The 72,089-nt window shown below is 42.1% G+C and overlaps 1 protein-coding gene across 1 annotated transcript; it reads right to left on the bottom strand.

Annotated features, from left to right (window-relative positions):
* Window positions 1-22,958: 22,958 nt before the first annotated feature.
* Window positions 22,959-67,684, bottom strand: CYSLTR2 (cysteinyl leukotriene receptor 2). The gene is made up of 4 exons (XM_010592623.3): window positions 67,269-67,684; window positions 67,074-67,161; window positions 27,486-28,535; window positions 22,959-25,475 (listed from the first exon to the last, which is right to left on the bottom strand). The coding sequence occupies exon 3, from the start codon at window positions 28,517-28,519 to the stop codon at window positions 27,497-27,499; it is 1,023 nt and encodes a 340-aa protein (XP_010590925.1). The 5' UTR covers window positions 28,520-28,535; window positions 67,074-67,161; window positions 67,269-67,684; the 3' UTR covers window positions 22,959-25,475; window positions 27,486-27,496.
* Between the last annotated feature and the right edge of the window lie 4,405 nt (window positions 67,685-72,089).

Below are 72,089 nucleotides of genomic sequence, written 5' to 3'. Positions count from 1 at the left end.
ATCTCTTTTTGAGCTAAATTAGTTTCCTTCTCTTGAGACAAAGTAACACAGAGAACATTTTTCAGAAAACATTGGAGGGTGAAGTTTGCCCCTTGAAAATCGCTGATTGTGGTTTCCTCTCTGTTACATTAAACTTCTTTTTGCTACAGCGATGTCAAGGGGGCAGCGCAGAAAAGTGGGTATAGCGGGGAAAGTGAGCAGGCCCAGCCGCGGCTTTGTTCCGTAACAGAGGCGGGGTGTTCTCTGAGCTTCCGTTTTGTCTTCTGTGATCTGAGGACGACCGGCTCTGTATTGCAGGTTTGTTCTGAAGACTAAAAAGAATATACGTAAAAGGCAAGTACATGGTTTTGCACAAAGTAGAACAGCAGTTTGCAATCGTTTTGATCCTGAGCCACCTTTTGACTCTTAAAATAAAGAGCTTTCGTTTATGTGGGTCTATCCATCAATATTTACCTCATTAAAACTTAAATTTACTTTCCAGTTCAATTTCTAATTAAAATATTTAGTTAATAAAAAGTAATAATAAACCCATTACATGTTAAACTTAAAAAAAAAAATTAGGAAAAATAACTTTATTTTCAACCCCCCAAAAAAAAGTTTCATTAGAAGACTGACAGTTCTGCACATTTTTACAAATCTCTTTTAATGTCTGATTTAATAGAGGATAGCTGGGTCCCCCATCTGTGCCTGCATCCATCTGTTGTTAGTCACCCATCAAGTAGCCTCATGAAAGGGTGGGAATGAAAAATGCAAGTAACTTCTTAGTATATTATGAAAATAGTTTTGACCTCGGCACTTAATAAAGCTGGGTGGCACAAACAGTTAAGCTCTTGGCTGCTCACTGAACAGCTGGCAGTTTGAACCCATCCAAACACACCTTTGAAGACAGCTCTGGCAATCTGCTTCCGACAACCCTATGGAGCAGTTCTACTCTGCACACATGGGGATGACATGAGTCGGAATTGACTGGATGGTGACTGGTAACTAGAACCTAGATTTGCCTTTATTAGCACTTTATTCCCTTGGCTTTATCTTTTGCGCTTTCTCTCTCCATAATTTTGTTTCTGTATTTGAGGCAAGTTACATATATTGTGGGTCTTTACCACTAAATGTGGTGCAAATGGGTAAACACTTAGCTGCTAACTGAAAGGCTGGTGGTTCAAGTCCACCCAGAGGCACCTCAATAGAAAAGCCTGGCAATCTACTTCCAAAAATCAGCCCTTGACAACCCTATGGAACACAGTTCTACTTTGATACGTATAGCGTCACCATGAGTTGAATTCGGCTTGTTGGCAACTGGTACTCAGTAAGCGGTAGTGATTACATTGTTCCCTGTGGATTTATAAATGACAGTTGGGCAGGCCACAGGAGTGGCTCATCCCAAATTTCTGGGTGGCAGCTCCAGCCTGTGGCATAGGCCACTCTAGGAGGCACCCTGGTCCTTTGCAAACATGGCTGACTGAGAGTCATGAGAGGTTTTGCTCAACATGGGGGGAACCTGATGGTAAATCAAAGGCATTTCACAGTTGGAAGAAGCATGAGATCATGGACCTTCTAATGTATTCCAAGTTGAAATCCGTCGGGGCATACAAAACCAAGAAGTCACTCTGAGAGCAGTTGTTAACCAAGCATTTCATTTCAAATTAACATAAACTCTGCTTTTCAATGACTTCCAAAATGTTTAATTTCCTTCCTGATTTTGATGCTGAGATACATTTACTGTGTTTCAGTCTCCTCCCAGCAGGCATCCTAGCCTGCCAGATCCTGGGCTAACATACCCATGCCTCTGCTGGGACCTTCCTGTCTTTCCTGGGGCTGAATTGCCCTGTCTGCCCACCAGATCTCTCAGTATCCACGTGGGCACAGAGGCTTCCCAGGCCACATCCTAAAATATAACAAAAACAAACAATTGCTCTTGCGTGGACTCTGAGTCATGGCAGGTCCATGTTTGTCAGAGTAGAACTCTGCTTCATAGGGCTTTCAGTGGCCACTTTTTCAGAAGCAGATCACCAGGCATTTCCTCTGAGGTGCCTCTGGGTGGACTTGAATCTCCAACCTTTCACTTAGCAGCCAAGCACTTACCTGCTTCACCACCCAGGACATCCTAACCAAAAAAACCAAACCGCTTGCCATGGAGTCAATTCCGACTTATAGCCACCCTATAGAACAGAATGGAAACCCTGGTGACATAGTGGTTAAGAGCTACAGCTATAACCAAAAAGGGCAGCAGTTCGAATCCACCAGGCACTCCTTGGAAACTCTATGTGGCCATTTTACTCTGTCCTGTCCAGTCGCTATGAGTCAGAATTGACTCAGTGGCAACAGGTTTGGTTTTGGTTTTATAAGACAGAGTCCCCCATGCATCTGTCAGTTTGTTGTACTGTGGGGGCTTGTGTGTTGCAGTGATGCTGGAAGCTATGCCACCGGTATTCAAATACCAGCAGGGTCACCCTTGGCGGACAGGTTTCAGCTGAGCTTCCAGACTAAGACAGACTAGGAAGAAGGATTCGGCAGTCTCCTTCTGAAAAGAATTAGCCAGTGAAAACCTTGTGAATAGCAGCAGAACATTGTCTGATGTAGTGCCGGAAGATGAGCCCCCCAGGTTGGAAGGCGCTCAAAAGATGGCTGGGAAAGAGCTGTGTCCTCCAAGTAGAGTCGACCTTAATGACGTGGATGGAGTCAAGCTTCCGGGACCTTCATTTGCTGATGTGATATGACTCAAAATGAGAAGAAACAGCTGCAAACATCCATTAAAAATCAGAACCTGAAATATACAAAGTATGAACCTAGGAAAATTGGAAATTGTCAAAAATCAAATGGAACACATAAAAGATTGATATCTTAAGCTTTAGTGAGCTGAAAAGGACTGGTACTGGTCATTTTGAATTAGATAATCATATGGTCTACTATGCTGGGAATGACAACTTGAAGAGGAATGGCATTGCATTTATCGTCAAAAAGAACATTTCAAAATCTATCCTGAAGTACAACACTGTCAGTGATAGGATAATATCCATACTCCTACAAGGAAGACCAGTTAATATAACTATTATTCAAATTTACGAACCAACCACTAAGGCCAAAGATGAAGAGACTGAAGATTTTCACCAACTTCTGCAGTTTGAAATTGATCAAACATGCAATCTGGATGCACTGATAATTACTGGTGATTGGAATACAAAAGTTGGAAACAAAGAGGAAGGATCGGTAGTTGGAAAATATGGCCTTGGTGATAGAAACGAGCATTTTGCAAGACCAATGACTTCTTCATTGCAGATACCTTTTTTCATCAACATAAACGACGACTATACACGTGGACCTCACCAGATGGAATACGCAGGAATCAAATTGACAACATCTGTGGAAAGAGATGATGCAAAAGCTCACTATCATCAGTCAGAACAAGGCCAGGGGCCAACTGCAGATCAGACCATCAATTGCTCATATGCAAGTTCAAGTTAAAACTGAAGAAAACTAGAACAAGTCCACAAGAACCAAAGTACGACCTTGAGTATATCCCACCTGAATTTAGAGACCATCTCAAGAATAGATTTGATGCATTGAACACTAACGACCAAAGACCAGATGAGTTGTGGAATGACATCAAGGACATTATACATGAAGAAAGCAAGAGGTCATTAAAAAGACAGGACAGAAAGAAAAGACCTAAATGGATGTCAGAAGAGACTCTGAAACTTACTCTTGAATGCTGAGTACCCAAAGGAAAAAAATGATGAAATAAATGAGTGGAACAGAAGATTTCAAAGGGCGGCTTGAGAAGACAAAGTAAAGTATTATGATGACATGTGCAAAGACCTGGAGATAGAAAACCAAAAGGGAAGAACACACTCAGCATTTCTCAAGCTGAAGGATTCTATGAGGAAAATACTAAATGTTGCAGGAAGCATCAAAAGAAGATGGAAGGAATATGCGGAGTCACTATAACAAAAAGAATTGGTCCATGTTCAGCCATTTCAGGAGTTAACACATGATCAGGAACCAATGGTGCTGAGGGAAGAAGCCCTTCTGTCTGCCCAGCCCAAGTCCTCTCTGCGCTGACTCACTGCCCTCTCCCTGTCCAGTCCTACTCCTCTCCCTTCCTCCTCTCTCACCTGCATTATGGTAGACAAGGTTCACTGACGGCCCATCATGTGCAGGGCCATGCTGGCCTCTCATGCTTATCATTAATACACAATCTGCAAAGTAAGTAGCATTATATCCATTTTTCAGATGAGAAAAATAAAGCACAAAAGAATTAAATAATTTTCCCAGGTTCCCACAGCCAGTCACCGATGGGACCAGGGTAGACTTCATGGCTGACTGACCTTCCACCTCATCACAGACATGTCTCTTAGGTGTGTGCCTTCTTTGTTGACTGCTGCTACTCTTGTTCTCTTCAATGTGCCACCTTTGCTAGGTCTCACCCCCACATGCCTCCACTGCATCCTCCAGGTGCCTCCACCGGTAGAGGACGCACTCACTGAGCACCCGTGATGTGCCAGGAACTGCTCCAGGCTCGGGGCAGAGCAGGGAGGGAGCCTTCTCTCATGGTGCTTTCCAGCTCTTCCTTTCTGCATTGACATTTGGGCTCTTTCAGGCTCCTCCACCTCATCTGCTGTCTTTTCCTTTATCCCCAGAACACTTTTATCTGGGGCAGGTATGGCCTGGGCAAAATGTTGATGAAGATGTGCTTTGTCTTTGGCAAATCCCTCCCCACCTCTCCTCTTTCCAGGGCAGCTTGCCTGCCCTCCCCCCTCATTTTGTCCTGAGGCACCCAGGGGCACAGCGACCATCACGTGGGGAAGCAGCCATTTCAGGGATGCTGGCATTTCTGGCACTCCTCACTTCCTCACAGCTGCCCTGCCCCTCACTGTCTGCTGAAAGCAGAAAGCTAGCATGGCGGTGGTGTGACACAGAGTGCTGGCCCCTTGGGGCTCTGCCCAGTGACCCCTGAGAGCCAGTCCTGAGTAAAGAGGAGCCAAGTTATAGAAGGGAAAACTGAGGTTAGGTACCCCATTCATTCATACTCATGCATTCATTCAGTTCATTCAAAATATTTATTGAGTGTCTTTATTCAGGGACTATTCTAGGCAAGGAAAGCAGCAATGGATGAGACTAACAAAGTTCCTACCCTGTGGGATTACAATATATGGGGAAAGACAAACCATAAACAGATATATTTTCTGACAGCAATAAATATCATAAAGAGAAACAAAGCAGTGGCTGGGGATAGTGTGATGGTAGTGAGGGATGGGAGCCATTTTAGACAGTGTGTTCAGAGAAGGGCTTTTGAGGAGGGGTGGCATTAAAGGAAAGTATTAAGTGAAGTGAGAAAGGGATCCAAGCGAATATCTAGGGGAGAACATTCCAGGCAGATAAAACAGTTCTTGCAAAATCCTGGAGGTGGGAGAATGCTTGTTGGGTTGATGTAGAAGCAGGAAGCCCTCACTGCTGGAGGAAGTTTAAGAGAGACCAGGGTAAGGAGTGAGGTTGTTAGGGTAGGGGAACCAGGGCCCTAATCACATGGGGGCTTATGGCCCACGGCAAGCAATGGGATTTAAACCCAGGACTCCGAATATAGTGTTCTTTACTTCACCATGCTGCCTTTTCAGAGAGTCATAAAACAGTTCAGTTTTAAAAACTGACAAAAATGATGGTTTGAACTCTCTTGATGTTTGTTTTTCCTTCAGTTTACTTGAAAACCAACCAAAAAGCAGAGCAAAAGTTATAGACAAGAACAGGAACACAAGTGACAAAACTTCTCTCATTCCTCACAGAGGTGTATCCAAAGTTCTAGGTCCTCATAGCCCACTAGGAGGGGCCCACTAGGAGTGAGGAATCTACCACAGGCTCCTGTGTTCACAGCATTGGGCTGAGGAGGGCCATGTCACCCTTGGGTCTCTGCCCAGGCTGAGGAGGGCCATGTCACCCTTGGGTCTCTGCCCAGGCTGAGGAGGGCCATGTCACCCTTGGGTCTCTGCCCAGGCTGAGGAGGGCCATGTCACCCTTGGGTCTCTGCCTGGCTGTGTTGTTGCACTCCACTGACTGACTTCTGTGTTCTGTTCCTTTTTGTATCCTTGAGTCCCCAGCTGACCTGACTGTGACTGTCTTTATTTCCTAGTCCTGAGTAACAGAAATACCACATATGGGTGGCTTTAAGAAAGAGAAATTTTATTTTGTCGCAATTCAGAAGGCTGAAAGTCTGAATTCAGGGAACTGGTTCTAGAGGGAGAGTCTTTCTCTGTCAGTTCTGGGGGGAATCCTTGTACAGCTTCTTTAGCCTCAGCTTTCCTTGGCTCCTCAGAGATCTTCATGTGGCATCTGTCTTTCTCCCATCTGTGCTTGGTTGCCTCCACGTCTATGCTGCTCCTTATATGTCAAAAGTCATTAGGTTTAAGACACAACCTATACTGATATGGCCTCATTAACATAACAAAGAAACACTATTCCCAAATGGGATTACGTCCACAGATATAGGGGTTAGGATTCACAACACAGAATCCGTAACAGTGGCCTACCTCGACATCACATTGGAGAGGAGGGGTCTCTCTGATGCAAGAGGGCTGGTAGGTCGGGGGGGTTAGGATCCAAGATGCTCTAAATTGTTTATGCCTCTGTTTCTTCATCTATAAAATGTGGGTGGTAATACCAGTGCACTGGAGGAAGCTTCAAAAATAAAATTCAATTCAGTAAGTAGTTGCTGACAACATCTGTGGATAACATACTGTACTGGGAAGGGTACAAAGGTGAATGCCCTTGTGTCCCCTACAGAACATTTCCTAAATGATAACGCATGTGTGTAAAACAGTTGTGAAAGCATTTGGGGGTGTGATTTTTTTTACTGAATTTTTTCCCCATAATATTAGTAATCTTGCAACCTGTTTAATGTAAATGTACTGATTAGTTTTGTAATCATTGCAATGTTGTAAGTATTGCCTCTTCAGGTGTTAAAACATTTACAAGACTTTAATATGGTGTGGGGATCCCGAGTGATGTAAATAGTTTGTGCTTGGCTGCTAATCAAAAGGTTGGCAGTTCGAACGCACCCCGTGGCGCCATGGAAGAAAGAGTTGTAAAGCCGAGAAAACCCTGTGGGGTTCACTTCTATTCTGTAACACGAGGAATTGCCATGAGTCTGAATCAACTTGATGGCAGGGGTTTAGGTTTGGTTTAATGAGGCATGTACTCCCTGGGTAGTGCAAACAGTTAACACGCCTGGCTGATAACCAAAAAGTTAGGGGTTCAAGCTCACCCAGAGGCGCCTCAGAAGAAAGGCCTGGAGATCTACTTCTGAAAAAGCAATGACTGAGAACTCTGTGGAGCCCAGTTCTGCTCTGATGCACATGGGACCACCATGAGTTGGAGTAGACTTAATGGCAACTAGTTTGTTTGCTTGTTTTTAATATGGTATATTTGTAAGTTTTAATTAAACTTTTAGAAGTGTAGGATTGTTTAATGTTCAAAGAAATTTTAATCATTTCATAAGTGCATGCATACAGTTAACACATCACACATTACCCCCAGGTAACGAGGGATGGGGAGGGGCTCTCCAAGGGAGAAGTGGGGGCGCGGAGAGACTGGAGGCAGCGCCACGTGTTTGCCAGACAAAGACGGAGAATGATGGGGAAAGTGTTATTATGTTAAGAATGCAATTCCTCCTGAATTCAGCGAAGATCCTAATTGCTATTCGTTATTCTTTGGTGGTCAGGCTGCGTTTCTTTGAATGGGACCCCATGCTATGACCGGACCGTAAGACTGCCTGACTTCACACAGGTTACAGGAATAAATGTACAAGGTAAAAGCATGGAATTGTTAAAATTGAGCAGCTGTCTTTGCAGCACATCCAAATAGACCCAAAGTCTTCCCTCTGTGAAATACTGGTAGACTAAAATTAAAATCTCGAGAGAGTGATGGTGTCCAAATTGATTTGTGTGTGAAAGATGAGAGTATTTAGATCAGAGTATCTCAGAAAGACTACACAGATTTTCAGCTATAACTCCCATCCAGTGCTTGAAATACTGTTTCCATTTTGATCTACAGAGGAACACAGACAGACAAACACACACACATACACTGAGCTGAAGATGCTCCTCAGTTCCCCTCTCATTACTATTTTACATTCTTAGAACATAATTTTTCAAATCTTCTGATCCTGTGGTTCCTCCCTGTCTTAGTAATCTAGTGCTGCTGTAACAGAAATACCATAAATGTGTGGCTTTAACAAACAGAAGTTTATCTTCTCACAGTTTAGGAGGCTAAAGTCCAAATTCAGGGTGCTGGCTTTAGGGGAAGGCTTTCTCTCTCTGTCGCCTCTGGAGGAAGGTCCTTATCTCTTCAAATTGTTTCCTGGTTTCTTGGGGATCTCCCTGTGGCTTGGCGTCAATCTTCCCCCATCTCCACTTCTTTCATTTGCTTGTTTAATCTCTTTTATATCTTGATTTAACCATTTGGCGCTTCCTTAAAAAGCTAGAAATAGAACTACTATACAATCCAGCAATCCCACTCCTTGTAATACATCCGGGAGAAATAAGAGCCTTTACACGAACAGATATATGCACACCCATGTTCATTGCAGCACTGTTTACAATAGCAAAATGATAGAAACAACCAAGGTACCCATCAATGGATCAGTGGATAAATAAATTATGGTATATTCACATAATGGAATACTACACAGTGATAAAGAACAGTGATGAATCCGTGAAGTATTTTCATAACATGGAGGAATCTGGAAGGCATTATGCTGAGTGAAGTTAGTCAGTTGCAAAAGCACAAATATTGTATGAGACCACAATTACAAGACCTCAAGAAATAATTTAAACAGAGAAGAAAATATCCTTTGATAATTATAAGAGTGGGGAGGGAGGGACAGAGGGGGTATTCACTAATTAGATAGTAGACAAGAACTATTTTAGGTGAGGGGAAAGACAACACACAAAACAGGAAAGGTCTGCACAACTGGACTAAACAAAATGCAAAGAATTTTCCTGAATAACCTGAATGCTTCAAAGGCCAGCATAGCAGGGGTGGGGTTTTGGGGACCATGGTTTCAGGGGACATCTAGGTCAATTGGCATAATAAAATGTATTAAGAAAACATTCTGCATACCACTTTGGAGAGTGGTGTCTGGGGTCTTAAACGCTAGCAAGCGGCCATCTAAGATGCATCAATTGGTCTCAACCCACCTGGAGCAAAGGAGAATGAAGAACACTAAAGACACAAGGTAATTATCAGCCCAAGAGACAGAAAAGGCCACTTAAATCAGAGACTATATCAACTTCAGACCAGAAGAAGTAAATAGTGGGTGGCTACCACCGATGACTGCCCTGACAGAATACAACAGAGAACCCCTGAGGGAGCAGGAGAGCAGTGGGATGCAGACCTCAAATTCTTGTAAAAAGACCAGACTTAATGGTCTGACTGAGACTAGAAGAACCCCAGAGGTCATTGTCCCCCCAAACCTTCTGTTAGCCCAAGACAGGAACCATTCCCAAAGCCAACTTTTCATACAGGAATTGGACTGGACTATGAGATATAAAATGATACTGGTAAGGGGTGAGCTTCTTGGATCAAGTAGACACATGAGACTATGTGGGCAGCTCCTGGGGGGGAGATAAGAGGGCAGAAGGGATCAGAAGCTGGCTGAATGGACACGAAAATAGAGAGTGGAGAGGAGTGTGCTGTCTAATTAGGGAGAGAGCAACTAGGAGTATATAGCAAAGTGTATGTAAATTTTTGTAGGAGAGACTGACTTGATTTGTAAACTTTCACTTAAAGCACAGTAAAAATTAAAAAGATTGATTTAAGACACACCCTACACTAATCCTGTCCCTTAACATAACAAAGACAACCCATTCCCAAATGGGATCATAACCACAGGAATAGAGGTTAGGATTTACAACACATATTTTGGGGGCATACAATTCAACCCACAGCATTCCACTTTTTGACTTCCCAAAATGTATGTCCTTGTCACATGAGAAACACGTTCACCCCCTCACATCATCCCAAAAGTCTTAAATCAATTCCAAGTTCAAAATATCATCTTCTAAATCAAATATGGGTGAGACTTTAGGTGTATTCCATCCTGGGGCAAAGTTCCTCTTCATCTGTGAACCTGTGAAATCTAGCCTGTAAGTTATCTGTTTCTGAAGTACAGTGGTGGAACAGGCACAAGGTAGACATTTCCATTACAAATGGAAGAGATTGGGGGAAAGAAGGGATAATGGCTGCCAAATGAGTCCAAGGCCCGTCAGAAAAAACTGCATTAGCTCTCAAGGCTTGAAAAGAATCCTCTGTTCCCTTGAGACCATCTGGGCAATAACCTTGCCACCAGACTCTGGGTGTTGGCCCCCTGAATTCTGAGTGGAGGCCCCTCAGCCCTGGACTTCAGCTCCACCCTCCAGGCTCACTGGGATGGCAACTCTGCCCCTTTGGGTTTGGGTGGTCCCATTCTCTGAGTCCATCTGAATGGCAACCCTACCCCTTCAGACCCGGTGGGCTCCATTCTTCTGCCCCTTGAGCATAGCAGCCCCACCCCCTAAGATTTGGGTGGTGGCCCTATTCCCCCTGGCATACCTTAATGGCAGCCCCACACTCCAGAACAGAATTAGTGAAGATCCAACTTTTTGAAACCTAGGAGACCATGGCCCCACCCTTTGAAACCCAGAAGGCCCTGCTTCCCGTGCTCCTTACAACAGTTCTTCTAGATCTCTGAGCTGCTTAAGGGATGGTCCTTTTCTTTTCTTGGAGGAAAACAGATGTTACTCCTTTGGCCTATTTCCTGTCTGTAGAAATCCAAGAGGCAGACAGTATTCTTCCCTTCTGTTATTTCACTGTACCCTTTAGTCTAAGTTAAATTTTGCTGAAGATCATTCAAAAGTGATTGCAGCAGTACATTGACAGGGACCTGCCAGAAACTTAATCTGGTTTCAGAAGAGAATGCAGAACAAGGGATATCATTGTTGATGTCAGATGGATCTTGGTTGAAAGCAGAGAATACCAGAAAGATGTTTACCTGTGTTTTAATGACTATGCTAAGGTATTTGACTGTGTGGATCAAAAAAAATATGGGTAACATTGTGAAGAATGGGAATTCCAGAACACTCAGTTCTGGTCATGAGGAACCTGTACTTAGACCAAGAGGCAGTTGTTCAAATAGGACAAGGGGATACTTCCTGGTTTAAAGTTAGGAAAGGTTGTATTCTTTCACTATATTTATTCAATCTTCATACTGAGCAAATAATCTGAGAAACTGGACTATATGAAAAGAATGGGGCATCAGGATTGAAGGAAGACTTGTTAACAATCTAGTTATGCAGATGACACAACCTTGCTTGCTGAAAGTAAAGAGGACTTGAAGCGGTTACTGATGAAGATCAAAGACTTCAGGATAGATTAACATTAACTTAAAACAAAAATCCTCACAACTGGTCATGGATAAATAAGCAACATCATGATAAACGGAGAAAAGATTGAAGTTGTCAAGGATTTCATTTTACTTGGATCCACAATCAATGTCCATGGAAGCAGCAGTCAAGAAATCAAATGACACATTGCATTGTGCAGATATGCTGCAAAAGACCTCTTTGAAGTGTTAAAAAAAAAGCAAAGATGTCACTTTGAGGACTAAGGTGCACCTGACCCTGGTGTTTTCAGTAGCCTCACATGCATGCGAAAGCTGGACAATGAATAAGGAAGACAAGAAGAATTGAGGCCTTTGAATTATGGTGTTGGCAAAGAATGTTGAATATACCATGGACTGCCAGAAGAACAATTCTGTCTTGGAAGAAGTACAGCCAGAACGCTCCTTAGAAGTGAGGATGACAAGACTTTGTCTCATATACTTTGGATATGTTATCAAGAGGGACCAGTTCCTGGAGAAGGACATCATGCTTAGTAAAGTGGAGGGTCATGGATAAAGAGGAAGACCCTCAACAAGATGGATTAACAGAGTGGATGCAACAATGGGCTCAAGCATAGCAATGGTCGTGGGATGGCACAGGACCAGGCAGTGTTTTGTTCTGTTGTACATAGGGTTGCTATGAGTCAGAAGTGACTCAGTGGCACCTAACAACAACAACAACCTTCAGTCTGAGCTGACAGGTTTTCTGCTGTGGAGGTTGGTTAGGTCCATCAGGCACAAGCTTAATTTCATTAACAAAAGATTTTGTAGCCATGTCCTTGGTGAACATTCTAGGACAGGTGTCCTTAGTTTGTACAACAGATTTTTCCAAATCTTTAAGTTCTGTTTTCATTTTGCACAGTTCATTTTTAAGTCCTTCTCTTTCCTCTCACATTTTACTATAAGCAGCAAAAAGAAACCGTGTGGCCTCTTTAAGATCTTGCTTAGAAAACTCATCAGCCAGGTATCCAAGTTCTTCACTTACAAGTGCTACTTTCCACCAAACATTTGAACATAATTCAGACAAGTTCTTTGCCACTGCATAAAAAGTACTACCCTTCCTCCCTTGTCCAATCACATATTCATCATTTTCTTTTAAAGCCTCACCAGAAGCACATCTAACATCCTCATTTCTAGCAACATTCTTTTGCTGGTACCTTATGTATTCTCTAAGACAATAAACACTTTATCTATACCTCTCCTTGCTTCCTTCTGAGCCCTCACCAGAATTGCCTTTGATATCCATAATTCTATCAACAATCTCTTCAAGGAAATCTATGTTTTTACTATTAAGCACCATCAAACTCTTCCAGCCTCTACTGTTTACGCAATTCCAAAACTGCTTCCACATTTTAGGTATCTGGTTAGAGCAGCATCCTACTCCTGGTACCAAGTTCTCTTAGTTATAACAGAAATACCATAAATGAGTGGCTTTAACAAACAGAAATTCATTTTTTCACAGCTTAGGAGGCTAGAAGCTTGAGTTCAGAATGCCAGCTCTAGGATAAGGCTTTTTCTCTCTGTTGGCTCTGGGGGAAGGCCCTCGTCTCTTCAGCTTGTTTCCTGGTTCCTTGGTGATCTCCATGTGGCTTGGCATCAGTCTTCCCCGTCTCTGCTTCTCTCCCTTGCTTTTTTAATCTCTTTTATATCTCAAAAGAGATTGATTTAAGACACATCCTACACTAGTCCTGTCTCATTAATGTAACAAAGACAACCCATTCTCAAATGGGATTGTAACCACAGGTGTAGAGGTTAGAATTTATAGCACATATTTTTGGGAGACACAATTCAGTTTGTAACATTTCCTATTAAAATAAGCAAAATATATTGTGTTCCTCCTCTGTACCCAAGGAGCCCTAGTGGTGCAATGGTTAAGTGCTTGGCTGCTAACCAAAATGTTGGTGATTGGAACCCACTCAGTGGCTCTGCAGGAGACGGACCTGGTGATCTGCTCCCATAAAAATTACAGCCAAGAAAATCCTATGGGCAGTTCTGCTCTGTCACATGGAGTTGCTATGAGTTGGAATCAACTCTACAACACCCAACAACTCTGTACCTAGCACTTACTAGGTGCTTTTAGATATGTTATTTCATTTCACAACACTGTGAAGTGGATTTTAATATTTTCAATTTTACAGATGAAAAAATTGAGGCTCAGAGAGATCACGTTTCTTGCCTGAGGACTCTGGAGCCAGAGTTCAAGTGCGGATCTCCCAGACTGTGAGTCCACGGCCCTGGCTTCTCCACTGAATTAAAGGGCTTCCCAGAAGCCCTAGCCCTACATATTCTTCTCATGACATGGCAGTCCCATCCTACCTGCTGTACCCATAGCCTTGTTCTCACAATTCTGTGATTTTCTCTTTCTTGCAGCTTTCAGGTAAAGTGAAACACACACAAAATAAAGCCCCTAACCTTTAGTTTAAGGTAATGGATTTCAACCATCCCTAAAGAACAGGTGGCCAGGACTGAGTTCAACCAAGTTCAGGTTGCTCTCTATTCCAAGCACACAACTTTTGTAGTCCAACTTTTCTCTTTTGAGATGATGGCTTTATTCCCATATTTCTAGAAGTTAGCAAATACATTTGAGTAAGAAGCTGTTTATAGATGTCTGCTTTGAGAGGAGGTAAGGAGACCCAGAGTTGCTTTGAGTCATAGTAAGTCTGGCTCTGTGACATGACTTCTGATGCCTAGAGAAATGAAGTCATTGGTTCCTGAAGCCCTGAGGGGCTGGTGGGAGGAGTTGCAGGGATACTTGCTTTTCCTCATCACATGGACAATGCCAACCTCTGAGCTCCTTCTAACACCACGTTAAACTTAGCATAATCTTTGCAATCTCTTAAGTAGGAACATGACTATGCCCTTTTCCAGCAACTTGAAATAACAACATTAAAGCACAAAGAACAGACAAATTAGGGTACAACTCTTTTTTTTTTAGGGCAATTTTTAAAGCAGTTTTATTGATTGTAAATTTAATAATCTGTACATTTTCAGTGTATAGATCAATGACTTTGGACAAATACATGCACTCATGTAACCACACTACACTCGAGATACAGAACACTGCCATAATCCCAAGAAGTTTCCCTATTTCCCTTTCCAGTCACTATACTTGCCCTATGTCTGATTGCAGGCACTGCTGATTCTCTCTGTGTCACTATAGTTCTGCCTTTTCTGGACTATCATCTAAATGGGTCATGCAGTGTCTAGTCCTTTGTGTCTGGCTTCTTTTAGCATAATTTTTAAAAATTTATTATTGTACTTTAGATGAAGGTTTACAGAACAAACTAGCTTCTCATTAAACAGCACACATATTATTTTATGATATTGGTTAACAACCCCACGACATGTCAACAGACTCCCTTCTCAACCTTGGGTTCCCTATTACCAGATTTCTTGTCGTCTCCTGCCTTCTAGTCCCTGCCCCAGGGCCGGTGCACCCCTTTAGTCTTGTTTTATTCTGTGGGCCTGTCTAATCTTTGGCTGAAGGGTAAACCTTGGGAGTGACTTCATTACTGAGCTAAAGGGTTGTCTAGGGGCTATACTCACAGGGTTTCTCCAGTCTCTGTTAGACCAATAAGTCTGGTCCTTTTTTGTGAGTTAGAATTTTGTTCTACATTTTTTTCCAGCTCTATCCAGGGCTTTCTATTGTGATCCCTGTCAGAGCAGTCAGTAGTGGTAGCCGGGCACCATCTAGTTGTACTGGACTCAGTCTGGTGGAGGCCATGGAAGATGTGGTCCATTAGTTCTTTGGACTAATCTTTCCCTTGTATCTTTAGTTTTCTTCATTCTCCTTTGTTCCTGAAGGGGTGAGACCAATGATGTATCTTAGATGACCACTCACAGGCTTTTAAGGCCCAGACGCTACTCACCAAAGTAGAATGTAGAACATTTTCTTTATAAACTATGTTATGTCAGTTGAGCTAGATGTTCCCCGAGACCGTGGTCCCCACAGCCCTCAGCCCAGCAATTCGGTTAGGGAACAACTCTGAACACAAAATAATTCTTTGCTTTAAGTGAAGATTTACTGATGATTCTGTTTGCATGGCAATTTGATTAATAAAAATGCTATTTAACAAAGTATCTAGTAGCGTAGAATAGCTTGCATGGCTGTGGGGTTTTATAGATTTCAAAAGGATTTGACTTTTTTTTCAAATTTTTTTTTGATCCTAGTGATGACTGTCTTAGTCATCCAGCACTGCTATAACACAAGTACCACAAGTGGATGGCTTTAACAAAGAGAAGTTTACTTCCTCACAGTAAAGTAGGCTAAAAGTCCAACTTTAGGACATCAGCTCCAGGGAAAGGCTGTCTCTCTCTGTCAGCCTTCTCATCAATCTTTCCCCAGACTAGGAGCTTCTCCATATAGGGATCCTGGGTTCAAAGGACACACTCTGCTCCCAGCACTGCTTTCTTGGTGGTATGAGGTCCCCTCTCTCTGCTTACTTTTCTCTTTTATTTCTTAAAAGGGATTGCCTCAAGACACAATCCAATCTTGTAAATTGAGTCCTGCCTCACTAACACAACTGCTGCCCATCCCTCCTCATTAACATCATAAAGGCAGAATTTACAACATATAGGAAAATCACATTGGATGGAAAATCACACAATACCAGGAATCATGGCCCAACCAAATTGGTACACACATTTTTGGGGGGACATAATTTAGCCCATGACAATGACTTTGGAAGATAGATGGGGCAAGTATTGGTGTTCCCATTTTACAGACCAGAAAACTAACGTGAGAAGAGCTAAGTCATTTGCCAAGGTCGTAGGTGGGCAGTGTCGGTGCCAGGGCTAGATTTCAACTTATCTGTTCCTTGTCAAAACATTCTTTCCTTTATGAGCATGTTTTTTTTTTTTTTTTTTTTCTAGAATTATGTCTTTCCTTGACAGAGAACTCAGGTAGTTAGAAGCTACTTCTAAGTATTTTGAAATGGAGAATTTTTTGTAAAAAATAATTTGACTTCTCACAAAGAAAGGAGTTGGAGATTTGTAAAGTTCTGAATAGAAAATATAAAAACACACTCCATCAGAACCTATAATGGGGCTTTTTAAAAAACACAGATGATCAGGCCAGATCACAAATACATTCAGGAAGAATTCCCAGTTGTATGTTTTTAAGCTAAAAAAATTTATTCAGCCCAAAGTGAAAATCAGAGTCCAGGTATGGCCAGAGTGAGGCACAGATTTTCAAAGTGAATGGTCCCAGTGCTCAAAGAGTCATCCCATTTCCTTGCAGGCAAGCCTAATAAAATTGACTTGTACTTACTTCCTTTAGCGGAGGAGAGAGAATGAATCATACAAAATCGAAGATTATCAACAACAAATTCTGTTTATCTTTAGAGCTTATTTCTATGTGTATACTGAAAATCCAGCCTGTCTGTTCCTTCTAGAGTAATGTCCTGATACAAGGCTCTAGACAGTTTACTACTCCCCTCAGAAATCTTCTGTGGCTCCCTATTGCCTCCTGAATCACTGCACAGCCCTCAGCATGGCATTCACTGTCCCCCATGATCTAGCCCGACGTGCTCTTACAGTCTTTATATGCTTTATATGCTACCTTATCAAGGAACCTATAAGTCCACCAGTCTGTAAGAGAGTGCTTACAGTTTTTAGAAAAGCATTATATATTGTCTGGATCTTTGTCCATGTCCTTCAACTGAAATCCATATCCTTTCCCCTTCCTCAGTCTCTATGTGCTAAATTCTTCCCCTTCTTTAAGGGTCAAGCTGAACAGCCTGTTTTCCATGAAGCCCTCACTTGAGCTGGGATTCCCCCTTCTCCATGCTCTGCTGGTACTTCCTATGTACCTCTCTGTGACATCCAGCACTTTCTGACTTATGTCCTGGTGTTCTGTGTATGTGTTTCAGGTCCCTTGCTAGACCATGGCTTACTTCTAGTGCTTAGTCTTAGTCTCCTAGTGCTGCTACAATACAAATACCACAAGTGGGCAGCTTTGAAGAACAGAAATTTATTTTCTCACAGTTCTGGAGGCTAAAAGTTCAATTCAGGGGTTACTGGAAGGAGGGAGAAAGGGGAACTCAATGCTTACAGGACACTGAGTTCCTGTTAAAGGTGATTAAAAATTTGGAAATGGATAATGGTGATAGTTAAACAGCATGAAGAATGTAAATAATATCACTGAATTGTACATGTAAAAAATGTTGAAATGACAAATGTTTTGTTACATATATTTTTACCACAATTAAAAAGAAAAAAAAAAAAAAAGATATGGGAACTTCTAGTCAAAACAGCTCCAAAACATCATTCTTTAATAGGCCTTTTCTGCTCCAACATGTGGTACTAACACATAAAATAGAAAACCAAAAAAAGACAAATAGGCTCAAAAGCAAGATAAACATCTTTACAGACTAGAAATGGAACACAAAAGCAAACTAATTAGCCCTGGGGTCAGACGTAGGTCATGGAAAATGGGAGTCTGACTCCTGCCATGTAAAGGAACTTAAGATGCTGACAGAGCTAGGTGGATTAATACAGATGTTTAGTGTGTCAGCTTCTCAGCTTATAAAATAAGAATTAACTTGAAAAAAAAAAACCTTTTGGAACACTGCTTGAGGCTATGGAGTTACTGAATAGTGACCTAGAGAAGTGAGAAGCAATGATACCAGCTTGAGGCAGGATCTGGACTAAATCATGGGCTGCTTTGGTGACTGGACCTGCAATACCTCCAATATTTCCTTGAATATGAGAATGCTACTTTAAAACGTGGTTCTGGAAGGAGAGACAGTGGCTCGACTGATAGCATTAGAGTAGAATGAGCCCAGGGAAGAGCGAGACAGACAGAAAGACAAACCAATAAACAAAATGAAAGCAAACACCTACACACACTTTCCACTCAAAACAAGCCTGAAGTCAATTCTACAACTTAGGAAGATCAACAACTGGATCATGAATGAAGTCTAAATGAAATTATTCTATGAAACAAAATTTGAGGACGCAAAAACTCTTTTAAAAAGTATATTTAAGAGGCTAAAAAAGGTAAATGAAGTTTCCATTGTAAAAAAGCAAGAAATTATGTAACGTAAATCAGAAAAATGACACAAGAACAATTGGATCTGAGAAAGAACTAATTGGAAATCTTGGAAATAAAAAAGATAATAGTCATAGAAATAAAAAGTTTCTGAACAGGAAAAACTGAAGATTGGACATAGTTCAGCAGAGAATTAGAGACATGGAAAATTGCATTAAGAATTTACCTACAATGCAGCACAAAAAAAACAGGAATTAAAAAATATGAGAGGAGAAATGCAAAATTGGAGGACTCACACTACCTGATTTTAAGACTTGCTGTAACACTACAGAAAAGTCGCTGTGGTATTAGTACAGAAACAGACCTACACATATTTGGTCAATCGATTTTAGACAAAGTGGCCAAAGCAATTCAATGGAGAAAGGATAGTCTTTTCAACAAAGGATGCTGGAACAGTTGGATATCCACACACACAAAACAAACAAGCAGTAAAAACACCTCAACCTGTACATTGCGTCCCATGCATTCAAGATAAATCATAGACATAAATATAAAACTTAAAACTATGTAATTTCTAGGAGATAACCCAGGAGAAAAACCCTGTAATCGTGGGTTAAGCAAAGGTTTCTTAGGATGCAAAAAACACGAATCATAAAAGAGAATACTGATAAATTGGATTTCATTAAAATCAAAATGTCCTATTCTTGTAAAGACTGTTAAGGAAATGAAGACAAGCCACACATATGAAGAAGTATTTTCAACATATAGTTGATTAAGAACTAGTATGTAGAAAACAGGTACTCTTGGGTTGGAACTATGGGTTGTACATAAATTCGAATGAAGTATAACCCGTAGTTAAGAACCAATCCCCATAAAGCCTATTATATTAAAAATTCTAGGTACGTACGGTGGTTCATCATAACAGATGGGCACTACGTTGCAACACACATCAAAACGTTATTATTATTATTACTGTATCGTTATGTTAAAGATGTTTTCGTGTACTTGGAAGTGTTTCTTTAATGTTTTTCATGCATAGAAAGGCACACTATTTACTATATACTAATACAAATATTTGACTAACTGATGTTAGATACGAACTGTACAGAACTGTTCTGACTTTCAAACAAATTTGACTCAAAGACTTAGAAATGGAACTCGTTTATAGTTGAGGGACTACCTTGTAGATAAAGAAATGTTGCAACTCAATAATAAGAACACAAATAACCAGATTTTAAATGGGGCAGATGATTTAAACAAACACTTCTCCAAAGAAATAACTGATGAAAAGGTGCTCAACATCATTAGTCATTAAGGAGATGTAAACTATAACCCCAATGAGATACCACTGCACACCTGTTAGAATGGCTAGAAGTAATTACTTTGAGATTCACCCATGTTGTTGCATGTATCAATAGTTCATTTCTTTTGACTGTTGAGTAGTATTCCATCATACAAATGTACCACATTATGCTTATCCGTTTGCCTATTGAACATTTGGGTTTTTTTTTTTTTTTGCAGTTTCAGGCTATTACAAATAAATTTGCAATGAGCATTTGTGTATAGGCCTTTGTACAGACACATGCTTTCTTTTTCTTTGGGTGAATACCTAGGAGAGAGATGGCTGGATCATATGGCAGGTCTGAATGGTATTCTAGGTCTTGAAGACAGGTATCTAGTAACAGTGGTAGATGTACCGAATGGAAATGCTGGCTTCCTTCAGAAAGCAACGCTGAGGACTCATTCCCTGCTCTGCTCCAGATAACAAAAGGGAAAGTACCTAATTACCATTCTAACCTCACTTTGAGTACCCTTCCCCTTCCTCCCCACCTATGTGACTTTCTTTTCCAAATTATGTGTACTTCTTTTCTGATCCAAAGAACAACATGGTGTGGAGAAACAGCACTCCCATGCACTGTCGATATTACATATCTGTTGGGGATCTGACAGTTACCCATCAAACGTGTAAATACATATTGATGCAGAAACTCTACTCAAAGAAATTAATCCTTCAGACATATTCGTTTGTGAACAAAAATATATGCACAAAATGTTCATTGCAACAACTGCAAATAATTGAAACCACCTAAATATCTAGTGAGAGAGGAGTTATCTACGTTACGCATGTTTACATGCAGCTGTTAGAAGGACGGAGAAAAGTCTATCATTTATCTATTTACCTCTCTTTCTCTTTCATATATCTGTGGTTGTTAGCTGCTGTCCAGTAGGCCCCCTACTCATGGTGACCCCATGCACAACAGAACAAAACCCTGCCTGGTCCTGCGCCATCTCCGCAATCTGCTGCACGCATGGACTGTTGTGATCCATGGGGTTTTCGCTAGCTGATTTTCAGAAGTAGATATCCAGGCCTTTCTTCCTAGTTCATCTTAGTCTGGAAGCTATGCTGAAACCTGTTCTGCATCATAGCAACATGCAAGCCTCCACTGACAGGTACGTGGTGTCTGCACATGAGGTGTATTGGCCAGGATTTGAACCCAAGTCTCCCACATGGAAGGTTAAGTGCTCGGCTGCTAATTGAAAGGTTGATGGTTCAAACCCACCCAGTGGCATAGCAGAAGAAAGGTCCAGTGGTCTGCTTCTGTAAAGATAATAGCCAAGAAAACCTATGGGGCAGTTCTACTTTGTCACATAGGGTCAAGATATGTGTGTGTATATATATATGTATATATACACACTCGTATGTATATGAAAAGCAAGGTGCAGAACAGTATATAGAATATTGTAGCAAGTGTCTCTTATTCTACAGACTCAGATGAGCAAGTTATATTTATTTTTAAGGCAATTAATTTATATCAGACTTGAAGTACTCATCCCATCAGGCTGATGGGAAATTCAGCCTTGGTCACTACAGGGTTTCCCCGATTGGGGACTTATACAACGGTTTCCCTAACTTGAGAGTTATACAAAAGTCCTGAGGGTCCTAAGACAGGGAACAGAGGGGCCCCCAAATCTGCAAACAAAGTAACAAGAAATAGGCCAGGGCACAGAAACAAAGCCATTCCCCAGAACCATGGGGCAGGGTATCAGAAAATAGTTGGCAAATTTCTTTAAAGTTGTCTTTCAGAAGCAGCTGGATAAAACCAGCCCCAGGGACGTGTGCAGAACATCCACCCGTGACCACTGTGTGACCTTCCACCAGCGGCAGTGAAGGGCTGCAGGAGCAGCCGGGGAATCGAACTTGGGGAGTGAGAGACTGCGTAGGCACGACACCCCATAATAAGTCCTGCTACAAATCCCAGAGGCCTCCGGAACAGGAGCCATCTTAGAAAGTTGCTGCACACGCACCGTAGTTAACATATTCCCACCTGTGCCTATGAATAAGCATGAATCTTTTCCCACCCAAGAACTTTTAAAAACCCAGACGAGTCCTTCATTCTGTGAGACAGGGGTACGTGTTGCTTAGGCCCTCCTTGTCTCCACTTGAAAGCCTCTTCAATAAAGCTTTGCCTGTGTGGAAAACTCTTTGTGCCTTACCTGTTCGTTCTTGACCAGTGAGAGGCAAGAACCTTATTCAATTCCGGCAACAGTCCTACATGGACCAGCTATCAGGAGGACCATCTGGTCTCAGCCCCGGTCCACACTGGTCCACTGACCCAGCCAGCATGTCCCCTTCATGTCCAGCAGGCTCTGCTATGTCCATGCCCCACTGGGAACGCAGGAGGCTTTGCAGGACTTGGAATTCTGCCTCCTCAGCACGCCATGCAGCTAACTCTTCTGAGGCCTTTCCAACTCTTCTGAGGCCTTTCCAACTCTTCTGAGGCCTTTCCAATTACCCTGAGCTTTCAGGCTATGCTTCTTTGATGTTTGGGTGGATTCCTATGCCAGCACTATTGTTAGAGCTCTAAAACACATACCAACATTTTAACAAGTCCTCTCTCATTACATTTCTTCCTGTGGGTTGTATTAGCCACTGCCTTGAGCCATGGTGATTTAGTGGTAGAATTCTTGTCCTCCATGCAGGAGACCTGGGTTTGATCCCCAGGCACTTCATCTCTTGTGCAGCCACTACCCATCGGTCAGTGGAAGCAGGTGTGTTGCTGTGATGCTCAACAGGTATCACTGGAGCTTCCAGACTAAGACCATCTAGGCCTGGCGATCCACTTACGAAAATCAATCAATGAAAATTCTGTGGATAGATCACAACGTTCCTATCCCCAGCCAGTCATGGGGATAGTACAGGACATGGCAGCAATTTGTTCCATTGTGCACGGAATAGCCGTGTGTCGGGCAGCTAACAACAATAGCAATGACAACAAGTAGCTGCCTTCTATTTACCTAGGCATGAAATGTCCTTGCAATAAGGATCTCCCACCACCATTATCAATCAGATTACCCCCTTCCTGCTCTCTAATTCTCCCACCACAGAAGGGTCTCTATTTTCAAGCACTTTTCTAAGAAGGAATAAAAAATTCTCCTTAGAAAGCCATCCCCTTTGCCAATCTCCCCTCCTACCCCATTTTTGGCGGGTTTAACATCCTCTCTATTTGAGAATAAATTACAAATCAATGTAATTAAATATGAAAACAGAATTCATCACTTAAAATCATCACAAAAATAAACTGGCATTTGTTTCATTTGCTTCTGAGACACACATTTAAAATCACAGTTCCAGTATCATAATTCTACCAACGTTTACACAACAAAATTCTTTCTCCCAGTTGAACAATTTACATACTTGCTCGAGGGGAGATCTAATCTCTCAAACAAAAGGAACTGTATCTGGAAACCTGGAACACACTTGGCTTTCACTTTGGTAAACAAACAGTTCTATTTAGTTTCCTTCCCCAAGGGCAACATATTTCACCAAGTGAGAGTCTCCACCCTGGCTGGAGAAAGGAAACACCTTGGAAAAGGAAAAAGTAAGTCATTCTCTCTGTCTCTCTGTCTCTCTCTCTCTCTCACACACACACACACACACACACACACACACCCCATAGATTTAAGACACTGTCTTAGTTTCCTAGGGCTTCTATAACAAAATACCACAAAGTGGATGGCTCTAAAGAAGAGAAATTTATTGTCTCACACTTCTGAAGACTAGAAGTCTGAATCAGGGTATCGATTTTTTCAATTCCTTCTGAAGGTCTTGAAAGACAAACTGATCCACACTCCTCTCCTAGCTACTAGTGACTGCCAGCCATCCTTGGCGTTCCTCTGCTGTTTGTAGTATTTTCCCACGGCACCGGTCTGTGACTCTGCTTCCCGTGTCTGTTCTCCTCTTTTATAAGACACTGCTCAGAAGGGATTAAGGTTAAGGCCCTCCCTACTCTGGCAAAGGAGCCCTGGTGGCACAGTGGTTAAGCGCTCAGCTGCTAACCAAAAGGTAGGCATCTGGAACCCACCAGCTGTTCCAGGAGAAAGATGCGGCAGCCTGCTTCCGTGAAGATCACAGCCATGGAAACCCTATGGGGTAGTTCTACCCTGTCCTATAGGATCTCTATGAGTTGGAGTCAACGGCAATGGGTTTGATTTGGTTTTCTACTCTGGTATGATCTTGTTAATGGAACCGATCATATCTTAAGAAGAAAAACAAGCAAACAAAGTCCTATTTCCCCAAATAAGGCCACATTTACAGGAACAAAGGTTAGGACTTCGGTATCTTTTTGGGGGATACCACACAATCCATAACAGACAATAATAACACACATCTTTGGCAGAATCCTTTTCACAGCTCCTCCGAACACACCTAAAGGACCTGGGCTTAACTGTGCTATCCTACCAGATTTCATTTTCAAATCCCTATGACTTAGCAATATAACCTCATAATTTAGCTTCCCCCTTCCTCCTTAAAGCCCATCTGACCGCACGCACCCTGACCTGCTGGACATGCTGTTCAGGTACCCAGCTAGATCCCCAGCTGCCTAGCAGGTCTTGCCCCCACCTCACGTGGTACGGATATTATATGGCCTCTGCAGGCCCCATTTCACCCCTGTACCAGTTAGTAGGCCTGAGTATTCAGTGGGGTTAACCCCATCCCCCACTCCAGGCGTGGACTCTCTTTTCATTCAGAGTAATCCCTTTGTCCTTGGCTTAGTTTAAGAATGGTGTGTGAGCTGAGTATGTCTAATGAAAATGAAGCCCAGGACTTTTGTTAGAGGGTATGGGTAGGAGACACCCTCTTTCTTCTCCTGGATATAAGGAAGGAAGCATGTGGACCCAGGCTCTTGCACTCAGCTTGTTACCAGGCAGGAATGGAGTCATGGGGCTTTCCTTTCTCCTGTAGGCATTCAGGTTTCATTTCTGGTGGCCTTTCTTCGTCTTCTTTTTTTTTTTTAATAACTCAGAATTAATTTGAATTTTCAAATTGAATTTTAACGTAACTTTTATTTTATGTCAGCAATACATATTCACAAGTTAGACAGTTAAATGGTACTTAAAAGGGAAAGATAAATTTCGTTCTATTCCCCCACTCCCAACTTTCCTCCAAAGACAATCTGACAATTCCTTTAGCTGTTTCTTCTGGTATTTAGTTTTTATTGCTAAATAACATACTTACACAGCTTTATATCATTTTTCCACTTTAGTTATTATGTATTTTCTGTGATGGAAGACAGGACTCTAGGTTTCTTACACCTCTGTCTCTCTCACACACACATAAACTTCCTCTCCCCTCATTCCTTGAAAGAAGTTATATCACAGCATTTTACTGTTTATGTTATTCTCTATGTAAATATTATTTACAACTGAGCCATGTAGTGTATTATGGTTACCTTTAATATCTTGTATAACAGTTTTTTTCCCTAGTATTTAACAATATCACTGTCTTTTCATTTGCTTAGTTGTCTATGTATTTATCACTAATTCATCCCAAGCTCTCCAAGAGAGATAGAAATCCCTTTCAATGTGTGCAAAGCAATTAGTTTCTTGTTTTTCTAGGTGATATGTCTCCTGGAGTCCTCTGAGATTCCCACTCCTATATGGAAAAGTTGCTCTCTGGGCCTGCTGCACACCAACATCCTGGGAATTCTCTTCACTTTTCTCCCGTGTTGGATTCTTCCTTTCCTGGATGTCATGTTTTCTTCTGTCTTGGTTTAATCTCTCATTTTGGAGGAGCACATCCTGATAAAAAGTACAAAAAAAAAAAAAAAGTACAAGGGAGATAAAAATGTAGTGTCTCTATCCTCACATTTATTTATGGGTGTCTTTCATATTAGAACTTTTTCCCCAAACGTGTGGTAATCATTGACTATTGCTGATAATTACAAATGAGGCTCTAAAATGTTGGTTAGATGCTCTGTGAGTGGAAGGGGCGAGTTGCATTGTGGCCTTCATTGTAAGGTGGGTACTAGGGCAGGCATGCAACTATTGTGTTGGGGGATCCCCAAATGTCTATATCTGTCAGTCTTTTTTCTTGAATTAGGCAGTTTTCCCATAGGAGGATCCCGCAGACTCCTGAGTGAGAGAAGGGCACTGGGGTTCTTGTTTAATATGAACACTTTCACTTAATCCTTCCCTAGCATCGTAACAGTCCCTGAGTGGTACAAACAATTTGCTTGACTGGGAACCAAAAGGTTGGAGGTTCAAGTCCACACAGAGGTATCTTGGAAGAAAGGCCTGGAGATCTACTTCTGACAATCATCCAATGCAAACCCCACTGGGGAACAGTTCTGCTCTGACACATGGGATTGCTGTGAGTTGGAGTCAAGTCAACGGAAACTGGCTTTTAGTTTTTTTAACTTCATAATAGCACCTCCCTCCCACTGTTTGCTGTGGCTGGGGTCAACAACTCCAGACAGGAAATCTCTATTTCCTAATGAAAGTTGAGGAGGAGTAGGTGCCTGATGGAGGAGGGGAGCTCTTATTTAGACTTTTGTTCGATCTTCCTTTCAGAGTTGGACAGGTAGGAGAACACCCAGCCAACACTCCCATACAGTGGTTTTTAAAACTCTCACTAGCTGCGTGAACTTGAACCAATTTCTTAATTTCTCTGGGCTTCAGTTACCTATTCTGCAAAATGGAAATGCAGAGCTTTGGTGTGAGGGTTAAGGGGGGTTAATGAATATAATGTACCTAGCACAGTCTGCCCAGCGTGGGGAAAACACTCAATGGTTGGCAGTACAGTACTACAGCTACAACAGTAGTTGGTAGTGCCCTGAGCCTTGTTTCAGTGGACAGAAGGACTCCCTCCCACTATCCAGTGCTTTCTACACTCTCTCAAATGGGAAAGCAGCACCATGTCATGGTCTACAAAATGTTAATAGAATGTCTCGGGTACAACAGCCTCTGTAACTTGCCTTCTACCCCACCATCTTCCTGAGTACGCAGCCCAAACCCTTAGAGCCATTGTCTTTATTTTGGCCCCCATTCCAGTGAGCTAATGGCAGGAGTAAGAACTGCAGTGAAGTCAACCCTACATAACCCCTGTTCCCTAGAGTAATGCCCCAGGTTCACTTCCTCCTCTTTCTGTCCTTCCTTATCCTCTGCCAAGAGAGAAGCAAAGAAAACATTTGTTGCCTTCGGTGTGCTAGAGCCCTTCCCCCAGTATAAATTGAAGCCCATTGTTCCCCCTACTTCTCATCAGCTCTCTCTTGCCTCAATCCTTCTCCCCTTTTCTCTCACTGTATTTATTTAGGGCCATTACTCTGCTCTGTAACCAGACAGCCTTCCTCTTCACAGTCAAAGTCTTTCCCCCGAATTCTTAGGGTGCACTTCTTATCGTCTCTGGGTCCTCCAGTAGCTTTGTTAATTGGCTATATCTCAGGGTATTGAAGCAGGAAGGGGAGCTGGAGAATCTGGGAAAATTGGAGCAGTCTTAAAGTTGAAATTTTAGAATCTTTGGTGGGTTAGGCACCTGGTACAGCTGGTGAAAACCAGCATCCACTGGACTCAGAATTTTTTCCCAATCTGATATTTCAGAATGTGAGGCTCTAATAGGGATTTTTCCTCCTACATTCCTTATTTAGACTCAACCATTGAAAATACAACTAGTGAAATTTTTGAAGTAGGTCTTATTAACATAAAGTCATGAGCAGTTAGATATTTAAAACTGACAAAATGGTGTGAGTACAAGGTCACTTGGAGGCTATGTGTGAATGAAGTTGGATGCAAGTACCCAAGAGAAGGCCTTACCTAATGACTCCTTACAATCTTGTTTCCTTTTTCGACCACATACAAACTGGAAATCTGCCTTTGATCTTTGTCATATGTGGATGACCTTTTCCAAGGATAACCCTTAATCTGTCCTTAAAATTCTCTCCAGCAAAGTAATAGAGCAAAGGGTTGAGGCAGGTATTGGCTGCCGCCAAGGTCAGTGTGATGACCACGGCTTTATGCAGTGAGGCTCTGCACATATCCCACTTTTCCAGGTGGAGGGTTCTCAGTATGTGATAGGGCAGGAAACACAAGAGGAAGATGATCAAGGCAATGATGATGGTGGTCAATGCCTTTCTGTGAGAACCCCGCGGTCCTGATTCTGGGATTTCCACCTTTAGAAGAGTTCGGATGATCAGTAGGTAGCAGATGCTGAGAGTGCAGAACGGCAGAAAGAAGCCCACCGCCAAGGCAATGTAGTTCAAGACCTTCAGTATAACAATTTTATTGTGATTCAACTCCAAGCATAAAGTGACATTGTTCTGCTGCTCAACCCCACTCTTCAGAAGCACTGTTGAGGAAGCAATGATAAGAATCCATATGATGCCACACAGGATCCAAGCACTCCTGATACTGGTGACATGAAGGAGCCGGAAAGGGTGAACGGTTGCCAAGAAACGCACAACACTCAGCACAGTCAGGAAATAGATGCTGCTGTACATGTTGACATACATGGAGTAAGACATGAGCCTGCAGGCCAAGTCTCCAAATATCCAATTGGAGCCTCTGAAGTAATAGTCAACCCTGAAAGGCAGTGTGGTCGTGAACAGGAGATCAGAAATGGCCAGGTTTAACATGTAAACATTCACAGACGTGGACTTCTTATATGGCTGCAGGAAAACAAATATGGAAAAGCCATTTCCCAAGGCTCCCCAGACAAAGATTATCAGGTACATGATGGGGTAAAATTCTCTCTTAAAGTTTTCAATTGTGCAGTTACTGTTGTTGTTGCTATCGCTGAAGTTAACATTTTGTTCCATTTCTGCTTTGGAGGTGTATAGAGGCAAGGACATAGGTTTTCTTTCCACTCTGGGTTAAAAAGAAACAGACACGAAGTTATTTTGTGCATTGCCCTACTCCTTCCTGCTCACATTTTGCCAGGTTTCAATAAGATAGGAAGAAGCACTAGTTTTTCTTTGAAACTTTAGTTGAAAAATAATGGTTAAGTCTTTACTATATGCCCTGGTGGTGTAGTGGTTAAGAGCTATGGCTGCTGACCAAAAGACTGACAGCTCAAATCCACCAGCATCCCTTTGGAAACCCTATGGGGCAGTTCTACTCCGCCTTATAGGGTTGCTGTGAGTCGAAATCAGCTAGATGACAACAGGTTTGGTTTTTTGGTTATATGCTGCAATATATTACATGATAAATTTCCTAATTTAAAGAATGTACAATAAATATTAAATTCTTTGGCAGAAGTTGAAGACTCAAACTTAGGGAACATTTGACTTAGTACCCATGTTGACATGAGTACCTCCCTGTGACGCTGCAACCTAAATCTAACAGATACTGGATTTCTCCTTAGAAACTATGGAGGGCAGAAGGAAGTGGCACAGCATTTTTCAAGTGCTGCAAGAAAAGGATGTTAACCTAGAGTCCTATATCCAGTAAATATATCTTTCAGATGTGAAGAGGAAATCAAGATATTCTCATATGAAGGACAACTAAAAGAATTTGTTGCCAGGCCCTAAAAGAACCACTAAATGAGGTTCTCTAAACATAAAGGAAACATCAAAAGAAGGAATCTCAGAACATTAAAAACAAAGAAATAGCATGTTAACTGTGATGGTTAAGGTTATGTGTCAACTTGTGTGGGCCACGATTCTCAGTGGCTTGGCAGTTATGATGTAGTTTGGTAGTTATGTAATGATGTAGTCACATCCCTGATGAGATCTGTTATGAGCAGCCAATCAGTTGAAATGGAGTTTTCTTGAGGGTGTGGCCTAGCATCCAGTACATGATCTTTCTGGTAAAGATCACTGGCTTTTGCTCTGCTCTGGATCCTGCATTCGTCTCATCATTACCTGAACTCCAGTTCTTAGGACTTGAGCCAGAAGCCTGCCATCTTACCTGCCAATCTTGGATTCATCAGTTTCCACAGCCTGTGAACCAGCAGTCTGACAGTCTTGGATTTGTCAGCACCTGCAGCTGTGTGAGTCAGGAGAAGCCTCCAGCCTGATGCTTGACCTATGGACTTAGGACTTTCCAGTCTCTACAACCTCAAGAGCCATTTCCTTGATATAAATCTGTTTCTCTCTGTCTGTCTGTCCTTCTCTTTGTCTCTCTATGTATATATATAAAACCAAACCAAACCTGTCACCGTTGAGTCAATTCCAACTGTATGTATATATATATATGCGCCACTGGTTTTGCTTCTCTAGAGAACTCAGCCTAAGACAGTAAGCAAAAATATGAATAAATATAATATGCTTGTCTTTTTCTTTTCATGCTTCTAAATTATGTTTAAAGTAAAAATTATAATACTGTCTGGTATGGTTCTAAAGGATGCAGAGAAATCATTTAAGACAATTATATCATAAATGGGCGAGGGTAAAAAGACATAAAGAGAGGTGAAGTTTCTACACTTCACTTGAGCTGGTAAAAGGACGGTACCAGTAGACTATGATTGATATATATATATATATATGCACATGTATACACACACATAATGTAATACCTACAGCAACCACTAAAAAGCTATACAAAGAGATACACTCAAAAATGCTATAGATAGGGGAAGCAGACAGAACATGGGGCCCTAGATAGACACGTCATGCAGTCCCTCTGCAGCAAAGACCCAAAAAACTAAGTAAAACAGACACGAATGTCAATCCTGGAACCCTAAACATCAAATGAAGGGATAAAGAAATAGATCAAACACCAAATGGAAGAAGACACCGAAGGAAAACAGAGAACAAGGAGAGATATGGAGTGGAGGTCCCCGCCAACTAATGCAGCACAGCATCGCTCTCTTGGAGCACAGTCATCAACAACCCCGGGGGGTGGGTATGGGAAGGCAACTTCATGGAAATCCAAACAGAAGACAGAGCACCAGTAACCAGGGAAACATGCTTTCCTACTGCTCACCCTTTTGCCCCATACACCACCTCCACCCCTCCCAATGGGCCACACTGAGCCACCTTAGCTAGTGATCTATTGGCCCACCTTTAGCCCAGGTCTGCCCTGCCCCCACCTGCCAGCTCATGCCATGCCATTTTGTTTTCTTTTTCCCTATCCTCTGTTTCTTTCTCCCTCCCACCTGGCCAGTACTCCACCTCTACCCCTTCCTGCTGGGGCACGCCATATCACCTTGACTGCAGAGACACTGGCCCACTGCCAGCCTGGGTCTTCCCTGCCCCCATATGCTGGTTCCTGTGGTGCCATTTTTTTTTCTTTGTTTCCTTTCTTCCTTTTCTTTATCCCTTCCACCTAGCCTTGTATGCTACCTCTACCCCTTCCTGCCAAGCCTCGCTGTACCACTGTGGGTAGAGAGCTACTGGCATGCCACCATGGCAGGTCCCACCTGCCCCCACCTGCCAGCCCCCACCATGCAATTTTTAATTTATTTTTTCTTTCCCTCCTACCTAGTCCCACAAAACACCTCCCCCCTCCTTCCTGCTGGGCAATGCTGCACCATTGTGAAAAAGAGCCACCAGCTGTTCACTTTCTACTTCCCACCTAGCCACATACATCATCTCACCCCCTTCCTGCCAGCTCCCAGGTCCACCCTGCCCCCATCCACCAGCTATGCCCCTGTTTTTTTCTATCTCTTATCTTTGTTCTGCCACATAGCCCTGTACCACACCACCACTTCCTGCTGGCCCTTGCTGTGCCACCATGGCTAGCTAGAGCGTCCCTAGCTCAGGCCTGCCACTGCACAGAGCTCACATTGCCCCTCCCCACCTGGCACTCGACCAGCTGCTGAAAGGAGGGAAGTGAGCCTATACCACTCCCCGTCTGACACCCCGCCTATCTGCTCCCACACCACTGCACCAACATCAGAAGGTAGACAGCCCACACCCAGTCTGCCCTCATCCACCTTGCCAAACCAGTGTACAGCGAAGTCGGGTCACCTTGTTACTGCTGCCCTGCCCACCTGGAAAAGGTAGTACTATCATGCCCACAGATAAGCAAGCAGCAACGCACGCCAAGCTCCCCACCCAGACATATCAAAACAAAACAAAGAAGCAGGATGAAACAAATGAATATACAATCAATAAATAAAGAAAATAATACCTTAATGTCTCAGAGACATTAGGAAATGTCAAAACATATAAAACAGTAGGACAACATGGCTCCAGCAAGTGGCCAAATTAAAGAATCAGATGACCTTAGGGCAGAAGAAAAGGCAGTGGAACTACCTGATATGGGATTCAAAAGGCTAATGTTTTGCTCCTTAGTAGCAAAGATGGCGAGACTACGTGTCACATAATTGGGACATGTTATTGGGAGGGCTCGGTCCCTTGAGAAGGACATCATGCTTGGTAAAGTAGAGGGTCAGCAAAAAAGAGGATGGATTGACACAGTGGCTGCGATGATGGGCTCAGCATAACAACAATTGTGAAGATGGCACAGGACTGGGCAGTGTTTCGTTCTGTTGTACATAGGGTCACTATGAGTCAGAACTGACTCGAAGGCACTTAACAACAACAACAACAGTATTTAAGGCTCTCCAAGCGATTAGGGAAGAGATCAAGGAAAACACAGATAAAAGCAAGGAAAAAATAGACAAAAACATGGAAAATACAGACAAAATCAACAAAAATATAGCCCAAATCAAGGAAAACACAGACAAGGCAACAGAAGAATTCATGAAAATACTACGTGAACAAAATGTCAAAATAAATAATTAGAAATCATACAAAAACAGCAACTAGAAATTCAAAAGAACAACAACAGAATTTCAGAGACAGACAACTCAACAGGAGGATTTAAGAGAAAGTTTGAAACAATGGAAGACAGAATCAGTAAGATTGAAGATGAATCCATGGATGCCGCTTTGTTTGAGGAAAAATCAGAGAAAAGAATGAAGAAAAATCAAGAAAACCTGAGAATTACGTGGGACACGATCAAGAGCAAAAATTTCCATGCAATCAGAATTCCAGAACAGGGGAGACAATGGAAAACACAGAGAAGGTGGTTGAAGATTTCCTGGCAGAAAGCTTCCCAAATATCATGAAAGACAAAACAGCTGACCATCCAAGGAGCTCAACAAACATCATATAGGATAGAACCCAAAAGAAAGTCACCAAGACATATCATAATCACATTTGCCAAAACCAAAGGCAAATAAAGAACCCTGAGAGCAGCTTGAGAAAAACAAAAAGTCAGTTACAAATGGGAAATGAGACTAAGATCTGATTACTCGACAGAAACTGTGCAGACAAGAAGGCAATGAGATGACATATATAAAACCTTGAAAGAAAAAAACTGTGAACCAAGAATAATATATCCTACAAAACTCTCACTCAAATATGATGGCAAAGTTGGGATATTTACAGATAAACAGAAATTAAGGAAATTCATAAAAACCAAACAAAACTTACAAGAAATATTAAAGGGAGTCCTTCAGTTAGAGAACCAACAACATCAGACAACAAATGGAGTCTAGGACACAGGACAGCATCAGCCAGATACCAACCTAAGTAAAGAACTCTCAATAATAAAACAAAACTAAAAGACTTAAAACAGGAAAACAGAGACATCAATCTGTAAATAAAAACAATGTCAAAACCATAAAAGGGGAAAACACAGTGTAGGCATAGAAATTTCAAAAGGAGAAGAATTCAAGGCAATATCAAGTAATAAAAGATTGGCTCAATTAAAAAAAAAAAGTAATAAAAGACTGGTTCAAACTTAGAAGATAAGGGAACATTTCAAGATAACCACAAAGAAAGTTAACAAGCATATTCATCACAATAAAAAAAGAAGAAAAATATAATATAATAACAAAAGGAAAGAAAATCCACAAACAAAAGGAACTCCACACAGGAAAGTAAGAGGAACAAAGAAAATGTCAGCAGCGCGCACACACACACAGACACACACACACACAAATGCACAATATGACAGCAATAAACTCATAGCTACCAATAATCATATTGAATATAAGTGGCTTGAACAACCTGTAAAGAGACAGAGAAGGGCATAATGGATCAAAAAGCACAACCAACCAATATGCTGTTTGCAAAAGACACGCCTTAGACACGAAGTCATAAATATATTAAAAATCAAAGGATAGGAAAAAATATATCAAGTAAACAGTAACCACAAAAGAGCAGAAGTGGCAATATTAATCTCAGATAAAATTGACTTTAAGACAAAATATGCCATAAAAGACAAGGAAAGACATTATATAATGATTAAAGGGAAAATCTACCAAGAAGATATAACCTCAATAAATATCTATGCACCCAACGACAGGGCCCCAAAGTACATAAAACAAACTCCAACAGCACTGAAAACAGAAATAGACAGCACCATAGCAACAGTAGGAGGCTTCAACACACCACTCTCGGTAAAGGACAGAACATTTAGAATGAAACCCAACAAAAATACAGAAGATCTAAAGGCCACAATCAACCAGTTTGACCTCACAGACATATATAGAACACTCCATCCAACAGCAGCCAACACTCTGTTCCAATGCACATGGAACATTCTCCAGAGCAGACCACAAAGCAACCCTCAATAAAATCCAAAACATCAAAATAATACAAAGCATTTTCTCTGATCACAATGCCATAAAAATAGAAATCAATAACAGGAAGAGCAAGGGAAAAAATCAAATACATGGAAACTGAATAACACCTTGCTTAAAAACAACTGGGTAATCGAAGAAATCGAAGAGGAAATTAAAAAAATTCCTAGAATCAAATGACATGAAAACACATCATATGGAAACCTTTGGGACACAGCCAAAGGCAGTGCTCAGAGGTCAGGTTATACCAATAGGCACACAGAGCAAAAAGAAGGAAAAAAATCAAAACATTAGCCCTACAACTTGAACAAAAAGAAAGAGAAGCAGAAAGAAAAAAAAAAAAAAAACAGCCACCAGAAGAAAGGAAATAATAAAGATTAGACTAGAAATAAATGAAATAGAGAATAGAAAAACAATAGAAAGAATCAACAAAACTAAAACTGGTTCTTTGAAAGGATCAATAAAATAGAAAAGTCACTGGCCAATCTGACAAAAGAAAAACAGGAGAGGAAGCAAATAAGTCAGATAAGAAATGAAATAAGGGGCATTGAAACAGACCCAACTGAAATAAAAAGGATCGTAAGAGAGTATTATGAAAAACTGTACTCCAACAAATGTGAAATGGACAAATATCTAGAAACACACTAACTACATAAGCTAACACAAACCGAGGTAGAGAATCTGAACAGACCCACAATAAGAGATGAGATTAAAAAGGTAATAAAAACCCTCCCAACAACAACAAAAAAATTCTTGCCCAGATGGCTTCACTGGAGAATTCTACTATTCAAACTATTTCATAACATAGAAAAGGGAGAGATACTTCTGAATTCATTCTATGACGCCAGCAGAACCCTGGTATCAAAGTCAGGCAAAGACACCACACACCCACACCCACACAAATTACAGACCAATGTCTCTCATGAATATAGATGAAAAAATTCTAGCCAATAGAATTCAGCACCTCATTAAAAAAAAAAGAAAAAAATACACAACAACCTAATGGGATTCATACCAGGTATGCAAAGATGGTTCAACATTAGAAAATCAATCAACATAATCCACCACATAAATAAAGCAAAAGAAGAGAACCACATGGTCATGTCAACTGATGCAGAAAAGGCATTTAAGTCCAATACCTATTACTGATAAAAAACCCTCAAATAAAATGCAAATAGAAGGGAAATTCCTCAACATAATAAAGGGCATCTATACAAAACAGCCAAAATCATTCGGAATCGATTCAACAGCACTGGGTTTTTTATACAAAACAAACAGCCAAAATCATTCTCAAGGGGCAGAGGCTGAAAACATTCTCCCTAGTAATGGGAACAAGACAAGTGTGCCCTTTATGATCACTCCTATTTAACATTTTGCTGGAAGCCCTAGCTAGAACAGTAAGGCAAGAAACAGAAATAAAGGGCATCCAAATTGGTAAGGAAGAAGTAAAACTATCCCTATTCACAAATGATATGATTGTATACATAGAGGACTCTAAAGACTCCACAAGAAAACTACTGGAACTAATAGAAAGAGCAGCAAGACACAAGATTAACATACAAAAATCAGTAGGGTTCTTATATATCAATAAAGAGAACTATGAAAAGGAAATCAGGAAAGAAATACAATTTATCCCGTCTAGTTGTTGTCAAGTTGATTCTGACTCATAGCAACCCTGTAGGACAGAGTAGAACTGCCCTATAGAGTTTCCAAGGAGTGGCTGGTGGATTCAAACTGCTGACCTTTTGGTTAGCAGTTATATTTCTTAACCACCGCAACACCAGGGCTCCACCATTTATAATAGTCCCTTCAAAAATAAAATACGAATAAATCTAACCAGGGACATAAAGACCTATAAAAAGAAAACTACAAAACACAACTGCAAGAAACCAAAAGAGGCCTACACAAGTGGTAAAAATGTACCATGTTCATAAATAGGTAGACTCAATATTGTGAAAATGTCAATTCTATCCAAAGCAATCTACAAATACAATGCGATCCTGATCCAAATACCAAAAGCATTCTTTAATGAGATGGAAAAATTAATCATTAACTTTATATAGAAAAGAAATAAGCCCCGGAGAAGTAAAGCACCATTGAAGAAGAACAACAACAAAGTAGGAGGCCTCGCGCTACCTGACCACAGAAGCTACTATACAGCTACAGTAGTCAAAACAGCCTGGTACTGGTACAGCAACAGACATGTTGACCAGTAGGACAGAATCAAGAAGCCAGATGTAAAATCATCTACCTATAGCCACCTGACCTTTAACAAAGGCCCAAAATCCATTAAATAGAGAAAAGACAGTCTTTTTAGCAAACAGTGCTGGCAAAACTGGATATCCCTCTGTAAAATAAGGAAACAGGATCCATACCTCATACCATACACAAAAACTAATTGAAGATGGTTCAAAAGACTTAAATATAAAACCAAAAACTATAAAGATCATGAAAGAAAAAAACCAGGTCAATGCTAGAGGCCCTAATATATGGCATAAACAGCATACAAAGCATAACAATACACAAACATTAGAATACAAGCTAGATAAATGGGATCTTCTAAAAATTAAACACTTAGGTGCATCAAAATACTTCACCAAAAAAGTGAAAAGATAATCTACAGACTGGGAAAAATTTTTGGCTATGACATATGTGATGAAGCCTAATCTCTACAATCTATAGGAAAATCCAACACCTCTACAATAAAAGGACAAATAATCCAGTTAAAAAAGGGGCAAATGATATGAACAGATACTTCACCAAAGAAGAGACTCAGGTGGCTAACAGACACATGAGAAAATGCTTGTGATTGTTAGGCATTAGAGAAATGCAAATTAAAACTACAATGAGATACCATCTCACCCCAAAATTACGAACACTAATTAAAAAACAAAAAAATAACAAAAGTTGGAGAGGTTGTGGGGAGATTGGAAGTCTTATGCACTGTTTCTGGGAATGTAAAATGGCAGAACAACTTAGGAAAATGGTTAGGTGCTGCCTTAAAAAGCTAGAAATAGAAATACCATATGATCCAGCAATCCCACTCCTAGAAATACACCCCAGAGAAATAAGAGCCATCACACGAATAAACCTTTGCACGCCCATATTCATTGCAGCGTTATTCACAATAGCAAAAAGATGGAAACAACCTAAATGTCCATCAACAGATAAATGGATAAACTATGGTACATATACACAATGGAAAACTACGCAACAGTAAAGAACAATGATGAATCTGCAAAGCATCTCGCAACATGGATGTATCTGGAGGGTATTAATCTGAGTAAAATAAGTAAATCACAAAAGGACAAATGTCATATGAGACTACTATTATAAAAACCCAGGAAAAGCTTTACACACATAAGAAAACAATCTTTTATTGTTAGGAGGAAAGGGAAGGGTGTTACTTTTGGTGAAGGGAAAGACAAAACACAATACGGGGAAGTTAGCACAACTTGACCAAGGCAAAGTCCTAGAAGCTTCCTAGACACATACAAATACCTTGAGGGACTCAGTTACTGGGGCTAAGGGCTGGGGACCATGCTCTCAGGGGACATCTAGGTCAATTGGCATGACATAGTTCATAAAGACAACGTTCTGCAACCTACTTTGGTGAGTAGTGCCTGCGGTCTTAAAAGCTTGCAAGCGGCCATTTAAGATACATCTATTGGTCCCAGCACATTCAGGGCAGAGGAGAATGAAGAAAACAAAAGACATAAGGAAATTATTAGTCCAAAGGACTAATGGGCCATGTGAACCACAGCCTCCACAAGCCTGAACCCAGAAGAACTAAATGGTGCCCAGCTACCACCAACAGCTACTCTGACAGGGATCACAACAGAGGGTCCCAGGCAGAGCAGGAGAAAAATGCAGAACAAAATTCAAATTCACAAAAAACACCAGACTTATTGGTCAAAAAGTGACTGGAGGAAGCCCTGAGACTATGGCCCCTGGATACCCTGCTAACTCAGAACTGAAACCACTCCTGAAATCCACCTTTTAGCCAAAGATTAGACAGGCCCATAAAACAAACAATAACACACGTGAGAAATGTGCTTTTTAGTTCAATTAAATATATGAGACCAAATGGGCAACACCTGCCCAAAAGCAAAGACAAGAAGGCAGGAAAGGACAGGAAAACTGGATGAATGGACACTGAGAACCCGGCGTGGAAAGAAAAGGAGGATAGGGCTGACATGTTGCAGGGACTGCAAGTGATATTACAAAACAATTTGTATATAAGATTTTTGAATGAGAAACTAATTTGCACTGTAAATTTTCACCTAAAATGCAACAAAATTTTAAAAAATGCTAGAGACAAATCAAAATGGAATTCTAAAGAAATGATCAGGTAACTGACAGGAAGGCAAGAAAAGAGAGAATGCAAACAGAAAACAAAATATAAAATGGCAAATTTATCCCTAACATATCAATAATTATATTAAATATAAGTGATCTAAATACACCAATTAAAACACAGAGATTGTAGACTGGAATAAAAAATATGATACAACCATATGCTGTCCGGAGTCCCTGGGTGGTGCAAACAATTAACTTCTCAGCTGCTAATTAAAAGTTTGGAAGTTCAAGTTCACCCAGAGGTGTCTTGGAAGAAAGGCCTGGCAATCTACTTCTGAAAAATCAGGTATTGAAAACCCTTGGGAGTACATTTCTACTCTGACACACATGAATTTGCTGTGAGTCAGAGGTGACTCAATGGCAACTGGTTTTGTTTGGATCATGAACTTAAATCTAAAATATAAAACTATTACATTTTTTAAAAAACCAGAGGAGAAAATCTTCGGGATCTAGGATTAGGCAGACTTCTTAGACTTGACACCTGAAAAACGATGCAGAAAAAAGACTCTATTAAGGGATGAAAAGACAAGCTATAGGCTGGAAGAAAGCATTTGCAAACCACATTTCCAACAAAGAGCTACTATTTAGAATACATAAAGAACTCTCAAAACTCAACAGTCAGAAAAAAAATTCTATTAGAAAACGGGCAAAAGTCATGGGCAGACATTTCAGATGATAGATGGATGGCAAATAAGCACATGAAAGTTGTTCAACATCATTAGCCATTGGGAAAATGCAAGTTAAAACCACCATATCTTTCTACACCTGCTAAACCAGTTGCTGAGAATCAACTCAGACTAATGGCAACCCCACAGATTCAGAGCAGAACTATACTCCCTAAGGTTTTCAATGGCTGATTTTTCAGACGTAGATTGCCAGGCCTTTCTTCTGAGGCACCTCTGAGTGGACTCAAACCTCCGACCTTTTGGTTAGCAGCAGAGCACATTAACTGTTTGTACCAATCAAGAATTCCATATAACTACTAGAATGGCTAAAATAAAAAATAGTGACAACATCAAATGCTGGTGAGGATGAAGAGAAACTAGATCATTCATATATGGCTGGTGAGACTGTAAAATGGCACCATCATTCTGGAAAAATGTTTGGCAGTTTCTTAAAAAACAAAATATACAACCCAGAAATTGAACTCCTGCGCATTTATTGCAGGGAAATGGAAATTTATGTTCACACAAAACCTGTACATAAATGTTTATAGTAGCTTTATTCATAGTAGCTAAAATCTGGAAACAACTCAGATGTCCTTCAGTGGGTGAATGGTTAAACAAAGTGTGGTATGTACATACCATGGAATACTACTCAGCAATAAAAAAAGAGCTAACTATTGATATGCACAATAGCTTGGATGAATCTCCAAGGATTTATGCTAAGTGAAAAAAAATCTGATCTCAAAAGATTACAGAAAATATGACTTCATCCATTTATATAACATTCTTGAAATATATATATAAAATTATAGAGGTGAATACATTATTGGTTGCCAGGAATTAAGAAGATGGGGGGTTAGGAGAGAAGTAGGTGTGTCTATACAAGGGCAACTTGAGGGATCTCTGTGATGATGGAACTGTTCTGAATCTTGACTATATCAATTTTAATATCCTAACTGTGATAACTGTGATATCGTACTATAGCTTTGTAAGATGTTACCACTGAGGGGTTTCATTCTCTATTATTATAACTGCATGTGAATCTACAATTATATCAAAATTAAAAACCCACAGCCATCGAGTCAATTCAGACTCATAGCGACCCTATACGACAGAGTAGAACTGCCCCACAGAGTTTCCAAGGAGCACCTGGCGGATTTGAACTGCCGACCTCTTGGTTAGCAGCTATAGCACTTAACCACTATGCCACCAGGGTTTCCGAAAATTAAAAGGTTAACTAAAAAAAAAAGGCTAGGTATGGTTTGAGCAGGATGCCCTAGGATGACTACAGAATTCCATCTAGAACTAATTGCTCAATAGTTCTTGTACCTAGGGGAATACTTAGACAGGCTTTTGTTGTTGTTGTTGCGAAAGCCCCCCTTCCTCACATACACAATTTCACTGCCACTGTACACACTTAGGAAGAAGGGTCAAAGATAAAAAAGGACTCTCTGAATAAAATTACAGAACAAAATTGGGAAATGTTCCTTGGCAACTGTGGAGAGGTGATGTCAGGGAAGATGGGAGGAGGCTCTCAGGAACCTTGTTCCAAGGAGATAAACCCAACTTGTTCAATTACAGGTGTGTTTGTGGTCTTTGGCTGAGGGCATTGACAAAATGGAGGCTCACCAAGATCGACCTGAAGCCCTTGCCACCTTGAACAAGTACTCTCAATACTAGCTCCCATGCCTGAAAGTCCTGCCCATGGAGATAAAGTCTCACTGAACTGAGCTCTGATATTTTGTTGAGAGGAGCCCTTGGGTGGTCCAAATGGTTAACTCACTCAGCTGCTCCCCAGAAGGCTGGAGGTTGAGTCCACCCAGACATACTTGGGGTCGCCCTCAGTCGGGTTTGACTCCATAGCAACTGGTTGGACTGGTTATTTTGTTGAGAACCTTCAGTGGTGTGTTTATTTTGTTTTCTTAGGAATAAATTCTCTGAGACTTCTTGGTTATCTGATCAGACTTATAAATCTGGTAACTCAGGGAAATTATATTCTAACCTTCTAGCACCTGTTCTTATGGTCTATTGTCTTGAGTGTTGTGTTGTCTATAAAAGGAAAAGTCTTTAGGGAAAGGACAAGCAGAAGTCCAGCGTGTCTGTCTCTGAGATGGCTCCAGGGGTGAGGAGTTCAGAAGGACAAGAATTCCATGGACAAACTTTGTCCTTTGGGTACACATTGTGTCATTTCAAAACCTGTAGGGACTTTCTCTGTTTTATCTTTGTGACTCTGAGAACTGTTTCTGTTTAGCTTTTTTCAGCCCTGGCCGAAGGCAAAGGAGCCCTGTGGTGCAGTGGTTAAGCAATAGGCTGCTAAATGAAAGGTCAGCAGTTTGAACCTACCAGCCGCTCCGCAGAAGAAAGATGTGGCAGTCTGCCTCCATAAAGATTACAGCCTTGGGAACTCTATGAGGCAGTTCTACTCTGTCCTATAGAGTCACTGTCAGTTGGAATCAACTTAATGGCAGTGGGTTTGGTTTGGGTTGGGGTCAAAGACAATTTGACTTTTGCCTAAATTCCAAGACACAAGGTCAGACAAGCACTATCCCTCCAGATCATTGTAGCTCTCATGGTGCCTTCTCAACCCAGTACTGCACCTCTTCCAGGCCAGATACCTGCTTCTTCCAGGCTTTCTCACTGCAGTGCAAATAAGTATGCTTATCTCTATAACTGGACAGCTTCACAGGGGACTCTGTGGAACTGCAACGGCCACACTGGGAACTTTTGACATAAACAAGATTGTTAATTTCAGAGATACTTTAGAGCAAAAAAGTGAAGAAACCTTCAAGAAGTGATGGTTTGTCTTGAGTGATCCTTTTGTTTAATGTAGAAGATCTACCTTGTTCTTGTTTCCATGCTTTGGGGATCAGTAAGTGCCGGCTTTTTAGTCAGACAGTGATAAAGCTGCCAAGGGCCTGAGTTATTGTCTAAACCGATTTTAACGGTACCTTTTTTTGTATGTGTATGTTTCAAAATCTGTTTTTTCCATATATAAACCTTTTTCCCTCTCCTTTCAGAAGGAATGTAATTAGCCTTTTACACTGTTAATTTTATATTTGTCTGAAGCAGGTGCCTTTTGAATTTTTTTCTGTTTCTCATCTTCTCTTTCCCCTTCTCTTGGGAAACTAAAGATTAACTCATCAAAACAGTTGTTCACTCGTTATACGCAAGTTCTAGAAACAGCTAGTCCGGACTACCAAGACTTTCTTCTGTGGCGTTGCTGAATGGGTTCAAACAGCCAAACTTTAAGTGAGTTTGCTGTTAGTTGCCACAGACAAGAGCAAACCATTTGTGCCATCCAGGAACCTTGAGAGAATCTTAAGACTAGCTTATATCTAAGAGGCCAAGGAAAGGAGCGAAAAAGTAGAAATGGATTTCAAAGCAGTTATTAAGTCCTTAAATTCTCTGACCGTGACTACCACTTGTCCTACCTCTAGACCAAGAAGGGCGCCTGGGAAGGACAGGGACTAGCCCTGGACTCCTCCCTCACTGGCCTATGGCAAACCTTCAGCTACAGATGCTGGGTAAAGTACTCCTGCAGAACATGGAGCCCCGCAGGCATGACCACAGACGAGAGGTCCACCAGGGAAGGAGGGAAGAAGGGGAACAACAACAGATGCCAGACAGGGGTTCCTTGTTATGGATTGAATTTTGTCCCCCAAAAATATGTGTCAGCTTGGCTAGGCCATGATTCCCAGTATTGTGATTGCCCACAATTTGGTCATCTGATGCGATTATCCGGTGTTGTAAATCCTACCTGTGTGATGTTAATGAGGCAGGATTAGAGGCAGTCATGTTAATGAGGCAGGACTCAATCTACAAGATTAGATTGTGTCTTAAATCAGTCTCTCTTGAAACATAAGAAGGAAAATCCAGCAGAGAGACAGGGGACCTCATACTACCAAGAAACAAGAACTAGGAGAATAGTGTGTCCTTTGGATTCCAGGTCCTTGTGCTGAGAAACTCCTCAGCCGGGGAAGATTGATGACAAGGACTTTCCCACACAGCCAACAGAGAACGAAAGACTTTCCCGGGAGCTGGCACCCTGAATTTGGACTTTCAGCCTCCTAGACTGTGAGAGAATAAATTTCTCTCTGTTAAAGCCATCCACTTGTGGTATTTCTGTTATAGCAGCACTAGATCACTAAGACACTCCTTCAGCAACTGAGGAGGAAGGCAGAACTCACTGGGGAGGGTCAATATGCAAGCAGCAGGGCCCACACTCCAGGCCACAGTGGAAGGAGAGAGCTTTTGAGCTGGAGGAAGGCCTGGCCAGTGCAGGCAGGCCCTGAGTCCTGGTGAGCCTAGTGTTAGACTCTGTCTCAGGCACGGGGGCTCAGACCCACACAGCCCAGGACAGACATCCATGTCCCAGAGCCGTGAGGTGGACGGAATCTTAGGAACAAAAGACAAGCCCAGTGTCAGAGCTGGAGCACAAGCTCAGGGTCAGATCAGCACAGGGGTAACACTGAGTCCCAGAGTTGCTTCAGTTCCTCAGCCTGAGCTGGAGGCTGGTCCTAGGCTCTGCAGTGGGGCTGGTGCAGGGCAGGGCAGTAGGAGGGGTCGATGTTCTCAAGTGGCCCCATTTGTTGCAGGAGTGGATCACAGCAGAAGCTGGGACTTCCACACCAAGAGTGTCCTAATCCCTGGGAAGCTAAAGAAAGAAAACACACTGGCACCCAGCCTAGAAACTTCACTTAGCTAATGGCCATTGGCTAAAAACAGGGCTAGCCCAGATTCAAAATTCCATTTAGCTCAACTCTTTCTCTTGAGAAACTTTAAAATATTTTGATCATTCTTTCCCACCCATAGAAAATACATTTGATTATATCATACCACAACCTTTCATAAGATTATAGAGAAAGAAAGAAAAGAAATGAAGGGAGGACCGGAGGGAGGGAAAGGTCAAGGGAGGAAGGAAGGGAAAGAGAGAAAGAAAAAGAAAGAAAGAGAAAAAAATCACCTGCTAGATGTGACTATAAAGATCAGCCAAACCAATTAAGACTGTGACAGGGATCTGAGAAATGCATGAAGAGGGTAAGTCAGCGGAGAGTGAGCAACACGCTGACAACATAATTTCAGCGCCCTAAAAGGAGAGGAGAGTGAGCATGTGAACAGCTTACCGCACCGAAAGGGGGCTGGGAACAAAGAAAGAAATGAGGCTTCATTTCCGGCAGCTTTTCTGGTAATTAAACAACAAAAAAGAAGCAGCAGCAGATGGAGATTTCATATTTCAGTGATGACGAAAACCAAACCTGTACCAATGTCTGAAAATTCCACAGGAATGCATTAAGAGGTAATTTCTGTAAGTGTGAATAAAAATAGCTTCTGTGGGGTTCTGGAGGGTTGCAGCTCTGCTGTGACCATGAAAACAGTCTAAGCGTCAATGTCAGCTATGCGTCCTCCTCAGATTTTAACTGGTTCTCAGTCGTGGGCCTGAATACTGCCCTCAGAACTCAGAAGACTCAGCAACACGGACATAGATCATATCCAAAGCGGCAGCAAGCGAGTTATAGTTAGACAACCAGCTGCCATGACATTGTGGTAAACTGCTAAATAAGAGCGGATAATCTTCCTGAGAATCGAGGCTGTGCAGTTTGCATCACCTTTACCAGTACCAGTAGCCATCAAGTCAAGTCCTACTTGTGGGGACCCCATGTGTGTCAGAGTACAGCTGTGCTCCATAGGGTTTTCAGTGGCTGATATTTTGGAAGTAGATCACCAGGCCTTTCTTCTGAGGTGTATCTGGGTGGACTTGAACTGCTATCCTTTTGGTTAGCAGGGACTCCTTGCATCATCTTTACAAAGAACTAACGATGGGCTTTTGTGCAAAGTGACCCTGAAGAAGAGATCAACAGCACCTAATTTGCCAGCTTTTGTTGGAAAGAGAGCTGGTCAACCTGCAGTGGCTCAGATTATCTGGCTGCTACATTTCAATCCCTGTGTTGGGCCACTGTATCTGGAACTCTTGGCTCCCACACTGAAAATCCTTCTGGTAAATTGACATCAGGGCCCTTGCTGTGTGATTGTATCAGCTACCCGCACAGGCTAAATCTGCCTGAGGCTCTGAGAAAGCACATTGCTTCTATGGACCTACCCCTACCTCAAGCCACAGACATTCAGTCTTTCAACAAGGAGTGACAGCCAACTTGTACTGAATTTCCTCTGTGCACTCTGCCAGGCTTTCTGTGTACATTAACTCAACTAACCCACAAAATAGCCCCAGGAACTCTTATTTGATAATAGCCCAAGGTGTTTGTATTTGATTGCTATTGTTGTTAGGTGCCATCGAGTCAGTTCTGACTCATAGCAACCCCATGTATGACAGAACAAAACACTGCCTGGTCCTGCACCGTGCTCACAATCAATGTTATGCTCAAGCCCATTGTTGCAGCCACTGTGTCAATCCATCTCATTGAGGGTCTTCCTCTCTTTTGCTGACCTTCTACTTTACCAAGAATGATGTCTTTCCCCAGGGACTGATTCCTCCTGATAACATGTACAAAGTATCTGAGACATAGTCTTGTCATCCTTGCTTCTAAGGAGCATTCTGGTTGTACTTCATCCTAGACAGATTCGTTTGTTCTTTGGCAGTCCATGGTGTATTCAATATTCTTTGCCAGCACCACAATTCAAAGGCGTTATTTCTTCTTCGATCTTCCTTATTCATTGTCTGGCTACCTATGAGGTAACCGAAAATACCACGGCTTGGATCAGGTGCGCCTTAGTCTTCAAGGTGTTATCTTTGCTTTTTAACACTTTAAAGAGGTCTTTTGCAGCAGATTTGTCCAATGCAGTGCGTCACTTCATTTCTTGGCACCTGTAGGTGGATTCAAACCACCAACCTTTCAGTTAGTGACAGAGCACTTAACCCTTTGCACCACTCGGAGACCTCAGTAATAACCTTTGTTGTTGTGTGCTGTTGAGTCAATTCTGACTCACAGCAACCCTACACAAAAACAAAACAAAACAAACTTGTTGCTGTCAAGTTGATTCTGACTCATAGCAACCCCATAGGACAGAGTAGAACTGCCCCATAGAGTTTCCAAGAAGCAGCTGATGAATTCGAACTGCCAGCCTTTTCTGATTAACAGCCAAGCTCTTAACCACTGCGCCACCAGGGCTCCAGGGTAAAACTGCCCCATAGGGTTTCCTAGACTGTAATCTTTAGGGGAGCAGATTGCCAGGTCTTTTCTCCCATGGAGCTGCTAGGTGAGTTTGAACTGCAGACCTTTCAGTTAGCAGATAAGCGCTTTAACCACTGTGCCACCAGGACTCCTTGATAATAGCCCCAGGTACTCTGGTTTGATCATTTTATAGATGAAGGAGGTGCACCAGCTTGCCTGCCCAAGTTTACAGTCAGTTGGTGGTGGAGTGGGACTTGAACCCCGTTGTTAGCTCTTAATCACATACCTTCCTACCTCTCTGAGTCAGCATAGATAGCTGATTCTCATTATTCGCTGATTTCATATTTGCAATTCACCTAAATTGATCCGTAACCCCAAATCAATCCTCTTGGTGATTTCATAATCATTTGTGGACACACACAGAGGGGTGAAACTGTGCACATTCCCAGCTGAGTTCAAACAAAATGACACTCTGTCTTCCTGTGTTTGCTCTCATGCTGTAAACAAGCGTCCTTTTCCTGGTCTGTGCAGTGCCACGTTTTTCGCATTCATTTAATGCTTTTTGTTGGTGATTTTGCTGTTTAAAACAGCCCTCAACTGTAGTAGGGAGGAAATACGTGTGTTAGCTATGCTTGCTCAGGCATGAGGCACAACGCTGTTGGTCGTGAGTTCCACGTTAATAAAGCAATAACAAAAAGTAAATTAAAAAAAAAAAAAACGGAAACATAAAATAAAGGTTATGCATTGATCAGTTGACAAAAATGTTGTGACTGGAGGCTCCTGGGAACCTAGGCCTCTATTTGCCCTGGGGCAATGGCTCAGGATTCACTAAGTCAATGTGCACTGAGACTTTGCATTTCTCCCGAGATATACTGAATAAGAATCTACATTTTAATAAGATCCCCAGGTGATTCTTATGTATAACTTCCTGGGAACTTGTTAGGAATGCAAATTCTCAGCTGGATTTTGAACTGAAACTAATCGGTTTGAAGTCCTGCTTCAGTCCTCTGTCTACTTCCCTTCCTTTCTCTTCAAAGATATACACCTGAAGCATGATGGAGTGGAATGTACACGGTACCTGAAGTCCAGTAGACCTGGTTTAATGCCCAACCATCCTACCTTACCCCCAGTAGGTTCAATGGTAGAATTCTCGCCTTCCGTGCTAGAGCCCCGGGTTTGGTTCCTGACCAATGCACCTCGTGCACAGTCAGTGGAGGCTTGTGCGTTGCTATGATGCAGAACAGTTTCAGTGCAGCTTCCAGACTAAGATGAACTAGGAAGAAAGGCCTGGTGATCTCCTACTGAAAATCAGTCAATGAAAACTGCATGGATCACAACAATCCGATCCCCAACTGATCTTGGGAATGGCTGAGGACCGGGCCTCATTTTGTCGCGTTGTGCGTGGGGTCGCTATGACTCAGGGACCAACTCAAGGGCAGCTAACAACACTGACAATTCATCTGATAACGTCAGAGTGTAACTGGGATTTTAGCTCCAGAACTACTCCATACTGCAGAATGGCAAGGAGGACACACTTTTGCTGTGGTGGTTGTTGTTACTGTAATAGGAATGTTCAGAGGAGGCAGCTGGTGAGAGAATGAGCCAAGCCTGCCACCTACTAGCTGTGGAAGCTTGGACAAGCCACTTACCCTTTCTGAGCCTCAGTTTCCTCATCTGTAAATGGCAGAATGAATGTGAAGTGTCTAACACAGGGTGAGCACTCAGTCATGATCACTATCGTTTAACTTCAAATTTGGAACTTAGACAATGATTAAAAAAAAAAAAAGGAGGCAAAAATGATCTCAGGGCATTAGGAAAAATATAAAAGCATGGGCTGAGAGATGATTTAATATGAAAAACTGAGAAAAGCATAACACTAGTTGTTCTTTGCTACAGTGTGGCGATTAAGGAGCAGTTAAAAAGGCATACTTTTTTTTTAAAAAGGCATACTCTGGATTTGAATCCCAGTTCCTTCATTTACTTGGCTAAACAATAGGTTGGCAGTTTGAATCCACCAGCTGCTCCCTGGAAACCCTAGGGGGCAGTTTTACTCTGTTCTAAAGAGAAAAAAAAAAAAATTTTTTTTTTTTTAAAGGGTCACACTATGAGTTGGAATCGACTCGACAGCAACATTTGTTTTTCATTCATTTACTAGCTCTAAGACCTTGAGCAAGTGACTTTGTTTCTCTGCGCCTCAGTTCAGCCTTGCCTTCACAGGGCTGCTGTGAGGCTTAAATGAGATAGTATGTGAATGACTCAGATGAGGGCGAGGAGCATAGAAAGCCCTGGGGATGCACCATGGAAGTGCTAGCTGGGGATACTAAAAAGGCTCACATGTTTAGCTCTCTCAGGTTGTACCCAGATGATGTGACACTGCGGAGTGGAAAACTCTACAATGCTTATGCCCCACAAAACTGCAGAGGCCCCAGAGTGTTGTAAATGCTCTCCAAAACAGAGGGAAGCATTATTGAGGTCAAGCTCTTGAAATCCAAGATTGCTGGCTTGAAGCGGAGATGTAACAGGACTCAAATGTCCTAGTAGGAATGCAAGCCTTTGTAGATCTTTCTGGCCTCTCAGGAGTGGTCTTGAGCATTAGGAAATTTTTTAAAGGGATGAAGTGAATCAAGTTCTTGGAGATCAAGACAGAAACACAGAAGAACTGAAATGGCAACACATTAGGAATGAGGAACTGAGTTGGTCTCTAGGCTTCCAGAATAAGTGGGGATGGAAGAAGAACCACACAGTCTCTGTTTCCACAGACCCAGCACCTCAGGGCATTTTGCTGCTCCAATCTTCCTCCACTCTGCCTCCTCTAAGGTGCCCCAAGACACTTCACAGGCCACCAGACTAATGGCCATTTGCCTCTTGAATGTCAATCATTTCCCCATGCCTCAGAACTGTGAAGTCAGTACCACCAGCCATTGGTGAAAGGGGTGCTTACAAATCTGCTATAAACCAATCAGTAACCAGTTGCCATGAGTGGATTCAGATTCATGGTGACCCCATGTGTGTCAGAGTAGAACTGTGCTCTATACGGTTTTTAATGGCTGGTTTTTCAGATGTGGATCACCAGGCCTTTCTTCTGAGGTGCCTCTGGGTAGACTCGAACCTTGGTTATCAACAGTTTGCATCACCCAGGGACTCCGCTGTAAACCAAAGCTCAACCAAAACTAACCCTTAGTCATCAAGTCAATCCTGACTTCTGGCAACCCATGTGCTACAGAGTAGAACAGCTCTATAGGGTTTTCTTGCATGTAATCTTTATGGAAGCAGATTGTCAGGCCTTTCTTCCTTGCGACCACTGGGTGGGTTCGAACTGTCAGCCTTCAGGTTAGTGGTCAAGCACAAACTGTTCTGCCCATGGACCTCGGTATAAACCAGTATGAGTTAAGTATTTGTACTCCAAGCCCCTGAGGAGCAGCGGGGGTGCTGAGTTTCTGTTTTCATTAGCGGAAAGATCTGAGTGAACCCTTGTGGCAAGGATGGGCTGGCTTCAAAGTGTAATTGCCACAGCAGGCAGAGGGCTTCTGTGGGAACCAAATGCACTGAGCAGTTTCTCCCTGTAATTGCATAATCTAATTGGCTTCTTTTATAAGCAAATTTCCCAGCCACCCTTCACCATCTCTCCTCAGCTTCCTCAGGAATCCACCAGGATGGGGTCAGTAAGAAGTGAAATATTGGGCTATTAGTGGGTCCCTCTGACCCCCTTCCTGATCACAACCCACAAAGCTCAGAGACAGTTCAGAAACCCTCAAACTAACCACTGAATTTCATTATCTTGATTTCTTATTTTAGTTCTAAAGACCATGTCCTATGACACTAAAGTTTCCAACTCCAAGATTTTCTTGAAATCATAGTAGCTGGGTGTCAGCTTTTTAGCCATAGTCTGTTCAGTCACCTCAGATGATGCGAAAGCTAGACAATGAACAAGGAAGATAGATGAATTGATTGCATTTGAACTGTGGTGCTGACAAAGAATATTGACTACATCTTGGATTGCCAGAAGAACGAACACATCAGTCTCAGAATGCTCCTTACAAGTGAAGATGGCTCGCTTACTTTGGACACATCAGCAGGAAAGACCAAATGCTAGAGAAGGACATCATGTTTGGTAAAGTCAAGGGTCAGTGAAAATGAGGGAAACCCTCAATGAGGTGGACTCACACAATATTTGCAACAACAGGCTCAAACATACCAACAATCATGAAGATGGTGCAGGACCGGGCAACATTTTTCTTCCGTAATAACCGACTTGTCAGCAACTAACAACAACTGAGCCACCTCTTGTGCTCTTCAGCCTGCATCTGCCTCCCTCTCCTTCCAGCACCTTCTCTGACTCCTGTGAACTCCCTGGAGCCAACAGCTCCTTGCCTGGATTCTGCCTCAGGCTTCTGTGACTTCATGAACATGGACTTTTAGGCCTAGTATGGGGTAGGGCTGGACAGGCAGGAGTACTGGCTGTGACCTTCCTCCCCTGAAAGGAGAACTTTGCTCAGACCACAGGGAACATGTAGTGACGTGACGTCCACTACCACAAATGTATGTGGATAAACGCAGGAAGAGGTACCCCTAGAGGATGTGTCCTGCCTAGGCTGCCATTAGGGCAGAGGTGTGCTTGGGTGAAAAATGGCAGTTTGGAAAGAATTCAGCGTTGGACAGATGATTTAACAGTGTTGCCTTTTTCCTTTGCTTTGCTGACAAGCTTTTTTCCTCTCTTCACTGGACCTGTCAGTTTGCACATTCTCCACAGAAGTTACTTCCTTGAAAATTTCCCTGTGCAGAAAGGTGCCTATGGGTTACAGGACACATTTGAGGATAACTACCCCTTGAAACTCGAGTCTTTGCAGAATTTCATGCTTTCTTGTGTTATTTTGAGGGGACAAATAATCCCCAAGAAAAATTCATCCCCAGGGGTGTTAAAAAACAAAAACAGTTACCATCGAGTCAACTCCAACTCAGGGCGACCCCATATGTGTCAGAGTAGAACTGTACTCCGTAGGGTTTTCAGTGGCTGAGTTTCCAGAAGTAGATTGCCAGGCCTTTCTTTCAAGGCACCTCTGGGTGGACTGGAACTAGCAGCTTTTCAGTTAGCAGCCAAGCACATAACCATTTACACCATCTGGGGGGCGGGGTCGGAAATGTAGCAGAGGCTAAACTCTAGCAGAAGATCGGCATCCAAACATATGAGGGGTATCTCCCGGCCACCAAGGGTGTGCCATTATTTCTGACACACTTCATTCCATCTGCCTTTGCTAAATCCTCATGTCTCTTATTCCACTATTCTCCAAAAGCTAGCTTTTCTTCCATTTTCATCCTAGCTTCTAAGGCTCAGCTACCACAATAAACAAACAGGCACAAATTCAACACAAAGAAAACTTAACGTGTAAGGACAGCTGTGAGCTCCTCAGAGATAGGGCTTCGTTTCTTTTCTCTAACGGCATTGTTTTGACTAAGTGCTATCATCTCTCTGGTTCTCATAACTTTTCTCAGCTCTGCTAGGTTAACATTAATATGAGTCTATGATGCTGCTCATAGATTTAATTTTATAGAAAATATCTACACTTTTTTGTCATTTTCTAACACATTTCAACAGCGTATTAAGGAAGATTGGCGGTACCTGATTAATAATTCCGTTTCCAACGTAAGTAAGGCCACGGAGCTGCTCTGCCTCTGCGTCTCTGATTCCCAAATCGGAGCTCCACGCAGAAGACAGAAGGATAGAAGATCAGCAAGTATTGTCTCTACTTATCCCAATAATTCCCGAAGGGCTGTGTCAGCACTGGGACTTCCCTCTGCACAATCTAAGTGATGAGTGATGTGACTCAGGCTGCACATGTCAAACTCCACCATTAGAGTCACTTCTTAGAGCAAAGGAATTACTTACAAAAGTAGTGTGTCAAGCATCGCGTGTTTCCTGGAATGATATAGAGGCAGCATGATGTCATGGAAAACCTCTGAAGTAAATCCCAACTGGATCTAAATTCTTGCTAACCATGTGGTCATCGGCAAGTAATTCACCTCTCTGACTTATGGAGAGTACCTAAGGAAGCAATGGAGTGCTGGCTGGGGCATATGGTTAACACATTCAGCTGCTAACCAGAAGGTTGAAGGTTTGAGTCCACCCAGAGGCACCTCGGAAGAAAGAGACCTGGCAATCTACTTCTGAAAAATCAGCCATTGGAAACCCTAGGGAGCACAGATCTACTCTGACACCCATGGGGTCGCCATGAGTTGGAATTGACTAAAATGCAGCTGGTCCTAGTAAGGAGACAACACAGGTGAAAGCATCAAACACAAGTAAGCGCATGGAACGCAGGTGACAGCATCAAACACATGCGAAAGCATCAAACACAGGTGAGGGCATGAAACACAGGTGAGAGTATCAAACACAGCTTGACATGTGTATGCGGTCAGTGATTATCCTTCTTGTTGCCACTCTATCTGTTGCTAAGGGAAGAAATGTCTAAGAATTTTTTAGTGTCCTAAGTTAATCTGGCGTCACAGTGGTTAAAAGCTCAGCTGCTAACCAAAAGGTTGGCAGTTCAAATCCACTAGCTGTTCCTTGGATTGCTATGAGTCGGAATCCACTCGATGGCAATGGGTTTGGTTTTGTTTTACATTAATGTATAGGATAGTAAGAAAGAAACAGATGAGGAGAGATGTTTTAACACGTCTGGAAAAATGGACAACCAGTGGAGTTGCCCAGGAAAGTACTGTAGGCAGCTGCGGTGGCATGAGGGCACAAACATGGGCTCCCCAAACTGTCCTGCTGCCCAGTGGCTCCTCCACGGCAGACGTGGTCTCATTACCCAAAGCTCTCCATCAGCCTCCCTCCCCATCACAGGGCTCAGCTCAAGATGCCTGCACCTCGGCCATGCTAGTTCAAGCTGCCACGTCTCATCCGAACAACAGAAATAGCCTCCCAAATAGCGCTCCTCCTCCACTCTTGCTGTTCTAGTCCGCTCTCCACACAGTGGCCAGAGTGATTGTTCTGGAATGCGTATCTGGCCACACCACTCTCCTGCTTAAAACCCATCATCATCTCAGAAGGGAGTGCAAACTCCAGCCTCTTCCAGTATGGCTCTTGTAGCCAAGGTCTTCCCTCTCCCCTGCTCCCAAGTGGAATCCGCTTCAGCCTTGCGGAATTTATTTCAGTGCCTGAACACATCAGGTCTCTCGTCTCCTCACTCTGTGCTCCAGCTCATCACCTGCCTAGCTCTTACCCAGTGTTAGATTTCTTTCTAGATATTACTTCCTCCAGAAAAAGCCGCAGACCCCTCCAGGTCTAGGCTGGCTGCTGCACCAAGTGCTCCTTCAGCCCCACGAGCTTATTGTTTTAGCACTTACCCCCTGGGGCAGAACTGGCCCTTGTCTCTCCCCACCCACCGGAAGGGGTCTGGCTTGTCTACTGCTGTAGCCCCAGGCCCTAGCACAGCTGTGGCACATCAAGGTGCTCAAATAAATGATCAATCAGTGAGAAAATGAAGCTATTATCCAACCCCCTTGTTTTATGCCAAGGTCCCAGGGGCAGATTAACGAATACGCAAGGCACTTATCTGCTTACAGTGAATGAGGTACACACAGGATTAATTGTGTTTACTTACTAATCTGCAGTGACTCGATTTCACATGGGTTTTACCACATCTTTGAAACAGGTGAAATTGGTCACTACGGGTTAGTAAGTAAGCACAAGTAAGCCTGTGCATACCTTGCTTATTGGGTAATCTGTCCCTGCCTGGGTGACACAAATGGTTTGTGCTCAACTACTACCTAAAGGTTGGCAGTTTGAACCCACCCAGAGGGACCTCAGAAGAAAGGCCCGGTGATCTATTTCAGTGAAGATAAAAACCCTGCAGAGCAGTTCTACTCTCTAACACATGAGGTCACCATGAGTCAGAATCAACTCAACAACAACAGGCTTGGGGCCTTTTATGGTTCATTTTATGTCTCACAATAAATATGTTCTGAGGGAAAAAAAAAAATTCCCAGTGGTCTTTTACAGCAAAGTGACATTAGTACATTTTTCCTTGTAAACTTCAAAAAAGTCTGACATTCAAATCTGGGATCTGAGGAGAAGCATACAGGTCAACGGTGTGAGGGTGGGGACCTAACTACAAAAAGGGCCCAAATGGTGCTCTGCTGTACACATTGTAGCAAGTGACCCTATTTATATCTCTGAGGCTAGCAAATTGCCTGTCTCTGCACCAACACTTTCCCAGCAGGGATGCCTGCCTGTTACAACTAACAAAGTGAGTCTCCTTCAAATCTCTCAGAAAATTTACAAGAAAACAGAGTCATTGTTGAGCTGACCTTCCCTGTATTGAGTATTGTCCTTCCCTTCACCTAAAGTAGTTCTTATCTACTAACTAATCAGTAAATAACCCTCTCTCTCCCTCCCTCCCCCCTCTCATAACCACAAAAGAGTGTGTTCTTCTCAGTTTATACTATTTCTCAAGAACTTATAATAGTGGTCTTATACAGTATTTGTCCTTTTGCATCTGACTAATTTCACTCAGCATAATGCCTTCCAGGTTCCTCCATGTTATGAAATGTTTCACAGATTCGTCACTGTTCTTTATCGATGGGTAGTATTCCACTGTGTGAATGTACCATAATTTATTTAACCATTCATCTATTGATGGACACCTTGGTTGCTTCCAGCTTTTTTCTATTGTAAACAGTGCTGCAATAAACATGGGTGTGCATATATCTGTTCGTGTAAAGGCTCTTATTTCTCTAGGGTATATTATGAGGAGTGGGATTTCTGGGTTGTATGGTAGTTCTATTTCTAACTTTTTAAGAAAACACCAGATAGATTTCCAAAGTGGTTGTACCATTTTACATTCCCACCAGCAGAGTATAAGAGTTCCAATCTCTCCGCAGCCTCTCCAACATTTATTATTTTGTGTTTTTTGAATTAATGCCAGCCTTGTTGGAGTGAGATGGAATCTCATCATAGCTTAAATTTGCATTTCTCTAATGGCTAATGATTGAGAGCACTTTCTCATGTGTCTGTTAGCCGCCTGAATATCTTCTTTAGTGAAGCGCGTGTTCATATCCTTTGCCCACTTTTTGATTGGGTTGTTTGTCTTTTTGTGGTTGAGTTTTAACAGAATCATATAGATTTTAGAGATGAGGCGCTGGTCAGAGATGTCATAGCTGAAAATTTTTTCCGAATCTGTAGGTGGTCTTTTTACCCTTTGGGTGAAGTCTTTAGATGAGCATAGGTGTTTGGTTTTTAGGAGCTCCCAGTTATCTGGTTTCTCTTCATCATTTTGGGTAATGTTTTGTATTCTGTTTATGCCTTGTATTAGGGCTCCTAACATTGTCCCTATTTTTTCTTCCATGATCTTTATCGTTTTAGTCTTTATGCTTAGGTCTTTGATCCACTTGGAGTTAGTTATTGTGCATGGTGTGAGGTATGGGTCCTGTTTCATTTTTTTGCAAATGGATATCCAGTTATGCCAGCACCATTTGTTAAAAAGAATATCTTCTCCCCAGTTAACTGACACTGGGCCTTTGTCAAATATCAGCTGCTCATATGTGGATGGATTTATATCTGGGTTCTCAATTCTGTTCCATTGGTCTATGTGCCTGTTGTTGTACCAGTACCAGGTTGTTTTGACTACTGTGGCTGTATAATATGTTCTAAAATCAGGTAGAGTGAGGCCTCCCACTTTCTTCTTCTTTTTCAGTAATGCTTTACTTATCCAGGGCTTCTTTCCCTTCCATATGAAGTTGGTGATTTGTTTCTCCATCACATTAAAAAATGTCATTGGAATTTGGATTGGAAGTGCATTGTATGTATAGATGGCTTTTGGTAGAATAGACATTTTTACTAGGTTAAGTCTTCCTATCCATGAGCAAGGTATGTTTTTCCACTTATGTAGGTCTGTTTTAGTTTCTTGCACTAGTACTTTGTAGTTTTCTTTGTATAGGTCTTTTACATCTTTGTTAAGATTTATTCCTAAGTATTTTATTTTCTTGGGGGCTACTGTGAATGGTATTGATTTGGTGATTTACTCTTCGATGTTCTTTTTGTTGATGTAGAGGAATCCAAGTGATTTTTGTATGTTTATCTTGTAACCTGAGACTCTGCCGAACTCTTCTATTAGTTTCAGTAGTTTTCTGGAGGATTCCTTAGGGTTTTCTGTGTATAAGATCATGTCATCTACAAATAGAGGGAATTTTAATTCTTCCTTGCCAATCCGGATGCTCTTTATTTCTTTGTCTAGCCTAATTGCTCTGGCTAGGACCTCTAGCACAATGTTGAATAAGAGTGGTGATAAAGGGCATCCGTGTCAGGTTCCCGTTCTCAAGGGGAATGCTTTCAGGCTGTCTCCATTTAGAATGATGTTGGCTGCTGGCTTTGTATAAAAAAAAAAAAATTGTAGATGCCCTTTATTATGTTGAGGAATTTTCCTTCAATTCCTATTTTGCTGAGAGTTTTTATCGTGAATGGGTGTTGGACTTTGTCAAATGCCTTTTCTGCATCAATTGATAAGATCATGTGGTTTTTGTCTTTTGTTTTATTTATATGGTGGATTACATTAATGGTTTTTCTAATACTGGACCATAAACTAAACCATAAAAAACCTGGTATAAATCCCACTTGGTCGTGGTGGATTATTTTTTTTTGATATGTTGTTGAATTCTATTGGCTACAATTTTGTTGAGGATTTTTGCATCTATGTTCATGAGGGATATAGGTCTGTAATTTTCTTTTTGTGTGTGTCTTTACCTGGTTTTGGTATCAGGGATATGGTGGCTTCATAGAATGAGTTAGGTAGTATTCCATCATTTTCTATGCTTTGAAATACCTTTAGCAGTAGTGGTGTTAACTCTTCTCTGAAAGTTTGGTAGAACTCTGCAGTGAAGCTGTCCGGGCCAGGGCTTTTTTTCTTTGGGAGTTTTTTCATTACTTTATCAATCTCTTTTTTTGTTATGGGTCTATTTAGTTGTTCTACTTCTGATTGTGTTAGTTTAGGTAGGTAGTGTTTTTCTAGGAATCCTTCCATTTCTTCTAGGTTTGCAAATTTGTTAGAGTATAATTTTTCGTAATAATCTGATATTATTCTTTTAATTTCAGTTGGGTCTGTTGTGATGTGGCCCATCTTGTTTCTTATTTGGGGTATTTATTTCCTTTCCTGTATTTCTTTAGTCAGTCTGGCCAGTGGTTTATCAATTTTGTTAATTTTTTCAAAGAACCAGCTTTTGACTTTGTTAATTCTTTCAATTGTTTTTCTGTTCTCTATTTCATTTAGTTCAGCTCTAATTTTTATTATTTGTTTTCTTCTGGTGCCTGATGGATTCTTTTGTTGCTCACTTTCTATTTGTTCAAGTTGTAGGGACAGTTCTCTGGTTTTGGCTCTTTCTTCTTCTTGTATGCATGCATTTATGGATATAAATTGGCCTCTGAGCACTGCTTTTGCTGTGTCCCAGAGGTTTTGATAGGAAGTATTTTCATTCTCGTTGCATTCTATGAATTTCTTTATTCCCTCCTTTATGTCTTCTATAAGCCAGTCTTTTTTGAGCAGAGTATTGTTCATTTTCCAAGTATTTGATTTCTTTTCTCTGAGTTTTCTGTTATTGATTTCCACTTTTATGGCCTTGTGGTCTGAGAAGATGGTTTGTAATATTTCGATGTTTTGGATTCTGCAAAGGTTTGTTTTATGACCTAATATGTGATCTATTCTACAGAATGTTCCATGTGCACTAGAAAAAAAAGTATATTTTGCAGCTGTTGGGTGGAGTGTTCTGTATAGGTCTATGAAGTCAAGTTGGTTGATTGTAGCAATTAGGTCTTCCGTATCTCTATTGAGCTTCTTTCTGGAAGTCCTGTCCTTCTCCGAAAGTGGTATGTTGAAGTCTCCTACTATAATTGTGGAGGTGTCTATGTCACTTTTCAGTTCTGTTAAAGTTTGTTTTATGTATCCTGCAGCCCTGTCATTGGGTGCATAAATATTTAATATGGTTATATCTTCCTGGTCAATTGTCCCTTTAATCATTATGTAGTGTCCTTCTTTATCCTTTGTGGTGGATTTAACTTTGAAGTCTGTTTTGTCAGAAATTAATATTGCTACCTACTCCTGCGCTTTTTTGATTGTCATTTGCTTGATATATTTTTTTCCATCCTTTGAGTTTTAGTTTGTTTGTGTCCCTAAGGTGTGTCTCTTGTAGGCAGCATATAGATGGATCGTGTTTCTTTATCCAGTCTGAGACTCTCTGTCTCTTTATTGGTGCATTTAGTCCATTTACATTCAGTGTAATTATAGATAAGAATGTGTTTAGTGCTGTCATTTTGATGCCTTTTTGTGTGTGTTGTTGACAATTTCATTTTTCCACTTACTTTTTTGTGCTGAGATGTTTTTCTTTGTAAATTGTGTGTTGCTCATTTTCATAGTAGTCAAATTTATGTTTGCTGAGTCATTATGTTTTTCTTGGTTTTTATTTTGAGTTATGGAATTGTTAGACCTCTTTGTGGTTACCTTAATATTTGCCCCTATTTTTCTAAGTAAAAACCTAACTTGTATCGTCCTATATCGCCTTGTTTTCCTCTCCATATGGCAGTTCTATGCCTGCTGTATTTAGTCCCTCTTTTTGATTATTGTGATCTTTTACATAATGACTTCAATGATTCCCTGTTTTGAGCATTTTTTTCTTTTTAAAATTAATCTTAATCTGTTTTTGTGATTTCCTTATTTGAGTTGATATCAGAATGTTCTGTTCTGTGACCTTGTATTGTGTTGTTATCTGATGTTATTGATTTTCTGACCAAACAATTTCCTTTAGTATTTCTTGTAGCTTTGGTTTGGTTTTTACAAATTCTCTAAGCTTATGTTTATCTGTAAATGTTTTAATTTCACCTTTATATTTGAGAGAGTTTTGCCGGATAAATGATCCTTGGCTGGCAGTTTTTCTCCTCCAGTGCTCTATATATGTCATCCCATTGCCTTCTTGACTGCATGGTTTCTGCTGAGTAGTCTGAACTTATTCTTATTGATTCTCCTTTGTAGGAGACCTTTCTTTTATCCCTGGCTGCTTTTAAAATTTTCTCTTTATCTTTGGTTTTGGCAAGTTTGATGATAATATGTCTTGGTGATTTTCTTTTTGGATCAATCTTATATGGGGTTCAATGAGCATCTTGGATAGCTATCCTTTTGTCTTTCGTGATGTCAGGGAAGTTTTCTGCCAACAGATCTTCAACTATTCTCTCTGTATTTTCTGTTATCCCTCCTTGTTCTGGAACACCAATCACACGCAAGTTATTCTTCTTGATAGAGTCCCACATGATTCTTAGGGTTTTTTCATTTTTTTAAATTCTTTTATCTGATTTTTCTTCAGCTATATTGGTGTCAATTGCTTTATCCTCCAACTGCCCCACTCTGCATTCCAATTCCTCGAATCTGCTCCTCTGACTTCCTATTGAGTTGTCTAATTCTGTAATTTTACTGTTAATCTTTTGGATTTCTGAATGCTGCCTCTCTATGGATTCTTGCAGCTCATTAATTTTTCCACTATGTTCTTGAATAATCTTTTTGAGTTCTTCAACTGCTTTATCAGTGTGTTCCTTGGCTTTTTCTGTAGATTGCCTTATTTCATTTCTGAGGTCATCCCTGATGTCTTGAAGCATTCTGTAAATTAGTTTTTTTATATTCTGCATCTGGCAACTCCAGGACTGTATCTTCATTTGGGAAAGATTTTGATTCTTTAATTTGGGGATTTGTAGAAGCAATCATGGTCTGCTTCTTTATGTGGTTTGATATCAACTGTTGTGTACGAGCCATCTATAAGATATTGTAATGGTTTATTTTATATTTGCTCACTGAGTCTTATCTTGTTTTGTTTTCTTTCAATGTATGTAGATGGGCTACTAGATTGTACTGTCTTGATTGTTGCAGGCTTTGAATCACTTATGTCCTCTTACCAGCTGGTTTGGGCTGTTACCAGAAATATAAGCCTAAGAGTCCATTCATTATTCTTGAGTAGAATCTGATTTTGGGTCACCAAGTGTGTGGGGTAGACTGTCACCTATTCGCTTAGAGGAGTAGTGGTGATAGTTATGTGCACCAGATTCTAGTAGCAGCAGGAGGTCACATTCCGGGGGGGCAGGATGCTGACAGGCTTCCGCCAAGTGCCAGTGAGGTAGGTGTGTCTCTATTCCTAAAGCACTTTGGTGGGTGGGCTCTGTAGCTGTACTTTAGGCACCCAATGCATGTACCTCTACAGACTGGTAGATGTCACTATCCTCAGACCCCTATGGCAGGAGGTTAGGTGGTTTGGGTGGAGCTTCAGCCCTCAGTTCCCTGTTGTGGGTCAGTGAGGGCTCTGTTTAATAGGTAGAGATATCAGACCTGGACAACTTGTCTTTCCAGTAATCCGCTAAAACAATTACAGTCAGATACCTATCAGAATTGCCTTTGCATTATAATAGCCACCTTGTTCCCTGTAGGGATGAAAGCCCAAGACTGCTGGAGCTGGTTCTGTATTTTTAATCCAATTTTGGGAAGTCAGGGAAGGATTCTTGGTCCCCGGGGTTTTTTGTAGCTGCTTCTCTCAAGCCAGGAGAATGGATTAAGAAAGGACAAAACAAACAAAGAAAAAAAAAAACTGCAGAGCACTTCACTCTCTGGCCTAGGAAATTCCAATGTTAATGAAGCCACCTGGGAAGGGGAGGGGAGGGGTCAGATAGATAGGAGAGAGTAGCACCCCGGAATATAGACGAAGTTACTTATCTTGCTTGGGATGACTGTTTTATCTGAGATTCCCAGGGGAGCATCGACTGTGTGGGCTGGCTGGGTTGAGATTGCCCCTGAGGGTCAGGCCGGCATCCTGTGCTTGCGCTGTCTCAGAAGCTGTGGTTAGTTCTCCGCTCCCAGTCCAAAGCCCAGCGCCAAGGTTCCCCGGCTGGGACGCCGCACTCCCAGCTCCAAAACCAGTCGCTGCCTCCCAGTGACTTCTCCTCCTGTCAGCCGCGTCGCTGCGCTGTCTGCGTGCACTGGCTAGGCTTCCCCCGAGGTCACTTCTGGGGGCTAGAGCTGCGTCCCATGTTTGCGCTGTCTCAGGATGCCGTGCTCAACTCCCCTGCGCCCAGTCCAAAGCCCGGCGCCAAGGCTTTCTGACTGGGACGCTGGCTCCAGGCTCCGAAAACAGTCGCTGCTTCCCCGTGGTTGTTCATTCCATCGTGCGCCCCATCAGTGTGCAGCCTGCTTGCGCTGGCTGAATCTCTATGGAGGTTACCCCAGGGGGTTAGGGGTTAGGGCTGTGTCCCGTGTCTGCCCCACCTCAGCAAGCCGCAATCAGCCCCGCCACTTGGCACCAGGGTACCGCGGGGGCTCAAGGCTGTGGGGTGGGTTGCGGGTTCCAGAAGCAGTGGCTGGTTCAGGACGCAGCTTTTCGCTCACCTGTCACTCAGGTCAACTTTTTAGATCTGTGTTTGATGGTCAGGGTTCGTCGATTGTCATGTATGTGATCGATTCACTTGTTTTTCCGAGGCTTTGTCGCAAGAGGGATCCGAGGTAGCGTCTGCCTAGTCAGGCATCTTGGCCCCCCACTTCGTACCATGAGGTTTTAATGGTGGGCTGGATTCTTTCAAATTCTCCCAGCTTAATTAGCTTTTAAACTTTCAGGGCAAATAGGCTCTACTTTGGGGCTCCTTCACCCTTCTCCCTTCCCCTCTCCTCTCTTTCCCTTCTCTCCACTACATCTCCTTCCCACCTCCACCCTCCCCATCTTTGAAATCTCTCCCCTGAAGACTTTGTACTAAAGATGAAAAAGGTTTCTGTGTATGACCCAGCTCTCCCCAAGGATCCTTCCAACTTTGGCATTCTTTGAGTCAAACTCACTGCTCAGGCTCCTGTTACTGGGCCTTCATGGAATAACCAGACTTCTTTGCAAAGGAGCCAGACCATACTGCCGCCCAGCCAGTCTTGTGCCATCAATCCAATATGAAAGGTCTTCCTTTAATTATAGAGTCCCCGCTAAACAAAAGATCGGTGGTTGGAGTCTACCCAGAAGTGGCTCTGAAGAAAGGCCTGGTGATCTACTTCTGTGAAAAATCAGCCATTGAAAACCTTATGGAGCATAGTTCTACTCTAACACACATGGGGTCACCAGGAGTCAGAACCGACTTAACGGCAACTGGTTTTGGTTTCCTTTAAATATTGTCAAAGATTTACATCACTTTCCCCATAGATCAATTAATATACATAAGTTAACAGGCTGAATAGGCACAAATGTAAGCTGTACCTCAAATCCCCATTCATTGATAGATTATTAAGGACTCCCACTTCGTTTTCATGGAATTCTTGTACTGGGTCTTATGCAAGGACTCCATCCTCAGGGACTCTTGGTCCAGTATAGGGGTGAGACTGAAACATAGTGATTTCAATACAAAGAGGACGGTGGTCAGTGCCCTGAGAAAAGCACTGACCAAGTACTACAGGATTTCTGATATCGATTTGATAAGGCTCAGAGCAAAGTTGAGCAACCCAGGCTTGCCTTTCTCTGCAATATCCAGCTTGGCTGCTGTGTGAACCAAAGCTCACTGTGGTCACCAGGAATCAGAATCAACTCGACAGCAACCGGGTTATTGCACAGCCCCTTGTTAGGCTTTTATCTTACAGGCTTAGCCTTGGAGGACAGGAGAGCAAGACAAACTAGACAAGTAGGAGGAGTCACTGAGCCTGGAGTACACATGAGATACTAAAAATGGCCACAGTGATCCTCACACATAAAAATGAATATATTGCAAAAACGTATCATCTTTGCACTAAAATGGGAGTTGCTTAGGCACCATGGGATGAGCAGGCAGAATGGGATCATGAATGAAAATAGGTGTTTTGAGTCAGAGAAGACCCAGGTTCAAGTCTTAGCTCTGTTGGTTGCTCTTATTACTTCACCATGCTCTGAGCTTCAGAGCCCTCATCTGCCAAGGGAGTATAATACAACACCCTCCAGTAGGACTGAAGTGAGAATCGATGAAGACAATGGATGTAAAGTGATGAACTTGATGCTAATTCAGTAAATGCTAGCTAGCAACCATAAGATTTGTGGCAATAATGTACAAAACTCATACAGAATTAAATAGTAGGCTTCTTTCTGGGCAAGTGAAAGGAGTTGGGACAATTTCATCTGGAGAAGAGCCAACCAGAAAGACAAGAGCAATTGTATTTAATTTGCTTTACATTTCTGTTACACAAGTAACACATGTTTGTGGTAAAAAGAAAATGATGGAAGCTGAAATACATATCTAAATTTTTGTATATGCTTCCTTTAATCTTTCTTCAAATATATATATAAACATCATAACAAAATGGGTGCATATTCTGATGTTGCTGTACTCTGCTTTTTTCTTATCACTGTGTCGTGATCATCTTTCTGTGCTAATTTATAACCACCAATGTCATCATTTAAATGGCTAAAGAGCCACCAGAGTTTCCATTCAATTATATAGACATAAACTTTCTTAACCAATTTGTGTGTGGGTTTTCTTTGTTTCCCTTTTTTGTTGTTGTTTTTATTTGTTATTATTATTTTTCTTTCCGATGTCTTACAATAACCATTACTCAAGTTATAAGGAAGAGGCCATGTGCTCTGGGCTCAACCCAGCTGACCCAGTTTTGGTCCTACCTCAGAAAGATCCTACCTTCTCTGAGCCTCACCTTTTCCATTTTTTAAGATAAGAATTAAACCCTCCAGCTCTCAAAGCTACTATGTGGATCAAATGAACTGATAAATTCAACGTGTCCTGTAAATGGTAAAGTACTGCATCAGTGTTTATGTTCGTGGAGGGAGGTGCTCACCAGGTGTCCTCCACTGAGTCAGAACCAGAAGACATTTGGTTAACATGCTCTTGAAAAGAGAGTTTGAATCAGAAGAAGTGCAACCCTACTATAGGCTGGAAGGCAGCAGCACCCCAAAGAGGGGCGAGGCAGAGAAAATAAAATTTTTTGGCTGAAATTTTTCAACCATAAGTCTTACTTGAACAGCTGCTGTTATGGATTGAATTGTATCGCCCCCAAATACATGTTGGAATTCTGGTTGCCATGAGTCTGAATCAACTAGATGGCAACAGGTTTGGTTTGGTTTATACCTGTGGATGTAATCCTATTTGGGAGTAGGGTTTTCTTTGTTATATTAATGAAGCCATATCAGTGCAGGATATGTCCTAAACCCAATCACTTCTGAGTTGTAAGGAGCAGTACAGACCCAGAGTCAAGCAAGCACAAATGAGGGAAGATGGACGCCATGTGGAGTTCTCCAAGGAACCGAAGAATGCTGGTGCTACGGAAGCTGAGACAAGGATCGTTTCCCAGAGCCAGCAGTCGGAGCCCTGAACTAAGAAAAAATGTCTGTTCTTTAAAGCCACCCATGTGTGGTATGTGTGTCACAGCCCGGTAGGTAACCAAGACAACTGCCTTTGGTCTGTTCTTGATTCCTGAATGGAGAAACCAGAGCACAGCTCCAGTATAAGCTCTGTCTGTTTCCTTATGGGGACATGGGGTTGAGAGGAGGTAGACACTATGTCTGTGGTGTTCCTGGAAAGCCAGGGAAAGCCACCTCATGCCTCCAAACCCAGCCCCATCTGTCTTTGCCATACATGTGGTGTGGTTCTGACTGGGCAGTGCCCACCTTGTGTTTGATCCTTGAAAAACTTAAAGAAGTCTGTCTACCTTGGCAGAATACCTGCAGATGCTGGGCTTAATTTTGATACATTTAGAGCATTCTGGAGTCTCTCGCCCTCTCTAACTTCTAACCACCAAAGCACTGGAAGCAAATCCATTTCTTTAAATCACTGTTGTGTGCCATTGAGTCAATTTCGACTCATACAGACCTGATAAGACTGAGTAGAGCTGCCCCATAGGGCTCCGAAGTCTGTAATCTTTACAGAAACAGACTGCCACATCTTTCTCCTTCGGAGTAACTAGTGGCTTCAAACCACTGACTTTTCGGTTAGCAATGGAGCACTTTAACCACTGTGCTATCAGAGCTTCTTCTTTAAAGTATTAGTAAATTGAAACTCCCAAGAAGAGTCTCACTAAGATGTGGTTGAAGTGGATGATAGAAATGTCTAGAAGTCTTAAGGTTCCCACAAATTTTATATTACTTATATAGTATTGAAGGGGAGGTTTGGGTGGCTTGCCTAAAACTGTACCTATCTTTCCCTTAATGTATTACCCTCAAGTGTGTGTCAGAGACAGGAAAATATTTTGAACGACATAATCTAACTGACCTCTAATCCAGTGCCTCCAAGTCAATTTCAACTCATGGTGACCTCATGTGTGCGGAATAGAGCTGCATTCCATAGGGTTTTGAAGGTTGTGACGTTTCAGAAGCAGATTGCCTGGCCTTTCTTCTGAGGCACTTCTGGGTGGGCCCAAACCACTAAACTTTCCGTCAGTAGTTGAGTGCTTAACCATTTGTGCCACCCAGGGACTCCTTCAAATGACCCGGGTCAGCTGTGATTACGCTGGCCATCCGTTACAACCACCAGCGAAGCTTTTGAAAACACATACAGATGCCCAGCTCATGCCCAAATTAAGTTTCAGTTATTCTAGGGGTATTTTTCTAATCTCCTCAGAATAAGGTGATTGTGACTGAACATGCAGCTGGAACTGAGAACCATTAAGGGAGGTCCCGAAAGGGGCAGTGAACAGGTAAACACAGGCTTGCCTCCTGCACTCGTTCTTATACTCTCATTGTGCCCATGAGTGAAACTACTAAAATCTGCTTTCTCAGATTTAACCTCCCCCCGAAAAGACAAGACCTTGAATGGAAAAAAGTATACTTTTTTTTTTATTATTTTTTTAATTACTGGTCCTGGAGAGAGCTGGAAAAAAATGTAGAGCAAAATTCTAAATCAAAAAAGACTAGGCTTATCGGTCTGACAGGGACTGGAGAAACTCAGAGTATGGCCCTCAGACACCCTTTTAACTCAATACTGAAGTCACTCCTGAGGTTCACCCTTCAGCCAAAGATCAGACAGTCCCATAAAAGAAAAGAAGACTAAATGGGCACACCAGCCGAGGGGCAAGGATGAGAAGGCAGGAGGAGAAGGAAACCTGGTAATGGGGAACCTGAGGTGGAGAAGTGACGGCGTTGGCATGTCGTGGGTCTGGCAACCAGTATCACAAAACAATAGCGTGTTAATTGTTTAATGAGAAACTAATTTGCTCTGTAAACCTTCAGCTAAAGTACAATTATAATATTCAATTAAACACAAAAAAAGAAAAAAATTACAGAGCCTATGAAAAGTAGGAAAGATTCTATATGACCAAAAAGAGAGGAATGGTTGGGTAACATACAATAAATTTCCTCAAGGCAATGTTATGCAGCAATTTAAAATTGTGCTTATGAAGAATATTTATAGCAATGTGGAAAACACATATGCTCTAATAGAAAAAAAAGAATATAAATTAGTACATTTCGTATGAGCGAACACAACTATGAAAATCAAACTAAAATTATACACACAGACCAAAAAAGAGGAAGGAAATATTCCAAAAATGTCAGTAGAGGCTTTCTCGCCAATGGTTTTTGCTTCCTTCTACTTTTTTGTACTTTCTCAATGTTTTCTGAATTACCATGTATATGGAAAAGATGAATTTATAGTAGGGCTAAATCATCTTATTTTTCAAAAGTTATTGCTCTTACTATGAGAAAAGCAAGGCCCAATTCTCGGTGCTGAACTAACAAAGCAAAATTAAAGGCCCACCTGAGGGTTTTTTCTTCTCAGTTGCTTTGGCTTCCGTCTCCTCCAGCTCGCCTGACTTCTTCTTTTAAATGAGTAATTCAGCAGGCTCCTTTAAAAGAAAAGTGAAGCAGCTAATTATATTTGATCAACAGTGTCAGCCAATGGCAAGGAAATCAGGAACTTTGGTCACTGGGCGGCTGGCTCTGCAGGACTTACTGTAGGTCTGGGTGCCTGTGTCCCCCTGCAGGAAGAAAGGGCAAGTTTTCCAGTTAGGAACCACCTCTGAAAGGAAGAGACCTGCCTCGCTTATGACTGTTTTTTATCAGTGCTTTGGCCAACAGATCACGAGGATGTGATGAACTAAAGTCAGAGTTTAAGTGGCAGTTAGTTCTCCTAAATGACTTCTGTTTCCCTAACAACAGTAGTATTAGCACTGCCTTACGTGGACAGCACTTATTAGCATTTTCAGAGCAGCTATGGCTGTTAACCAAGAGGTTTGCAGTTCAAATCCGCCAGGTGCTCTTTGGAAAATCCAAGGGGCAGTTCTACTCTGTCCTATTGGGTCACTATGAGTCGGAATCGACTCGATGGCAGTGGGTTTGATTTTGGTTTCCATCACCCACTGGAAAAATGAGAAGAAACCTTCAGGAGGGCATTTAATCTTTGCTTTTTTTTTTTTTTGTATATATATATATATATAGATAGATAGATAGATATAGATCTGCCCGCCCGCCTGCCTGCCTGCCTATCTATCTATCTGTCTAAAGAGTTATCTCAAGGAAAAGGCTTACATGGTTGTGGAGGCTCGCAAGTCCCAAATCTGTGGGTCAGGCATCAGCTTCGAAATTTCTCCTGACTCACGTGGTTGCAGGGGCTGATGAATCCCAAATCAGCAAGTCAGATGACAGACTGCTGTCCTATGGGGCTGCAGAGGCTGATGAATCCCTAAATTGGGAGTCAGGCTGTTGGCTCACAGAGCTGTGGAAGCTGGTGAATCACAGAATCAGCAGGTCAGATGGCAGGCTGCCGGCTCAAGTCCCAAGAACTGGAGGTCAGATAATGATGAACTGGATGCAAGAGAGAGCTTTGCCAAAGCATCCATATGTATTAGTCATGCCCTCAAGGAAACTCCCCTTACCTGAGATACTTGAGTAAGGTGGTGACTTGAGTAAGAGTGCAACTCAAGATACACCCATTAATCTTGCCTCCTTAACGTATAGAGGTTTAGGATTTACGACATATAAAATGGAGGATAATTACACAATACCACAAAATGGAGGACAATTAGATCACAAAATGGAGGGCAATCACCCAATACTGAGAATCATGGCTTAGCCAAGTTGACACATAATGTTGACCATCACAGACACCGATGGCCTCCTCATTGCTCATTTAAAAGATTTCTTCTAGGTTCTCATCTTCTTTGCATGGTTAACCATTGTCACTTTCTTGAAACTTTCTCCTCTCTGTTTCCCTGGCTTTCCTCCATTGCTTCATGTCTGTCTCCCTTCCTGATGCCTCTTCTTCCACCTCCTTACTAATTCTGAACTTTCCCCAAACATCTGTCTTCTACCCTCTTCCATTCCTCCTCTCTTGCTTTTGTCTACCTTATCCACACCCAAATGGTTTGCACTCTGCACTCAGCTACTAACTGAAAGGTTGGTGTTTGGAACCCACCCAGCAGCACCTCAGAAGAAAGGCCTGGTGATCTGCTTCCATAAAGATTAAAGCAAGAAAGCCCTATGGAGCAGTCCCACTCAGTAACACAGAGACTTGCCAGGAGTGGGAATTGATTGACGACAATGGGTCTGCACACCCACAACTAAATTTAACATGGCTGAAACAGAGCTCTTCCCTTCCCATCCAAGCCTACACTTGCCCACCTACCCCATCTAAGCACATGGCACCACGACGATTCAGCCAATTAACCCCACCACAAGCATCGAAGTCATCCTTAACTACTCCCTTCCTCTCACAACCATGTCCAAACCAACAAACTCCACTTGTTCTACCTGCAAAATAGGCCCCAGATACAACCAATTCTTACCCCCCTCCCCAATGCCAGTCAAAAAATTTCTTAGAATGCTACAGTAACATCCTAATTGTCTTTCAGTTTCTACTCTTGCTGATCTACTGTCACGTGTTTAAAGAGAATCAGATCACATCATTTTCCTGTGATGACTTCCCATCATCCTCAGAATAAAAATTCTCATCACGGTCTACAGTGGCCTGGCCTGGTCCATACAGCTTCACCTCCCACTCCTCTCTGGGCACACAGGCTTCCCCACTACTATTCCTGATCCCTCTGCCAGAATGCCCTTGTTCCCTCACTCCTTCACTTTGTTCAGCCTCTGCTTAAATGCCACCACCTCAGAGATAACTTCCCTGGCCTCAGTTTCTAAAAGAGCTCCCACCACACACACACACACACACGCACACACATGCACACACTCATGTACACACACTCACACACATACACCCTCACACACACTCGTACACACATACATACATACACACACACACACTCCCCCCCCACCTATCACCATCACTACTTCTTATAATATTACAGTAAAACCCATGAAAGCTGGAACCTGTGTAAGGCAGAAAACATCAAAAAGCAAAACTCAAATATTTTCCACTAATACAGAGTGATAGAAAAGTGGTGAGACTGCACCTTGTAAAAGGCAGAAAACTCGTGAGACCTGGAAAAACAAGGCAGTCTCATCAAGTTCCGGTTCTCACAGGTTTCATAGTATTTGTTTGTAAATTGTTACGCTTCAGTACTACGTGTCTGTTTGGAGTTCTCAAACTCCTTAGAGTTCAGGCTGGAATGCTGCATACCAGAAGCGCGAACTTTGGCCTCTGGAAAAATCTGCAGATGGCCCTCATTCTCTTCCCACCCCTGACTCCCTCTGCACTATGAGGAGCCCCAAGCTTAGACATGTGAACACTCCAGTCCTCATGCCCATGTCCCCACCTGCAAATAGCTACCCTTGGCCACCCTAGGACCTAAACGAGCTGCCATGGAGTCGATTCTACTGCATGGTGACTCCATGTGTATCAGAGTAGAAGTGTGCTCCACATGGGTCTCATGGCTACTTTTTTGGAAGTAGATCACCAGGCATTTCTTCCAAGATGCCTCTGGGTGGACTTGAATCTCCAGCCCTTTGGTTAGCAACTGAGCAAGTTAACCATTTGTACCCCTCAAGGACTCCTCCTAGGGCCTAGGACCCCACAGATTGTATGCTCTAACTCACCTGGGCGTGAGTCCACATAGCCCTTAGAGACACTGAAGCAGGGAATTCTGAGATATGCAAGTGCTCCCCAAGGACTCTCCTCCCCCGTGGAGCAGGACAGGGCTGGAGGAGGACCATGCCCAGGACATACCCCGCCATGGCTGTCTAAGAGTGGTTCTGTCTTTGTGGTCTGGCCCAGCCTCCCTTTCAGCCACATCTCCTGCTAGTTGCCCTCTTCCTTCCTCCCTACATTCCAGTCAAACTGAATTAGTCATCCACCTTCAAAAATAAAAAAGCACTATTTTAGGCCCGGAGGAGAGCACAAAATGATAACCAATAAGGAGTATACTTGCATGGGGTAGAAGTTAGCAAAGGATCCCTTAAAAATAAATGAGGAAGGTTTTGTTTGTTTTGGTTATTCATAGTTTGTTTTCTGGAACTGGAACAGACCTTAGAAATTATCTAGTCAGATCCTTTCATGATACATATGGGGAAACGGACACTCAGACCTGATGAGCAACTCAGTCATGGACACACAGCTTGTCTGAGTCTCCTCACGCCCAGAATCCAGGGCTGAAAAAACAAAAAACAGTTGCCATAGAGTCGATTCTGACTCACGGTGGCCCATGTGTGTCAGATTAGAACTGCATTCCATAGGGTTTTCAATGGCTGATTTTTCCCAAGTAGATCACCAGCCCTATCTTCTGAGGCACCTCTGGGTGGGTTCAAACTGCCAATCTTTCAGAAAGTAATTGAGTCCTTAACCCCTTAACTGTTCGTGCTACCTAAGGGACTCCCAGAACCCAGCACAGGGTCCTGAGACCCTTGCTAATAGCCCCACCCCACTCTCAGTGTCCTCTCCTGGCCCAAAGGCCATAGAAAGACAGCACTGGCTCCAGTGACACCCACGTCCAATGTCTCCTCCAACCCTGGAAACCACTGATTCTACAGCCCCTGCTCCATTCTCTCCCCACTCTGAACCTGGCCTGGAGCCAAGAGCCAAGCATGTGAATCCTTCCTTACCCATCTGTAGCTCCCACAAAAGCTCCAAATCTTGAAACTTGGAAGCAATGAAAAGTAGTTCTTCCTCACAAGCTCTGGGCTACCGCTTACTGTGAAATGAAGAGAAAGAAGGCTCCTGGAACCACTGTAGCCACATCCCATCATTTGCTGGGAGTGACCATGGCCAGCACAGTGCAGTGACCTCACCTCCACATCACAGGACTTGAAATAAGTAGGCAGTTCTCTGGGGCTTCTTATTTGTGGAGCTATCGAAATGGGGCTAGGGCTCTGCTGACGAAGTTCTTCCCAGGCCTAGGACTCTAATTCTTATATTGATTAGCCCAAATGGAAATTCACAGTATACAAATATTAGGATATTACCATTTTGACAGAGTCCCTGGGGTGTGCAAATGGTTAATATGCTTGGCTGCTAAACAAATGTTTGGAAGTTCAACTCCACCCAGTGGCACCTCAGAAGAAAGTCCTGGCAATCTGATTCCAAAAAAATCAGCCATTGAAAATCCTATGAAACACAGGTCTACTCTAACACACACAAGGCTGCCATGAGCCAGAATTGACTTAATGGCAATTGGTTTCTGATACCATTCTCACTTTTTAGGGGAAAAAGAGCTTGAAAGTACATTTAAGTCTACAAATGATCAAGCACTATAGGTTTTCATGCCCCTCAAAGTCCAATAAATTGACTAATGGCCATCTCATGACAATAAGCAAAGTGAAAAAAAATCAATCCCACACTCCCAGAGCTAATGCTTGCATATTGTGTTTTCAAGGGGAAGAA

The sequence above is a fragment of the Loxodonta africana genome, chromosome 17 (genome assembly GCF_030014295.1).
Source record: "Loxodonta africana isolate mLoxAfr1 chromosome 17, mLoxAfr1.hap2, whole genome shotgun sequence".
Lineage (NCBI taxonomy): Eukaryota > Metazoa > Chordata > Mammalia > Proboscidea > Elephantidae > Loxodonta > Loxodonta africana.
The sequence above is the reverse complement of the archived record's forward strand: the minus strand, read 5'-3'. Positions and strand labels throughout refer to the sequence as shown.

Excerpts from the sequence above, each read along its gene's own strand:
- CYSLTR2 (XM_010592623.3), bottom strand. The coding sequence starts at position 28,519 with ATGTCCTTGCCTCTATACACCTCCAAAGCAGAAATGGAACAAAATGTT.